Below are 72,089 nucleotides of genomic sequence, written 5' to 3'. Positions count from 1 at the left end.
TGAAATAGAAACTCTATTAACTAAGTTTTAAGAAATTTAAAATTCTATTTCAAAAGAATTCCAGAAAATTAGATTTTATTTTAATTATTTTAATCATCTATCATAATAATTTTATATTGTAAAAGAATAAAATTTATACATTACATACAATCATTACTCCAGTTACCTTCTAAACGATGGAGGATATGAGAATGCAATTTGTAGATCTACTATCAAGATAATATAGATTAGATTGGTGGTGGATAGTAGATTTAATTGTAGTTAAGTATTATGTGAAATCATCATCATAGAATAACCCACACTCAGATGTGTTATGTGGAACCAATGATATGAAAGAAAAAGAATTTTTCTAAATCATTATATTGAACAAAAAATTACTTATTTTCATTCATTTTTAAGTTATACATTTTTTTAAGTCAAGTCATAGACCTTTAAGCAAAATAAATACTTTTAATTTTTATTTAACTATCATGTTCATCGTACGGATTAGCGACTAGTATATATATATATATATTTGATTAGTAATTTTGTATTAGTACCATAAATAAATCCTTAATGTCCTAGAGATGCAAAATTACTAATTAAGTTTCTGCATTTTGGTTTTGCTAACACATCCCCTTTTTTTTATTGATTATATGGCTAACCCAATCAATGTAAAGTAGGATTTTATCAATTTTAATTTTAAGAAAAATAAATCTGCAAAAACAACTACAATAAATTTTTTCAATAAAATTGATGTAGTAATTAAATTATTTTCATTGTTAACTTCTTCTTGTATTATTTTATAATTTTCTAATTCTTCTCGATGAAATTTTCATTAATTTATGAGATTTTCATCTAAATTTACTATTATATTTTTATCATTTTTACAGTTTTAATATTCAAATTTATATTTTTAGAAGAAATTCAAAATTAAGATATATCTAGAAATAAAAAAATGTAAGTTTTTGCTTATTGGGGCCTTAGGCCAAGGCCTAAGCGGCATAGACAGTAAGCCATCCCCGTAAATAATGGTATATTCATAAATAATTATAAGTTGAAAGCATGTATTTTAATTTTTTTTTTTTTTATAATAAATGATGAGAAGATGAAATGTAAAAGAAAAAGGAAAAATGTGATTAATTAGGTGTAAAATGATACATTCGCCTTCCCTCCATATTTTTCTCTTCATTTTCTCCATTTAAGAGAAATAAAAATGTGGGTCCAAGTGAAAAAAAAAAAAAAAAAAAAAAAACCATTTTTCACACACGACTTCTTGTGATTGTTGTATAATAAATATAGCATCAGTGATGACTTTGATGAGCCAAGATATAAGTGATATCACTCTAATTCATAAAAATGCTTCACTAACAACTTTGTCTTCACTTACCTCTCCACCAGTCTTTACTTCTGCTGCTTTCATAGCTTACATTGTTCCTGATAAGTACTTCAACAACTGTGGAGCACACTCCAGTGGATCCTTCCTTCTCAACTAGGAACATCAACTCATCAACAAAGATTCCACTTTTCTATCAAACAACAAGAATTTACATATATACATCGTGTTAATATAGAAAACCAATTCTATCTCGATCTTCCTTTCGCAATCTTCTTTCTTTTGTTTTTTTGCCCCCAGATCTTTCCTTCCTCTTTCTTTTAATTAGTCAAATATTGTTAGCTATGTTATAAGATATGAAGCTTGATTTGTTTTTTGAGTCTAACATGAATGTGTAGCAGTATGGTTACTTTTTTTTAATGATATTTATGTGATGCCAAGGAAATTATAAATTTAAATACATAATTTTTACAATTGATTTATCAATTTTTTAACATACAACAAAAAAAAAGTAATTAAGAAATTTATTTATTATATTGTTGATGGTGTATAAATAATATTCACGATCATGTTAATTTGTAAACATTTTATAATAAAATTAACTTCAACATTTTCGTTTTCTACATACAAAACCCTCTTCTACCTAGTTATTGATGTAAAAATATGTATAAAACGTTGGGTGTGTAATAAAGTGTGTTGTGCTAAAGTATTAATATGAGAGACCGTGCCCTCGGCCCATTTTTATGATGTTGGGCCAAACCCACGTGAATGGGTGGAGTCGTGTTATTGCCTCTCAAAATGGAGATTCAACTAGTTATATTTTCCCTTTTAGATTAAGGATTTTACAATGGAGTCGTCACTTATTTAATTATTGGGATAAATAAGAAAACCAAAATTGAAAAATTCCTCATTTTATTAATTTTTAATTGAATTTACATTGATCATAGGAAAATTACATGGCTTTGGTTCTAAATACAATCTAAGATAAAGTACATAACTTTGTCTCTTAGTTACAATCTAAAAATTGAAAATTACAAGGATAAACATTGGTCTATCAAACATTGGTCTATCAACCCTTGATCTAAGTTCGAAGGCTATGTTACAAGGTGGGAAGGTGTTAGGCAGCCCCTTGCCCGGTCAAACTAGTCTTCTAGACTATGGTGGCCAACATTCATATCACATCATCCAATATGTTATCAATCAATTTGCATGTTAAATTTAAAGTGTGTGTATGTGATAAACCCTAATTCAAATTATTAAGTATTTTATTTAAATTGAAAAATAAATTCTAGTGAATGTGTATGGATAATGATATCCTAGACTCAAGGATTTGAAAGAACTATTAAACAAACATGTTTTTTCATATTTTTGAGGTGGATTTAAGATTAAAATTAGTGTTATGCATGAACATGTGATGAACAAGGGAATTTAAATGAATACCATGCTTTAATCTTAAACTCTCATCATGGCAACACAAAAAAACAATTAGAGAAATTGATTATACCTTTATGCAAGATCCATATGGTGGAAGAGGAGGCTCTTGAGGGAGGTTCTAAGAGTGGAGGAAAAGAAGAGTTAGGAGAGGAAGAGTGAGTCTCACTCAATACCTTGAGTCTTAAGAAAACCAAAATATGACAAAACTACTCAACTTCCTAAAACTCAAGAGAGGAGAAGAGAGAGGGTTTTTGTCTGTGTCCTATGGAATGAAGAAGATGGGGGTTTATATAGTAGTGGTGGAGAAAATATGAATGAAATGTCATTTAATGAGGATTGACAAAGAATCATGAACCTAGAACTCATTTTATCCTTGGGGAAAATCTGGTGCATTAAATGTAGAGATTGGTGGGAGTGAGGAGCAAATAAAATTCGGTTTCCCGTAGCTACTGTAATAGCCTGTAGAGCTAATTTCAAAAAATCATATCTTATTCAATTCTGATCGAAATTGTCTCGTTCTTGTGCTCAAATTGAAGCCCCGAATGTTTAGTTTTTGAGAATATTAACCTCATTCACAGATTCAAAATATTCTGAGAGATATCAACGAAATGGTGAGCAAATGTCATTTGATAGAAAACAATTTCAGCATAATTAATTGATGAGGATAAAATTGTGCTGGCAAGGGTGACGGCACATACCTGACAAGGGTGACGGCACATACCTGACAAGGGCGACGGTGCAGACCTGGCAAGGGTGAAGATGCAGACTTAACAAGGGTGACGAGATGGTCTTGCCGTCAGCATACCTTCTAGGCTGACGGCGACCTAAGGCAAAAGAACTCCACATAGGGCCGAACGTCCTGAAGCTTACGGGATAAGCGTAGACTGACGGGATAACACAAACTGACGGCGTCAGTCTATGAAATGTCCATTCTGCACGTTTTCATGTACAAGTAAATAACTTGCTCCCCACGTTTCATGGAACCTAGGGACTCCTATATGGAAAGAATCCCGTAAAATACGCCCAAAAAGACTCCTATAAGGAAAAGACTTCTACTCCAAGGAAAAGAGGGTCAGCCCTCTCTACTATAAAAACCCAAGCACCCTCACAAACCAAGGTACGCATAATTTACCCTCTCTAGCACTCTAGAGCAGTGAGAATAATTCTAACTTGACCTTCGGAGGGTGTTTGGCCGGTACCACACCGGTACCCCCCGCTAGGATATTCCTTTTCGTTGTGCAGGTGCCATTCGCGATCGTACGAGGAACGTGTGACTCACTGGTGGGCAAATTTCCGGCATCATCAGTTGGCGCCGTCTGTGGGAACCGCTTTAGCACGTTCTCGCTTTCAAGACAAGAGAGTTACATGGTACTCACTCGCTCAATGGCGACCAACAACGACATTCAAGAAGAAGAAACTCCTACAACTGCGCTTGAAAGACAGGTGAGGACGCTCGCCGCCGCCGTGGAGCGCCTCACAAAGCAAAATCACGACCTAGAAGAGCAACTGAGACAGAAGAATGCAGCTCCCAACAACCAAGGAGCAGAGCAAGAAGGAACCAGCGCTGACAGGAGAAACCAGGAAGGACCCCAGGCCAGCAACGCCCCGAGCAAACCTGAACGACAGAACACGAGCATCCCCTCCCTCGCGGAAACCACTCCGCCCCTCGTTCTCGTGGAGATGCAAGCCATGAAGGAACAAATGGAGGTTATGATGAATGCTCTCAAGGGACGAGTATCGAGCGACCTTGACGACCTTGTCAACCGAACGGACTCACCGTTCACCACTGCCGTCAACTCCTACCCCTTGCCAAGTAAGTTCCGCATGCCGCAGATAGACAGTTATGACGGGGTCAAGGACCCACTGGACCACCTGGAGACCTTCAAAACCCTAATGCACCTTCAAGAAGTGGCGGACGCCATCATGTGTAGGGCCTTCCCTACAACGCTAAAGGGCGCAGCAAGAATTTGGTTCAGTCGACTGGCCCCAAACTCCATCAGCACCTTCAAAGAACTCAGCGCTCAGTTTACCGCACACTTTATTGGAGGCCATCGGTACAAGAAGTCTACGGCTTGCTTGATGAGTATGAAGCAGCGAGAAGACGAAACTCTAAGAGCCTACATCTCCCGCTTCAACAAAGAGGCGCTCTCGATCGACGAAGCTGACGACAAGATACTTGTCGCGGCATTTACAAATGGTTTGAAGAAGGGCAAGTTTTTGTTTTCCATATACAAAAACGACCCAAAAACCATGTCAGAAGTGCTTTATCGTGCCACAAAGTATATGAACGCTGAAGATGCACTCTTAGCTCGTGAAGAGAGGCCTAGAAAAAGAGAACGGCAGGAAGACAGTCGGCAGGACCAAAGCCGAAAGAAGGCAAGAACCGCGGACCGAAGGGACGAAAGACGCCCTAAGCCCCTAGGGGGAAGGTTCACGAGCTTCACTCCGCTAACAGCCCCGATAGATCAAGTCCTTATGCAGATCAAGGACGAGGAATCGCTGACATTCCCAGGAAAGCTGAAGAGTGACCCCAACAAACGTTCCAGAGATAAGTACTGCCGATTCCACCGCGACCACGGCCACGACACAGCTAATTGCTATGACCTCAAGCAGCAGATTGAAGCCCTTATTAGACAAGGAAAGCTGCAGAGATTCGTTAGCAAGGAGAGAGCGGATCCCCCCGCACAAGACCAGCACCCCCGACGGGACAATAAGCGACCAAGGCCCCCAATTGGGGATATAAGGATGATCGTAGGAGGGATGACCGCCGCCGGGTCATCCAAGAAGGCCCGTAAGACCTATCTTCGGATGATACAGAATGTTCAACTGACGGGAGCCGTGCCGAAGATAACAAGAAGAGAAGGTCCCGTAATCGGATTCTCAGAAGAAGACGCACGACGCCTTCACCATCCACATGACGACGCACTCGTCGTCAGCTTGCGTGTAGGAGATTACAATATGCACCGGGTGCTCGTCGACAATGGCAGTTCAGCAGATATCTTATACTACACCGCGTTCCAGCAGATGAGGATCGACAGGGGGCGACTGATCCCAACAAATGCCCCGCTTGTCGGCTTCGGCGGGAGCCGAGTATTCCCACTGGGCGCGGTCACCTTATCCGTAATTGTGGGTGATTACCCCCAACAGATAGCCAGGGACGTGACATTCTTGGTTGTTGATTGCTCATCAGCCTACAACGCTATCCTCGGGCGACCCACGCTCAACTCATGGAAGGCAGTAACCTCCACCTACCACCTGATGATTAAGTTCCCAACTGACTACGGAGTAGGGGAGTTGCGCGGGAGTCAGATGGCCGCGCGCGAATGTTACATAGCCATGGTGGAAATGGAGGATCAGGTTCAGACTTTAAGTATAGAAGAGCACCGGACGGAAACGGAGCCGGTTGAGAAGCTAGAAGAGATACCCCTTGACAGTTCCGATCCTGGCCGAACGACCAAAATTGGAACGCTCGCTAACCCCACGACCCGTCAAGAGCTCATAACAATCCTTAGACGCAATCAAGACGTATTCGCATGGGGTCATGAAGATATGCCAGGAATAGATCCTTCAATCATGGTGCATAAGCTGAATGTGTCGCCCGCCTTTTCACCCGTCAGACAAAAGAAGAGGGTGTTTGCCCCGGAGCGAGACCGACCCATAGCAGAGAAAGTCAGAAAGCTACGGGAAGCAAGCTTCATCAGGGAAGTGTACTATCCCGACTGGTTAGCAAATGTAGTAATGGTGAAGAAAGCGAGCGGGAAATGGCGGATGTGTGTGGACTTCACCGACCTTAACAAAGCCTGCCCCAAGGATAGCTACCCCCTACCGAGGGTCGATGTCCTAGTAGACTCCACGGCCCGACACCAGTTGCTGAGCTTCATGGACGCTTTCTCGGGATACAACCAAATCCGAATGCACGAAGCCGACCAGGAGAAAACGTCGTTCGTAACCAGCCAAGGCCTATTCTGTTACAAGGTCATGCCCTTCGGCCTAAAGAATGCAGGCGCAACGTACCAAAGGCTCATGAACAAAATGTTCGCGCAACAGATTGGGAGGAATGTCCAGGTCTACGTGGACGACATGCTAGTTAAGAGCCGGAGGGAGGAAGATCATCTAGGAGATCTCAAAGAAACATTTGATACACTCCGCTCCTACAATATGAAGCTCAACCCAGGGAAGTGCGCCTTTGGAGTAACGGCAGGAAAATTCTTGGGATTCATGGTGTCTCAAAGGGGAATCGAGGCGAACCCGGATAAGATCCGAGCCATTATGGAAATGACACCGCCAAGAAGTGTAAGGAGGTACAGAGCCTAAATGGAAAAATAGCGGCACTTAACAGGTTCGTGTCGAGAGCAACGGACAAGTGTTTGCCCTTCTTCCGGACATTGAAAAAATCCTTTGAATGGACCAACGAATGCCAGCAAGCGTTCGAAGAATTGAAGATTTACCTCTCCTCTCCACCGTTGTTGAGCCCGTCGCAGCCGGGAGAAGAGCTTTTTCTCTATCTGGTCGTCTCCCCCGCAGCTGTTAGCGCAGCCTTGATGAGAGAAGAAGAAAGAGTGCAAAAACCCGTATACTACGCAAGCCGAGCGCTTCGCGGTGCCGAGGAAAGATACCCGCCGATGGAAAAACTTGCCTTCGCATTGGTTACGGCAGCCCGAAAGCTCAAACCGTACTTCCAAGCTCATACGGTAAATGTCCTGACTGACAAGCCTTTACGGCGAGCAATGAGCAGCCCCGAGGCCGCGGGCCGACTGGCATTATGGGCGATCGAGCTGAGCGAATTTGACATTCAGTATCGTCCACGGACCGCCATCAAGGGACAGGCTGTCGCCGACTTTATAGCTAAGTTCACCTATGACGAGGACCAGGGGGCAGCAGAGTCCCCTCAATGGAGCATACATACGGACGGATCATCCAACAGGCAAGCCGCAGGGGCCGGCATTGTGTTGCTATCGCCTGAAGGAGACACCATTGAATGTATGGTCCGTCTAAACTTTCCCGCCACCAACAATGAATCAGAATATGAGGCTCTGATAGCAGGACTCGACCTCGCCAAAGCAGCAGGAGCCACAAGGGTAGTCGTCTACTGCGATTCACAGGTCATCACCAACCAGATAAATGGAGACTACGAGTGCAAGAGCGAAAAGATGAAGAAGTACCTTGATGAAGTAAGGACAAGAGTGGGCGACCTAGAAGCCAAAATCATCCAGATTCCCAGAGAGGAAAACGAGCGAGCAGACCGTCTCGCGAAGGCCGCCTCAGCAGAACGAATGGTCGTCCCTGGTAATGTACTCTCCTTTGTACAGCTTTCCCCGCTAATAGATCTCAGCAATATGCAGGAAATATGCTCCGACAGCGGCTGGGCAGCGCCGTTGGTTTCGTACCTAAAAAACGGGGTCTTACCGGACGAGAAGGAAGCCGCAAGGAAACTTAAAGTCCAGGCGGCAAGGTTCGTCCTGATAAAAGACGTCCTATACAAGAGAGGTTTCTCCCGACCGTATCTGAGATGCTTGGGTGCGGAAGAGGCAGACTACGTCATGAGAGAAGTACATGAAGGAATCTGCGGAAACCACTCAGGGTCCAGATCATTGGTACACAAGCTTGTACGAGCAGGGTATTATTGGCCCACCATGCAGAAGGACGCCGAAGCCTATGTCAGGGCCTGCGACAAATGCCAACGGTTCAGCAATATTATTAGACAACCAACCGAAGAGCTGACCCCAATGACAGTCCCATGGCCGTTCGCACAATGGGGATTAGACATTATGGGACCGTTCCCTACAGCTATGCGGCAGCTGAAATTCCTGGTAGTAGGCATCGACTATTTCACGAAATGGGTGGAAGCTGAAGCTTTAGCCACGATTACGGAGAAAAACGTTTGGAGCTTCGTCTGGAGATGCATCGTATGCAGGTTTGGCATTCCTAGAGTCTTTGTCTCGGATAACGGGAGACAGTTCGACAACGACCATTTCCGGGATTTTTGCTCACAGTTGGGAATAAAGAACCACTACTCCTCCCCCGCCCACCCTCAAGCTAATGGACAGGTCGAAGTCACAAACCGATCCTTGCTCAAGATCATCAAGACTCGGCTCGAGGGGGCAAAGGGTATATGGCCCGAAGAATTGCCAAGTGTACTATGGGCATACAGGACGACGGCAAGAACACCCACAGGAGACACACCGTTCTGCCTGACGTACGGAAGCGAAGTAGTCATCCCGGCCGAAGTTGGACTCGCAAGCTACAGGGTACACAACCACGATGAGAGCAGAAACGATGAGGCTATGCGACTACAGCTTGACCTAGTGGACGAGATCAGGGCAGCAGCAGAACAAAGGCTCGCTAGGTACCAGGATCGCATGGCCAAATGCTACAACTCTCGGGTCCGACACAGAGACTTCCAAGTCGGAGACCTTGTTCTTAGAAAAGTCATGGGCGCCGCTAGGGACCCTACCCAAGGGAAACTCGGCCCCAATTGGGAAGGTCCTTACCGAGTTTCGTCGTGGCAGAGAAAAGGTACTTACCACCTTGAAACATTGGAGGGACAGAAACTACCACATCCATGGAACACCGAGCACCTACGGAAGTACTACCAATAGGAGCAGCAGCATGGAGACCAACTTCTTTTTTATTTTTCAGCAAATTATAGTTTAACTCCTCAGATTTATCGTTTATTTTAGTTTTTTCGCAACAACTTTTTTAGCCCAAGGGGCAGGATTTGGTTTTAATTACTTTTATTTAAATGCATGGCAATAAGAGGAGTTTTATTCAGAAATTGCTGAAGTGTATTTTTCTTCCGACAGTCCACTAAGTTTGCAGCTCAAAAACGACTAAGTCCATAACACACGGACTAAAGAAAAAGCCGACGGTCCAATAAGATGGAGTAACCATCATAGGGCCCAGGCCTTAATAGCTGACGGACTAATGAAAGATGTCAAGGCATCAAGGCTAAAAAAGCCAAGAAAACAGTGGTCTGAAAAGGCTAAGCTAAAAAGCCGACGGTCCAATAAGATGGAGTAACCATCATAGGACCCAGGCCTTAATAGCTGACGGACTAATGAAAGATGTCAAGGCATCAAGGCTAAAAAAGCCAAGAAAACAGTGGTCCGAAAAGGCTAAGCTAAAAAGCCGACGGTCCAATAAGATGGAGTAACCATCATAGGACCCAGGCCTTAATAACTGACGGACTAATGAAAGATGTCAAGGCATCAAGGCTAAAAAAGCCAAGAAAACAGTGGTCCGAAAAGGCTAAAAAGCCGACGGATCGACAAAGATGTCAAAAGACATCAACGCCTAAAAAAGCTGACGGGCTAAAACGATGTCAAAAAACATCCAAGGCCAAGGCCAAAAGGCTGACGGCCCGAAAAGGCCAAAAGCTAAAGGGCTAACGATGCAACAAGATAGAATAACCATCATAGGGACAAGATCCTCAAAACTGACGGACCGACAAAGAAGACAAGGCAACACTTGTAAACCGACGGTCAAAAAAGGCTAACGGTCAGAAGAGGTTGACGGCCCTAAGAAAGGCGACCAATCAAAAGACGTAAACCGACGGTCATAAAACCGACGGGGTTTTCAACAGTTTAAAGAGCTGACGTATTCCAAGCAGACGGGAATTTCCAACAATTTCGTATAAAATAGAGATAAAAGCGACGGAAATGAAATACGTACATAAACGACGAGGGCACTTAAACATTACAACTGTTTAAAACTACAACTGTTTAAAAAATTACAACTATTCTCCAAAAATTTGAAAAAAGGAAACAAACTGTCTAATACATAGCTATAATTAAGCAGCAGGAACGTCAGCAGAGTTGCCGTCAGCATGGTGGTCTTCGACATCCACGATAACGGCAGGAGAATCAGAAGCTATAGGATTAGCAGCAGGCTGAGCCAAGACAGCACTGCCGTCATGCTTCGGAGTAGGTTCAGGCTGAAGAGAGACGTCGTCTCCATCATCCATTGTAATCCCAGACAAGTCCAAATCCGGGAAGGCCGACGCGACCTGTCGAAGGCAATCATCGAACCCAGTGCCGTAATACTGACCACATGAGTCGATAAAAGATTGCGACGTTTTGAAGTCCCTAATCGCGTCAGCCCCCGCCGTCTGTAACTTCTCCTCCAGAGCCGTCACCTCTCCTTGGAGCTTGACGTTCTCGCCACTGACCGCCGTCAGTTTATCCTTAACCTCCTGCAGCTCCTGGTTAAGGATACGGACGGCTTCCTTGTACTGGGCCTGCTGATTCAACAGGTTCTTGTTGTGGCTGCGAACCCGACTGACGACCCCCTCCTTCGCCACGCAACGGTCACGAAGGGCTTTGACACGAACCAAGGCCTAAAAGAGCGTATCCGTCAGATAAAAAGTACATCAAAACAAGATACGGCATGTTCAACCTAAAAACATGAGGAACTTACCCTGGAGAGATCAAAGAGAGCCGACGCCCCTAAATCCTCCATCCCTATTTGATCACAGGGCTCCATGTCCGTCGGTTTTATCAGAGATTCAACCTCCCCGACGGCATATTCCTTGTGGGTTAGGAGACGGCACGGACCCTCGTTGACGGGACCGGTGGAAGTCATCACCCCCTTTCCCGCGCCATGGCCAGACGTCGGAGGGGACTTCTCCTTCAATGGTTCGACTGACGGAGTGACGGCAGTCTTTTTTGAGGGACGGCCGTCGCTCCCGTCAGGTTTCCTCTTCGCCACTTTGGCGACGGCCGTGGGGGTTGACGAGGCTTCCCCCCCTGCTTCCTTGGCCTTCTTCTCTTCCTTCTGACGAGCTGCTGCGGCCCGTATCCTTTGCTTCGCGGATTCCATCTTTACAACACAAACAAAGACTGATTAGGAAAAGTGACGGAAGTAATTAAACTGACGGGAACTAACTCTACTCACGTCGGCGCGCAAACTTTTCCAACCTACGAGCTTCCGCTGACGGATCTGGGCCCCCACAGTATAAATGGAGGGTGTCAAGGGTGATCAAGTTCCTGCACTTGCGGTCTTCCAAAGGGATTTCTAGGACCCGTTGGATGAACTCCTCCTGCTCGTCAGTTATATGCGGGCGGGTATAAGCTGAAAAGAAAAAATAACAAGTGTTAGTACCGTCACTTCAAAAAACACACGAGCCTCATGGGTGACGGGATTGACCTGAATCCTTGACAAAGGCCCAGGTATTGTCAAAGTAACCACTGGGCATCGTCGCCCACTCCTCCTGACGGCATACCCAGTCCGTCCCCTCAACAAAGAAATACCTACTCTTCTAGTTCCTATTCGAGTCAGGCATATCTGACACTAACCGTAGCCCTTTCTCTCGGGCATTAAAGTGATACGTCCCCTTAGACGAGGCAATATGGTGAGGCCTGTAACAATAAAAGAACTCTCCCAGTGTAAGCTGACGGTGTCCTCCGCTAAGACTGCCCCATAGGATTTCAGCTCCTATAAAGGTCCTCCAGGCGTTTGGGGCAACCTGGGTGACGGATATTCCAAGGAAATCAGCTAGCTGACGGTGCAGAGCCGTCAACGGTAACCTCAGGCCTGCAGCAAACATGGCGTCATACATACCGACGTCAGCTGTCCGCCCGGAGTAACACCTCTCACCCTCTCTAGGGAGACGGATGGGAATGTGGTCTGGGATCTGATAGCGAACCCGTAACTCCCTAAAGACCTTACCACTCATCCCAGGCAAAAATTTGTTGACGGCCCAATCCTCAGGAAGAATGAAGGGACGGTTATCTCCGGAACCCTCCGAGGTTCCTTCACTGGATCTCTCATCCCCGTCACTATCCTCCCCGTCAACATCTATTCCATCCCCGTCAACATCCATTCCATCCCCGTCGTTTTCATCCCCTCTTCCCTCATCCCCATCTCCCTCAGCAAAACTCTCTTCACTGTCAGGAGATTGGGCTGACGACTCTCTCTCTGACGGGAGGGAGAACTCTGACTCATTTCCAGAACCAAAGGTCTCGTCGTAGCCCGCTCCCTCGCGGACTGACGACTCGTCACAAGACGCGTCACTCGACATCTGACTACCTACAAGTGACGGGTTCAAACTAAGTACCTAGGCTGACGGCCTCACTAATGAGGCAAAAATAAAAAAAAAAAGAAGGAAGGAGAGAGGATGAAAACTTACCGGTATGGAAGCCTTCTGGACGGCTCTAGAGACAGCAACGGATAAACTGACGGAGGTGAAGCTGACGCAAGGTGAGCGACGGTCTGTCTCTCCACAAGTTCAGCAAGGTTGAAATAGTGAAAAACGACTGGAAACGCTGTTTATATATGGAAAAAAAATGGCGCGGAAGACGAAGCGACGTCTCTTCAGAAGTGAGGCCAATGGGAACGAGCCACCTGTCCAAGGCATTGAATGCTCAGATCTACGCAAACGATGTTTCTGCCTCTTTTAAAAACAAACTCCATAACCCGTCAGTGCAGAGGGTGACGGAGGTATGGAATAGGGGGCAAATGATGAGGATAAAATTGTGCTGGCAAGGGTGACGGCACATACCTGACAAGGGTGACGGCACATACCTGACAAGGGCGACGGTGCAGACCTGGCAAGGGTGAAGATGCAGACTTAACAAGGGTGACGAGATGGTCTTGCCGTCAGCATACCTTCTAGGCTGACGGCGACCTAAGGCAAAAGAACTCCACATAGGGCCGAACGTCCTGAAACTTACGGGATAAGCGTAGACTGACGGGATAACACAAACTGACGGCGTCAGTCTATGAAATGTCCATTCTGCACGTTTTCATGTACAAGTAAATAACTTGCTCCCCACGTTTCATGGAACCTAGGGACTCCTATATGGAAAGAATCCCGTAAAATACACCCAAGAAGACTCCTATAAGGAAAAGACTTCTACTCCAAGGAAAAGAGGGTCAGCCCTCTCTACTATAAAAACCCAAGCACCCTCACAAACCAAGGTACGCATAATTTACCCTCTCTAGCACTCTAGAGCAGTGAGAATAATTCTAACTTGACCTTCGGAGGGTGTTTGGCCGGTACCACACCGGTACCCCCCGCTAGGATATTCCTTTTCGTTGTGCAGGTGCCATTCGCGATCGTACGAGGAACGTGTGACTCATTGGTGGGCAAATTTCCGGCATCATCATTAATATTAATAGGTCTCAAATTAGCTCCTAATTAATATTAATAGGCTCCAATCACTCTCATTTCAAACTTAATTAGTTCCAAATTTACCCTAATTAAAAGATAATTGCACAAATTACTCATTGAATAATTAATGTCTAACTATCTAATCAATTAGGTGTATGCAACCTTACCATAAAATGTAATTCTAACCAATCAAATTATGACACATCATTAATCTCAAATTGATTATAATTATAACCAATTGGAATCAATTGTTCATAATCACATATAATTGGACTTAATTTGTGATAGTGCATCTCGGCCATTAAAACTTGATTTATGATAACTTTCAACCTGATAGTTTGATTAGGGCTTATGACCAGTTGATTTGATCATTACAATATCAAGATCATTTTGGTAAAATGAAATTAAGGATCTAGTGACCAAAATCAAGATGCATATTTTCAAGGTGAAATTACCATTTTACCCTCTATGTGAGGTTAAATGCAGGTTGCAAAATGGGGTGTCAACAATTAATAACATTTCCTTTGTAATAGAAAAAATAGAAAAGTCATTTTATCTATTTTACCTTCTCACTTTACAAAACATCCACATTAGTATAGCTATTTTGGCACCACAAAAAGCCACTTTATTTATTTTATCTTCTTACTTTACAACACATCCAACATTAGTGGTTCTATTTTTTTTTTTGCTGAGTTAATGGGTTTGTTCATGGTTGTTCTTCTTTCAAAGAGAGAGAGAGAGAGAGAGAGAGAGAGAGAAGATAGAACCACCAGCCACCGCCAAACCTATAACCACCATTGCCACCCATAAGCCCCACAAAACCAAACCACAAACCCACAGCCCCCACATCACAACCACCAACCTAACCCAGCCACAGCCACCAACTGCCATAACACAACCAAACCAACAGAACTCTGATTAAAAATAAAATAAAATAAAATAAACCACCACCATCACTAAACTCACCTCAAAAACCAGCACAAAACAGTCACAAAACCAAGTAACCCATTCTCAATTAATCTTCTATATCTCTGTTTTTTAGGTCAAAACTCAAAAATGAGATTTTTTTTTTTTTTTCTTTGGTGGTATAGAGATTTGTGGGTTTTGCTAGATCAAACAAAGCAGAGGGAGAAGACATGGTGAGGTGAAGAAAGAGAAAAAAGTGAGGAGAGGAAGAAGGACACAGTGAGGTGATGAAAGAGAAAAAAGTAAGAGAGAGAAAACATAGTTTTTAATTAAAATATAGGAAGGAGAATAAAATATTATGGGCAAGACTTAGGTACAGTATTAAGGTATTGTTTCTTAGGTTTCCCTCTTAAGATTCTGCCATGTAAATTTTTTCTCATGAGAAGGAAGTATATTTTTTAATTAAGTAGTCAAATGGGAGAATCTTAAGAGGGGAACCTAAAAAATAGCACCTAAGATATTGTACCTAAGTTTTGTTCAAATATTATTGTCGGGCCCAATAATTTGTGGTCCTGGCCCATTTTTACATTGGGGCCCAAAGCTCAAGTTGAGGAGGGGTATAGCCGAGGATGGGTAATAAAAGTCCAAACAGTCTTGAGACACAGCCGAGAATGATTCTGTCCTCGGCATATCCGAGGTCCCCTTGGAAGAAAGGGCAAAAACGGTATAAGAACAGTTTGGGAAAAAATCTAAAATATCTATGTCAATAGTGAAGGAGACGCTGGATAGTGTAACGACCAAGGACAAAGGGAAAGCTGCCATCACTGCCATTCAATACTCTGCACCTGACAGAGTCATGCTCTTCAGCTTTTACAACCACCCCCAACCACTCTAAGTATGGGCTGACAGGACAGGTCTTAAGTCCTAGAAAAGTGAGCTTATACGTGGATGCTGGTGAGAGGATAAATGACTGTATAAAAGGATAAGAGAGGCGGTGTGAGAAGAAAGGGGGACAACCCGTCCTCCCAGCCATGGTGTCCTAGAAACGAGGAGAATAATAAGAGCATAGAGCTCCCCAGACTCCTCGGACGAGATTCGCTGATCGGAGCCAACCCGAACTACCGTCTGGTGACCAAGACCTAGCCTTTCAAACCCACACTCTATAAATGATATTGTTTGGGCCTTTTTACGTGCGAACCCAACGTTATTATGGGTCGTTACAAATTGCGTCCTTACAATTGGCGCCGTCTGTGGGAAAGGCTTGTGTGTTGGCACAGGCGGTAAGTTGAGACAGTCCTCCTACCATTTCCAACAGCCAGATGTAGTGTTCTAGCGTAAAGTTCCATTAGGGGCTACGTTTCTCCACTAGGGGCTGCGCTTCGTAGCGTCAGCAGCACGGATGGTTCTAGGGGCTTGGCCGAGGAGCTAATCCCCCTAAACCAAGGTCTCACGCCATAGCTGAGGGATTAATTCCACCAATTACTTAAAAATCAAGTTTTGGACAGAACCAAGGTATTGCATGGTCCTCGGACTTAAACCTATGGGGAAACCAACTACTTAAAAATCAAGTTTTGGATAGAACCAAGGTATTGCATGGTCCTCGGACTCAAACCTATGGGGAAACCAACTACTTAAAAATCAAGTTTTGGACAGAACCAAGGTATTGCATGGTCCTCGGACTCAAGCCTATGGGGAAACCAACTACTTAAAAATCAAGTTTTGGACAGAATCAAGGTATTGCATGGTCCTCGGACTCAAACCTATGGGGAAACCAACTACTTAAAAATCAAGTTTTGGACAGAACCAAGGTATTACATGGTCCTCGGACTCAAGCCTATGGGGAAACCAACTACTTAAAAATCAAGTTTTGGACAGAATCAAGGTATTGCATGGTCCTTGGACTCAAACCTATGGGGAAACCAACTACTTAAAAATTAAGTTTTAGACAGAACCAAGGTATTGCATGGTCCTCGGACTCAAACCTATGGGGAAACCAACTACTTAAAAATCAAGTTTTGGACAGAACCAAGGTATTGCATGGTCCTCGGACTCAAACCTATAGGGAAACCAACTACTTAAAAATCAAGTTTTGGACAGAATCAAGGTATTGCATGGTTCTCAGACTCAAGCCTATAGGGAAACCAACTACTTAAAAATCAAGTTTTGGACAGAACCAAGGTATTACATGGTCCTCAGACTCAAACCTATGGGGAAACCAACTACTTAAAAATCAAGTTTTGGACAGAACCAATGTATTGCATGGTCCTCGGACTCAAACTTATGGGGAAACCAACTACTTAAAAATCAAGTTTTGGACAGAACCAAGGTATTGCATGGTCCTCGGACTCAAGCCTATGGGGGAAACCAACTACTTAAAAATCAAGTTTTGGATAGAACCAAGGTATTGCATAATCCTCAGACTCAAACCTATGGGGAAACCAACTATTTATAAAAAATCAAATTTTGGACAGAACCAAGGTATTGCATGGTCCTCGGACTCAAACCTATGGCGAAACCAACTACTTAAAAAATCAAGTTTTGAATAGAACCAAGGTATTGCATGGTCCTCGGACTCAAACCTATGGAAAAGTCAGCTACTTAAGAAGACTTCTAAGTCGCTCAGTCCTCGGACCAAGTACCAGAAAAGGCTAAGGCTATGAAGGTCATTAGGCAGATAGTGAGACGCCTTATTTCTCAGCGATCTGCAGGGGCTGTTCATTTTGGGTTATATATCCTCGGGTGATTACTTCCTTCACGGCACCGAGCATTCGGCCATCATCTCGTTCAGGTTTAGGGTATACAACCCATTTTCAGGTCGGTCTTATTGTACACGATAGCTCCAATAAGTTCATAATAACTTCTTTTTTCTAGATAAGGGATTTCGGCCCTAAGTATTGTTTTCTCAGGTCGGCGTTATTATGCCAGACAGCTCTAATAAGCTCATCATAATATCTCTTTCTTTTTTCTTAGTAAGAGTTTCTGCCCTAAGTATCATTTGTTCAAATCAACATTATTATGTCGGATAGTTTCAATAAGCACAGGGTAAGGTCTTTTTATTAACTGGGATTTCGACCCTAAGCGTCGTTCGGAATGTAAAAAAAAAAAAAAAAAAGTCATACGGTAGTACGTCTATTCACGGCATAATCATTTCAAAAAGAAGAGGTAGAATATACGAAGTAAAGCAATGATGACTTTTATTAATATAAAGAGGTATTACAGCGTACAATGAAGGGCTTAAACATGCCTATATAGAAAATGAATTACAAAAACAATAAAAAAAAAAAAAAAAAAAACAACAACAACAACAACAAAAAACAACAAGACAAACAAACAGCCAGAAGTCTTTTTAAGCTCTGCTCCGAAGTCTTTCCAAATTCTGCCCCAGTAACACCCATATTGAGAGGAGAACCTCCCTTAGTGGAAGAGGAGAAGAAGAGGAAGAAGGAAAAGTACCAAGATGGATCTGGTGATGGAAAAGAAGAAGAAGGGGAGGCAAAAGGAGGCACCAGTGAAGGAAGAGAAGAAGAAGCAAGGATACTTTGTCCCTGCGTCAGTCCTGACTCCTAACACGCTGGTGCCATGTTAGCTATGCTCATAAGAGAGCGGCTGGTACTGATAATGGGTGACCCCAGCTCAGTCGCACCAAAGGTTTGACGCGACGAGCCCCTGCTTCGGATTTTGGCTGAAGGGAGGATAAGAGGTATCTTGAGTCTCTGCCATCCCTGCCCTGACCGAGCCATCTTAAACTTCGGAGGGACATAACGCTTCTGAGAAGGATGTGATATTTTCATCCCCACTTCTACTTCAAATGTATCACATTATAAGCTGTGGCTATGCTGATAAGGAAGACTTAGAGCACAACTTGAGGGTTGAGGCTTTAGAAAGGTTAAAGAGTCTATACGCGATGGGAATACCCTCTCGTTTGGCTTCTTATATGGAAGGTGAATTCAGTGGCATTTAATCCGTACATATCTCTAAGAAGATCTGCAAGTAAAGTAGCGTCTGTTCAACTCCCCGATGTTATCTGTAACTGTCAGATTTGATTGGCCTCGTAAAGGAAATTTATTAAAGACGCGCCTCGTACACTGAAACGACGGGAGCGCATCGTGTGTAAATCTAGAAGAATTTCTCGTAACCCGACGCATTTCCTAAGCAGATGAAGAGATGCCAACATTAATGAAGGGCAGAGCTAAGCGAATCGTAATAAAGGCTTAGCATCATCAAAACCCTCCTCTCCGACCAAGAGGTCGGATAGCAGGATTTTGAGGGGCTATTGTGGGACCCAATAATTTGTGGCCCAATAATTTGTGGCCCTGGCCCATTTTTACATTGGGGCTCAAGGCCCGAGCCGAGGAGGGGTATAGCCGAGGATGGGTAATAAAAGTCCAAACAGTCTTGAGACACAGCCGTGGATGATTCTGTTCTCGGCATATCCGAGGTCCCCTTGGAAGAAAGGGCAAAAACGATATAAGAACAGTTTGGGAAAAAATCTAAAATATCAATGTCAATAGTGAAGGAGACGCTAGATAATGTAACGACCAAGGACAAAGGGAAAGCTGCCATCACTGCCATTCAATACTCTGCACCTGACAGAGTCATGCTCTTCAGTTTTTACAACCACCCCCAACCACTCTAGGTATAGGTTGACAGGACAGGTCTTAAGTCCTAGAAAAGTGAGCTTATACGTGGACTCTGGTGAGAGGATAAATGCCCGTATAAAAGGATAAGAAAGGCGGTGTGAGAAGAAAGGGGGACAACCCGTCCTCCCAGCCATGGTGTCCTAGAAACGAGGAGAATAATAAGAGCATAGAGCTCCCCAGACTCCTCGGACGAGATTCGCTGACCGGAGCCAACCCGAACTACCGTCCGGTGACCAAGACCTAGCCTTTCAAACCCACGCTCTATAAATGATATTGTTTTGGCCTTTTTACGTGCGAACTCAACGTTATTATGGGTCGTTACAAATTGTGTCCTTACAATTATTATATGAGTTTCTTTGGTTGTGCACTGTAAGTGAGAAGCTAAATTTTTTAACTATAGCTCCACCATTGCAGCCCCATTTTTGTGATTGGTGGTACTAAAAATAGCAATATAGTTTTTTAGCACCACCAATACTAATGCTCTTATTGATGTAAAAATATGTATAAAACGTTGGGTATGTAATAAAGTGTGTTGTGCTAAAGTATTAATAACATTTCCTTTGTAGTAGAAAAGATAGAAAAGTAAGAGAATAAAGAACATATAAAAGATAGAAGACTGAAAGAATGAAGAAGATTTTTTTTTTTTTAATTATGTATTGAAGGATAAGAAATAATTATTTCATAAATTTCTTTTGTTTGGTTGAAAAGAAGTATAAAAGGAAAGAAATTCAACTTTGTATAATTTTAATTTCTATTATACATTTATCATAAAAGTAGTTTTTTTTTTTTTGAAAGAGAGTTTCAAATTATGGCGTCCACTCCTAATGATACTCTTTATCATCAGATCAAGACACCAATTAGTTTTTGGTGTAGGCAAGGATTGAATCTCAAATCTTTTATTCAACCATCAGAGACTTTACCAGTTGAGCTAACTGGAACCCACTCATAAAAGTAGTTTTTTATTCTTCTTCTTTTTGGGTTTCATTATTTCTAAGATTGTTTGAAGGTTTTCTTTTTTTTTATTTTGGAAACTGAACTGCTCATACATTGACTAAATTAAGAAGAGTCCACGTACAAAGCTTGTAACACAGGTGGAGGGGTATCCTCCATCCATATTAAGTCATTATCTATATTCCTAGCATATTTGGCTAAGGAGTGTGCCACCCCAATTGCTTCACGGTGTATAGAGTTAATGAGCTTGGAGCGAAGACCTGAAACTAGGCATTGAATATCCTCATACAAATGGCTGAAGCGAGAAAATCTTGGACACAGACCAGCAATGTTCTTCATGACAGAGGCATTATCTCCTTCAACTATTAAATCTGAGAACCCTGAGTCAACAACCATCTCTAATGCTCTGCAACACACCAGAATCTCGGCTTCTTCGCTATCAGCAACTTGAGGACCTTTAGCAGACATTGACACCATAACCTCCCCCAAATCATTTTGAATTACAGCTCTAATACCTGATGCCTTGATATCGTTAAAAACCGCGGCGTCAAAGTTGAGTTTGAAATATCTGCTAGGTGGTGGGTTCCACGTATGGCTGCTTCTTGGCATTGCTGTTAGGATGGATAACTGGATTTGAGCTTGACGATATTCCTCCACAAAATCTCTGGCTCTTTGTCCCAGCTTAGTTCGATCCTGCAAAACACCTCCATGAATGATGGCATTGCGCTATGACCAGATCAACCACAATTGCACCACAAAAAGTTCAAAGACCTCCACAGATAACTTCTGTCGCAGCTCTTCGAACAAAAACGTGAGATCATTCTGGCCACTCACATGCTTCTGTAACTCCCTCGAACACCCAGCCCACACATCCTTTGCCACACTACACTCCCATAGCACATGGAGAACTGTTTCATTCTCTCTTTGACAAAGCTGGCAGGTCCCATCATCAACTATTTTCCTACGCACCAGATTCTCACGGGTTGGAAGGATATCATGCAAAGCATGCCAAGCAAACACTTTTATTTTGGATGGAATATGTAATTTCCACAGAAACTTCCACAGAGCATCATTACTTCTTGCCATAGAACACTCCCCACACCCCTCCTCTGCACTCCTAATTTGTCTGGCTGTCTGGTAGCCTGACTTAACAGAGTACTCCCCATTTTTGCTATATAACCAAAACAAGGTATCCACCAAATGGCCATGACTCAAAGGGATGCGCATAATGGCCTCCGCATCTTCTCTGTGAAAACTTCTAGCAATAAGTTGGCGATCCCAAGCTTTACAAGTCCAATCAATCAACTCATTGACTCTCCATTCCCACTCCTCCTCTAATGGTGGATGAAGTACTCCGTTGGTGGGATGGTTGGGAATCCACTTGTCCTCCAAAACCCGGATTGCTGACTCGGTACCCACCTTCCAGCAACAGCCATGTTTGAGTATAGGTAGAGCCGCCAAAATACTTTTCCACACATATGAGCTATTAGGAACTTCCTGTGCATCAAAAAAATTACACCTTGGGAAATATTTGGCTTTGAGACATTTGTGAGCCAAAGAATCTTCATATTGTAGCAACCGCCAGCCCTGTTTTGCCAACATTGCAAGATTAAAACTCCGGATATCTCGGAAGCCCATCCCTCCTTGTTTCTTTGGTCTAGTCAAGAATCTCCAACTCTTCCAATGTATTTTCCTTTCATTTCCCACCTGCCCCCACCAAAATTTTGCACACATCGAATTTAGCTCATCACATAGCTTTATCGGTAATTGGAACACACCCATTGTATAGGTTGGGATTGATTGGGCCACTACTTTAATAAGTACCTCCTTCCCCGCTCTAGATAGCATTGATCCTTTCCACCCTTGCAATTTTTTCCAAACCCTATCTTTGAGAAAAGAAAAGGCTTGATATTTAGAGCACCCAAGTAATGTGGGCAGTCCCAAATAAGTCTCAAACTTGTCCACCTCCCTGACTCCCAAACAATCTTTTATCCACTCCTTCTGATCTTCCCCTGTATTACTGCTAAAGTAGATGGATGACTTCATGAAATTGATACATTGACCTGATGTCGTGGCATAAAGCTGCATGATATCCTTTATCACTTGCACTTCCCCTCTACTTGCCCGGCAAAAGAGTAAGGAGTCATCTGCATATAAAAGATGCGAGACTTTGGGAGCTCTTCTACAAATAGACACTCCATGCAACTTCTCCTCCATCTCTGCTCTAGCCAATAAAGAAGTGAAACCTTCTGCACATAAAAGAAATAAATAAGGGGATAACAAGTCTCCTTGTCGGAGCCCCCTAGAAGGTTTTATATTGCCATATGCTTTACCATTAATACAGACTGAGAAGGAAGGGGAGGATACACAACACATCACTCGGTCAACCCAAATTTCAGGGAACCCCAACTTGACCATAATACCTTTTAGAAAAGCCCACTCAACTCTGTCATATGCCTTACTAATATCCAATTTCAAAGCTAGTGCACCTATTTTTCCCTTTTTCCGGCAATGCATGGCATGCAAAGTTTCATAAGCAACCAAAACATTATCTGTAATGAGACAACCTGGGACAAAGGCACTTTGGGAAGGAGCTATCAACCGTGGGAGAATCTGTTTAAGCCTATTAGCTAGGACTTTAGATATAATTTTGTATATGACATTACAAAGGCTTATAAGTCTAAAATCTGACATTCTCTCCGGTGATTTAATTTTAGGAATAAGCACAATATGAGTGTAGTTTAGATCAGGATCCAAGTGACCAGTATTCAAAAAAATCCAAAACTGTATTAACCACATTATCACCAAAAATATGCCAAAATTTTTGGTAAAAGAGAGCATTCATACCATCAGGTCCAGGAGCTTTTGTGGGTCCCATTTGAAACAACGTCGCTTTAATCTCTTCAGCACTATACTCCCCCTCCAACAAAGTCTGCATATCGCTAGTCACCTTATGTGGTACTGTAGCAAGGCATTTATCCAATCTATCACAAGCACCTGACGTGAACATAGTCTCAAAGTAGTCGACAGCCACATTAGCAATGTCATCAGTCTCTTCAAGCCAAGCATCTTCACTGTTTCTTATCCCGTGAATAAAATTTCTTTGCCTTCTTTGTGAAGCTTTGGAGTGAAAAAACTTTGTGTTCTTATCCCCATATTTCAGCCAAGACACTCAAGATCGTTGCGCCCAAAAAATCTCTTGTTTTAGTAATAGATCGTCTAACTCCTTACTGACCACGGCCAAATCAGCTTTCGTAACTTCTGTCAATTCAGATTTTGTGATAAGCTCCACCTGTTTTTCAAGTGCTTTGATCCTTTCTGTATCCGGGTTTGTTCTAACAGCCCCCCATGCTTGCAAGTCGGCCCCACACCTCTTGATTTTTTCCTTAACATCATCCAAAGGTGAAGCCGCACCTCCATATGTGTTCCAAGCCTCACGCACCACCGCTTCACAGTCATCCCACATTAGCCAAACTTCTTCAAACTTAAATCCCTTCTTGCTCCTTACTTTCATCCGTCTATCGATCATGGCTTGAAGAATTATGGGTAGGTGGTCTGAGGCATGAGAAAAAAGATGCGTGACTGTTGTGGCTGGATATTTCGATCGCCACTCCACATTCGCCACCGCCCGGTCAAGTCGCTGCCTTGTGTTTGCATGTCCAGGACGCTTATTATTCCACGTGAATGGGTAGTCGAAGAAACCCAGATCAGCCAAGTTGCACTTCTCCAAAGCGGTGCAAAACTCATCATCTGAACATATGACGGGGGTCGAGCGCTTTGCTTCTCCGTAGTGTGTAAAATGGTGTTGAAGTCTCCTATACATAGCCACGGCCCATCAACAAAGGTGGCCAAGTGATCTAGCAGAGCCCAAGACTTAAACTTTTGAGTATGTTCAGGCCAACCATAAAAGTATGTCAGGTACCAGTGAGACCCATCTTCTTCCCCCACTCTTGCCAAAATATGATTATCTGTGAAGTTAATAACTTCCACATCCACACCTGCTTTCCATAACAACGCTAATCCACCACCAGAGTTAGGCTTTTTCACAATAAATTTATTAGGAAAAGGAACTTCTCTACAATGCTTCGCATAACCTTTTTTGTCTAACCGTGTTTCCATTAGAAAGCACACCATGGGAGCTTGATCCTTTACAAGTTTGCAAAGGCTTCGAACCATCCAAGGGTTCCCAAGCCCTTGGCAATTCCAACTTAATATCCTCATTGTGATCGGCAAGGGTGTTCCGACACCCCCGCCGCTGCAATGGTAAATTGATCATCCTAGTACCGTACTCTCTTCTCTGCATACACCTCTCCCACGTCTTCCACATTCCCTCTGTTTAATTGTGAAGCAGATCTTTTCCCTAGACTTTCATTAGGTCCACTTTGTTTTGATGCACCAGGCCCACAATCCATCTGGATAAGTCTGGTCCACTTGGGCTTAGTAATATTATTTCCTCCACTAGGCCCACTTTTAATTGCCTCACCTTCAGTATTCAACTTCCCACGTACAGTTGGATCCTCCAACATCAATTCTGAATTATTAGGAATCATGTTTTCCGTAATAGGCCATGTCTCTTTAATGCCCGGTTTGGCAACTGCCTGAACCTCTGTAACGTCTCCATGATTGCTACAATTTCCATTTACATGTTATCCCGTTTCAGTAGGGTTTGTAGAGTTCACCGCCGCCTCCACCGTAGTGGGGCTGCCGCCATCCGTTATCTTCTCCCCATTGGCGTCACTAGATGGCTCAAACTCCTTGGCCTTTTTCTTGGATGGCGATCCATATCGAACACCCATAGCCTTCAGCCAATCGCCATATTGACACACAACCTTCTTATCGTTCTTCGAAGCTGCATAATGGCTTGCACAATGTCAGGTATCATGTCCAAGTAAGCCGCAATAGTGGCATAGCATGGGGAGCCTCTCATACTTAAAAGAGACCCACGTCCGCCCCCCATCAGTTCCTACTATAAAACTACCTCTCTGAATTGGTTTAGATACTGGAAGCGAGACTTTGACTCTCATGAAGAGACTTTGAGCGTCTGTTTTGGCCATTTTTCAACCTCCTCCACGACCCCCATCTTGCTACCCACTTCCATTGCCACCATTGGAGAGAACATGTCGAAGGGTGCACCCCAAATCTGAACCCATAAAGACAATGAATCGAACTTTACATTGCTTGCCGTCATTCCTTTCTGCCACTTACGTAACATAAGTGCCTGATTGTCAAAGGTCCAGGCCCCCCCCCCCCCCCTCATCACCCTGTCCAAGTCAAACTCAATTTGGAATTTGAATTGGAACATGTTAGATCCCACCTCCAAAATCTGAATTCTCGTGTCTAAACCCCATGCATTTCTCAAGGTATTTAGTGCTGCTCGCTTATTATAAGGCTTGCAGGTGAGAAATTTCCCTATCAAACTCAGACTACAACTCTCTATTTCGTCTTTGCGGCCCTCATCTGAAACTGTGATCACTTCTTCTTCTTCCGCTATCAACGTCATATTTTCTAGACTGTTTATCACATCATCTGCCATAATCAAGTAAGGAAATAGGACAAAAAAGAAAAGACAAGCCCTTAGAAAAATCTAAGGGAGGGAAGATACTCGTCTAGCGAGAGGGAGAGCTCCTATGTAGAGGAGAGAAACGAAAAATTCGTTTTTAATTTCTTTGTTTGAAGGTTTATAACAATATGAATAACATAAATCTTACAACAATGTATTTCAACATATGAATTTCAAGAAATATGCGGCAAATTTGTTATGGACTTGTTACAATATATATGTGCAATATTTTTGTTATTTATTTATTTATTTTTATTTTTAAATCTCACTCATAGTAAGATTGCAACGATAATTTTACACTAACAAAAAATAATAATAATAATAACGGAGAAATAGTAATAAGATGAAAATATGGTTTTTTTTTTCCATTTCATTTTTTGACAACAAAATGAAATGCAAAAAAAAAAAATATTATTATTAGGGGTAAAATGGTAAAAATTTCTCCTTCCTTTGTATATTCTCTCCATTTGAGAAAACTACAAATTTGTGTTCTTGGATAAAAATACACTCCCACAGTGGCGGTTCAAGTGATGGCCAAGTAATGGTCTCGTGTTTGTGGTTCTATTAGGGTTGTAAATGAGATGCGTTGAGTCGAGTATTTAAAACTAATCAAACACGAGCCAAGCTCAAACTTATCATCAAACAAGATTATACGTTCAAGCTTTATTAATTTTCTATTTGAACAAGCACAAACTTGTTCACAAGTTACTTGATAAACTTATTCTTTCTTCATATATAGTAAAAACATGAGTAAAATTTTTTCCCTTTACAAATTAATGATTTTTTACTATAAATAGACTAATTATATTATCAATAAACTACAAATAACAATTTGATATCATAAAAACTTATTTACAAACTTACATAATCCAATCTCAAGTTTATATAAGTATATTTTTAAACAAGTATAAATATAAAAATATAACATTATATATAGTTAAATCGAATTTAATGTTCAAGAGCTTGTTCACAAAAAAATTATTATGTCTTGGCTTGTTTAATTGTCAAGCTTAAAATTTGGCTTTTTTGTTAAACAAATGAATATAAACAAGCATTTTCTAGACTCGAGTTCAAGTTGTTCATAAACAACTTGGTTTATTTACAACCCCATGAACTGCACCTTTCCCTCCCCCATTATCTACCTTAAAAAAAATTATCCCACCTTCTTTTCTTTGATACCAAAACAACTAAAAACACCAATTTTCCTCCCATTTTATTTCCTTTATTTTTTATCCTTTCTAAAATCACTCCAATCAAATAGAGTCAATTTCTGTTACTTGAGTGTGATGACACTAATTAAATATGTAGGGATAAGGGGGCCCAAGTACATATGTTAGGCCTTGGGCCTTATCTGAGGACACTTTGTGGTCCGAGAACAGATAAACAGTAATGAATATGTAAGATTCAGGACTCCATGAGCGAGCTACGAATGAGAGGGCTAGGAAAGGTAAGCCGAGGAGGAGTATCTCCACGGCTAAGCGAAGCAAAGGTCAGAAAGTGCGTTCTGTCATCTAGGGTGACATTCCAGGAAATTCTATTGAGAAAGATATACGTTATGAACGTACAGGACAAATGAGAGGTGGGAAATATCTAAGAGAAAGCTGCTACCACCACATTGAATGCTCTGCAGCTAACTCTCTGATCGCATTAATGAGAAAGTGATATCTGAACAGTAGTTATTAACCTTACAGCTACTCCCCAGAGACTTCAAGAAGGTGCTGATGTGATTGGGATCAACACCAATAATTTGATCTACATGTGGAGGGCAGAGATGAAAGGGAAATGATAGTATAAAATAGAAGAGAGACATTGAGAGAAGGGATCGAAAATTTGAGAGAAGAATACTGTAGTACTAAGAATTGTACTTGTAATCAAATTCAAGAAATATATACAAGAATTGATCTCCTCAGATTGTACCGAGGACCATTTTCTTTAGTAAAAACCAGTCTATCTCTACCTTATTATCATTTGGATCCACTATAATTGCTACCCAACTCATTATAGCCCAGGTTTCCAACCCATTTTCTACAAATTTATTGTATTGGGCTCTTTGGGTCTAGATCCTTTTAACTTTTGTGCTCTGGATCCAAATTGTTTCCTTACAAAATATTATTTCAAATATTTCTTTCATTTTCTTTTAATAATTCGATAGTTATAACAAGGGGAGGGAGAGATTTGAACCATAAATGTTTTCATTAGAATAAGAGGCGTTGATTAAGTTACAAGGCTTTTAGCGCAAATATTTCGTTCTTGAGTGTAAACTTTGTAACCATGAAAAAAATTCCAGAGGAAAATCCTGACATTAACCTAGATGTATTAGAAATAACAATACTTTCAATTTCAAACTTTTATAGTTTTTAATTTTTCTTTTCTTTTCTTTGTGGGTTCCTCTTTGCTCTAAAAAGAAACCCAAAAATGAAAAGTGTTTTATAATTGATCCGAAAAGGAAAGGAATAATTGATCCCAAAGGAAAAGGTTACAATAATTGATCATTGTATCTAAATTATCAAGTACAAAGGATTAAAGGAAGATAGTTTCAGATGCTCTTAGCATACAGATCCCCAACACTGTTGCAACATATTTCTATAGAAGGATCGACCCCCGAATACAAACTTCGGGTAGAGCTGAAAAACGCCATCAGCTTATTAGCCCACTTGTTCAATGAAATTAATAACTTCTATATTTCTGGGTCTTTATTTTTTTAACATTTCCTTCCTTTAATATTATTTTTTTCTCCATAAAAAAAAACGTGTGGACTACTTCTGCTAGTACATTACAGAATGCCAGAACTTTATATGAGAAGACATTTCCTTGATTGGTGAGACACATCTTGGTGAATCCGTATATACTTTTAAGTCAAAGTCTTCGTTTAAAAATTTTCCATTAGATTTTTGCATACTATTAAATATTATTACCTACTTTATTTCATCCTCAGCTACCTATCATTACCTCTGGCTCTGAAGAACTAGCTAGATCTCACAAAAAATCCATGGAAATGCTTCACTTCCATAAGAGTCTTTTCCTACTCTGCCTTTTCTTACCTCTCTACTTCTCTTCATTTCTACTTCTCTCATCAGCTTACACTGTTCCTGACAAGTATTTCATCAACTGTGGAGCAAGCTCCAACACCACCGTCAACGGTCAGGTCTTTGTTGCCGACAGCAATTCCCTTTCTTTCTCAACTGGGAAAAGCGAAGAAGTCAGAAACACATCAGCATGGATTCCAGAACTCTATCAAACAGCAAGAGTTTACAGACAGCCGTGTTCGTATAGCTTTGAAATCGACCAGAATGGTACGTACATAGTACGCCTCCATTTCTTTGCTTACTTGTCACGTGCTAATCTATATGATGCATTGTTCAATGTTTCGGCTTCTGGGTTTTCACTCTTAACCAATTTCAGCATCCGAAACAGTAGTAGTTCTCCAGTGATTAAGGAGTTCTTGCTCACCATCCCACAAGGAAAGTTTAGAATCCAATTCATACCTTCTCAAGACTCATCTTTGGCTTTCGTAAACGCCATAGAAGTCTTTCTTGCCAACGAGACCCGCATCATTGATTATGCCCCTCACGTTAGTTCTGCTCGAAATGTTAGTAACTACACTGGTTTGCTCTCTCAGGCTCTGCACACAATCCATAGGATCAACTTTGGAGGTTCCCAAATTGATTACGATGAATTGTGGAGGAAGTGGGTAGCAGATGATAGTTACTTAATACTCCACAGCGATTCTGCGAAGAATAGCACGCCTTATAGTCAAACGCTTAATTACAATTCTGAACTGGCCACAAAATATACTGCCCCAGATCGTGTCTACCAGACAGCCAAACAATTGAAGACAGGTGCTAACGGCAACGCCAGTCTCTTAAATTTAACTTGGAGTTTTCCTGTCAGTAAGAATACTAGACACTTTGTTCGGGTCCATTTCTGTGACATAGTAACCAAAACACTCAATGACATATTGTTCAATCTCTATATATATAGCAACTTTGATCAGTTGATTGATCCGTATAATATAACTGGAGACTTTGCTGTTCCCTTTTTCATCGATTATGTGGTTGATTCAGATGATTCTGGATTTACCAATTTTAGTATAAGTCCTTCAGAGAATGACTCCCGCATTCTTAATGCGTTTTTTAATGGGCTGGAGATTATGGAGTTCATGAACAAATCAGGTTCCATATCGGATGAATGTGGAACAGTCACAGACAAGAAACACTTCCCTGTTATAAAGATTATTGGTTCTGTAAGTAGTGGGGCATTTGTAATTTTGATTATAGTTTTGGTGCTGCGTTTGAAGTGCAGGAAAGCTGTGCCTGATCAAAGTTTGACAGGGCTACTTTTTGGTGGGATAAGTTTTAACAGGTTGTCTGAAGGAAGTGCTAATTCATCCTTACCTTCGAATTTGAACCTCAGTTGGAGGATATCTCTAGGTGAAATATTGTATGCGACTAAGAATTTCAATGCAAAACTTTTGATTGGTGAGGGTGGATTTGGGAAAGTCTACAAAGGAGTTCTTCGGAACGGTATAAAAGTAGCAGTGAAACGAAGTGAGGCAAGGCATGGGCAGGGTATTGAGGAATTCCAAACGGAGATCACAGTGTTATCCCAAATCCGGCATCAACATCTTGTTTCTTTGATTGGGTATTGCGATGAAAGGTCTGAGATGATACTGGTTTATGAATTTATGGAAAAGGGGACTCTAAGAGAACACCTCTATCATTCAAATGAAAATTCTGAGACCGTGTCTGAATTATCTTGGAAGCAAAGACTTGAAATTTGCATTGGTGCAGCCACAGGTCTGCGTTACCTACACACTGGTCCAGCTGGAGGAATCATTCACCGTGATGTGAAGTCCACAAACATTTTGCTTGATGAAAAATATGTGGCTAAAGTTGCTGACTTTGGCCTTTCAAAGTCAGGGCTTCCTGATCCAGAAAATTTCACCATGGGTGTAAAGGGTAGCTTTGGTTATCTTGATCCTGAATACCTTACCACCCTACAGTTGACAGAAAAATCTGATGTGTACTCTTTTGGAGTTGTACTTCTTGAAATTCTTTGTGCTAGACCGGCTATTAACAACTTGCTTCCAATGGATGAGATGAACCTAGCTGAATGGGGGATGATGTGGCAAAGGAAAGGCCAACTTGAGAAAATTGTTGATCCGTTTCTAGTTGGTAAAATCAAGCCTAGTTCATTGCGAAAGTTTGGTGAAACAGCTGAGAAGTGTTTGAAGGCAAATAGTGTTGAAAGGCCTAAAATGCAGGAGGTGCTATATGACTTGCAATATGCACTGATGCTTCAAGAAACTGCAATGCATACAGACCCAAATGAATACAGCACAACAAATAGTTCATTGGAATTGCAGTTGCCTCTGTTTTTGCATCTGCCTTCTGATAGAATCCCGATTGAAGAAGATGATCATGAACCCACTGGAGGGGATGACGATTCTGATTCAACGGCTAGTGAAGTCAACTCCCAATTGGGGAATGATGGTGCCAGATAGTCTTCCATATGGTTAGAGGTACGTTAGTGTCATTACGTTTATGTGACTTCCTATCACTATAAAGTTGTAAAATACTAGTCCATGGCTGCAAAAATGCTTTTGTGTTGGACACCACCTATGGCCTCATCGATGCAGTGAACAAATTGTCTGATGGTTGATGCTCTAGTCTCTATTGCCATCGTTCTTTTTTAATTTTAAGTCTTAATTCCAAGATGTTCCGAGTAAAACACATCTATTTTCTCTTTCTAATGTATTGTTCTCTTTGAGTTTTTCTCAATATACACATACTACAGTTTTAAATTCTAGCGTTCTATGGTTATTAAATTACTCAATTTGAGCCCTTTGAAATAGACTTTTACTGACATGGAGCTCTTTTCTGCCACCAAGAAGGATTTTCAATTGCCTATGAGAATTTCTGGTACTAGCACACATGAGACTCATCAGTAAAAGAAAGAAAAACTGGGAACAAATATTTAGAAGTGATATTGATATTACACCAAGAATTAATTGATGAAAATTGATAAAAATTGATATTTTTTATATCTCATTTTGTATTTCACTTTATTCTCCACCAATAATAACACCAATAATAACATAAGCTTAGGCTAAGTTTTATTTTTTCTTTAAAGCCATGAATAAAATATAGCCAAAGCTGTGAGATTTGAATTGTAATTTTGGATAAATTTTCTTCAATCATAAAAAAAATAAATAAATAAAGATTAAAGAAAATAATGTGTGTCCATTGCATTTATTTCATATAAAAATGCCAAGTGAGAAATCATGATTCCCATTTATTTCATATCAAATGGCAAATTCACCAATTAAAATGCATTTTTATTAGTAATTTTTTTGAAACCCAAAGAACTGAAAATTGAGATCAAATTTCCATTAAGAGTTTATTTTTTATTATTATTACGTTTTTCTTTCAATGCATTCAATGTTGCCATTTACCTATGCCATAAGTACAGAGTCTACAGACCAGTGGGCTCGACTGGACATTATTTAGACTAAACAAAAGAAAATGAAAACCTAATCCCAACAAAATAATATTTTAACTTCTAACAGAATCCGCGTAGGGAGATAAGGATTTGTTTAACAAGACCAACTGGACAAGAGTCTTATGGTCCCGAGGGGCCATGGTACACGCAAAATGTTGAAATACTTTACTTCCTTTCCGCGCAATGAAGGCATCTTTTCATACTTTAAACTTTAGAGATATTTTTATATTGCTTTTTGGTTGAAGTGACCCAACAATATTTTTGTATTACCCTTCAACCAAGGCGTATGAGGGGTGATATTTTAGACTTTGTCAAATTAAGTTGTGGATACATGCTTGCCAGCCAGCCAGCCACCACTGACAAGGAAATACTCGTGAATTTTGTGTGAAAGCTCTACTGAAATGAATTATTGATAAGGAAGGAACTACTCCCAAGTGGGATATGGAGACTGGTTGGACCACTGAAATATAGTTATGGAGGTATGTTTAAAGTTTAAACTTCTTGTTTGAGATGGTAGAATTTGATTCGCTCCGTTTCAAAGTGAAATAAAGACTTGAAATGGAGAGAGAGAGACTCCATTTTGTTAAGTGCACGGCACTCATAGGTCCAGCCCACTTCGAATGGTTGGTGGCAAGAGATCTAGATGATAGGACAAAATTCCTATTAACAATTGGAGACCAAATGCCTATGGGAAAAGTTGGAGACGACTACGGTTATTAACCTATTATATAACCTATTAGTCAAGTAGTCATGATTCATGAACCTGCGCATCAGTTTAGGTTTTTTTTTTTTTTTTTTTTTAGTTAATACATAGATACACATCATAATTAAAACAATTTCTCTATTATTAAGATGAAAAGCAAAACAATTTTTTTATCAAAAAACTAACATTGTAAAAATATTCATTCATAAAAAATATTTATTTACAAAATTTTGTGCATTATCAAAGTACATTGGAAACCATACTTATTTCCTAAAACAAACTTTCTTAAAATATAAGGCCCGTTTGATACACAAGTTTAAACACATGTTTTCAGTTTTTAAATAACATTACATGTATATTCACATATTTTTCACCCACACATATTTCTAAAAAAATTGAAAACTATTGTACCATAAACTTTCCCACCCCAATTTAAAAAATCATATTACTCCTGTATTAAATTCAAGCCAAATTCATGAGAGATTCGGCCTATGATGAAGAATCAAAACACCAAAACATATCAACTCAAAGCAAAGCTGCGAGAAAGAATAAGAAATTCACATCAAATGCGATGTTAAATTACCTATTGTTCCAAAAGTTTAAACTATTAAAAAATTGTGAATTTAATCGTTTAACTATAATTCTAACACTTACCTTCACATGTGGGCCTAAACTACCCCTTAATAAGTAAGGCCCAATATGAGAGATTTTTAACTTTTTAAATGGAAGGTAAAGTGAAGACAATGATCAAACTCAAGACTTCCTAATACCATGTTCAATAAAAAAATTTTACCCAAATATAAGTTGTTAGAAAATGATGAATTTAATCATCTAACCATAATTCTAACAAATGGAAAAAACAATAATAAATCCACACAAAAAAAAAAAAAAGTCGAATAAAGAGAGAGAAAGAGTGAGAAATCACTTTTTTGTTGTAGGAAGAACATAGAATGAATAGGAGAGAGACACATATATAGTAATAAAAAATTTATTGAAAAGAATATGGGGAGAAGAAGTAATGATAAGGTGAAGAATTATGGGGGGAAATAAGAGTTAATAAAGGGGGGAAATGATTTGAAGAATGATGGGAGGAAAAAAAAAACCAAGAAACCAAATTAATTTCTAAATCTTCATTATTCTATATTGTATAGATATTATTATTTCTTTATCTTTAATTTTACAAATAAAAAATAATTATTAGGAATGAGTGATGTGGCTAATGACATGGGGTAATATGAATTCACACCATTTTCAATCTTTAATTTTTATCCTATAATTCTTTTCCTTTTTTCTTTTTTGGTGTTAAAAGGAGCTTGCATTAAAAACTAACTAGTCATCGTGCCAAAGTAGTAGTAGAAAGTTTACCATAATATAGACCATCTACATCCGAATTTACATAGGAAATAATATTAGTAGAAGGGGGAAAATCAAACAACAAAATCCTCTTAGAGAGAGCATCCCTTTCTAGCGAAAGCATCTGCACACTTATTTGCTTCTCAGAAAGCATGCTCGACTTTGACTTAGTGAAATTTGCTTAGTAATGACCTACAATCATTTAGAAGAGGGGAGAAGGACCTGTTAGCCACAGTGTTAGAGTGAAGTAGATCCACAATTGTTTTTGCATCAAGTTCAACTTCAATATTTTGGATGCCTAGTTGGGAAGCTAGCATTAGCCCATCCTTGAGTGCCTAGAATTCGGCTATAATACTCGTGGCATGCCCAATGGATCTCGAGAAGCCCTTGATCCAATTGCCCAAGTTGTCCCTAATGAGGCCTCCCCCCACCTGCTCTTCTTTGGTTGCTAAGAGAAGCACAGTTAGTATTGAGTTTTAGTCAGCCCATCGGTGGTTTTGACCATCTAACAGGAATTGCCATCATACGCTTTTGGTTTTTGATCTTCCCAACGCAAAAAAAAGTATTCCAAGGCATGATTAATAAACGGAATGTGGAGATTAAAGCTCATGGGAATATTCACATCCTCTTCAATCTTTTATCTTTATAAATTATTGATCCAATATATCAAATATTCTCACTCTAAAATACAACTGAGATAGTATCTCGTGATTCTTAGAAAAGAAAAGAAAAAAGAGATAGTATCTAGTCTATATTATAAAAATTAAAATTAAAATAGAAGCCATTGATGTCTTCACATAATCCTATTATTTCCATTTAGAAAAATTCCACTCTAAATACAACTTAAATTGACTAAACTTGATAAAACCATATGGTGACCGTCAGATGTATCCTATCCACCAATCCTGGCTTACATAAGTGATAGTAGCAAAAAGAATGTAGTGGATGGCAAATCATACTTCTACTTTTGAAGTGGCATTATGCAGTGAAGTGGTTTGACTAAAATGTTATTTCCTATTCCAAGCACTTGCCCTCTCTGTATCCCTTCCTCTGTACAACACAAATACCAGTGCAGCAATGGTACCTAAATCAGCCTTCAACATTTGTAGTGGTTAATTCTGTTAATATGTGAAAGGAAACTCATCAATCGGTATACACCGATACACGGCCTATGCTGTCAAGTGTTGTCGAAGATCTAGGTGTTCTCTCATGATCTCCAAAAAATAAAAAATCGAGGTTGTTCCACATGCTAACTAGGTTGCTGATGTTAATTTCTGGCGTCAAATAGGTTACATAAAATATGAAAATTTTACAAACTTGTTAAGTGATAGCTCATAGCTCCAACTGCAGTTAACCAAGCAGTTATGAATTCCTTTTTTTTTTTTTCCTTAAATTTTGTACTAATTCAATAATGAAAAATATTGCCAATTGTGGGTTCCAGTTAGTTTAATTGAAAAAGTTTCCGATGGTTATATAAGAAATCTAGAATTCAATTCCTGGCTATACTAAAAACTGATTGGTGTCTTGATTTGATGATAAAGAGCTATCATTAGGTGCAGACGTCATAGATTAAAACTCTCTCAAAAAAAAAATATTGCCAATTAAGTGGTAGCATTTGAAAAGGGTAATGGATGGTGGCTCGGTGCACACTAGTTCTTCCACACAATTGAAATCAGGACTTCAAGATACATTTCAGTTCAAAAACTGAATTACGTGTAAACATTGTCCTTTCTTATATCTCATATATAAATAGACAATTGGGTTTGGGAGTTCGTTCATGGGTTCCATCCTCATCCTCATCCTCCTCTCCTCAATTAAGGTGGCAAGAAAGACTCAGGCTTTAATATTTGACTTTTAAGAGCATTCCCAATAGGTGTGCTACTTTCCCATTAGGTGTGCCAAAATCCTACCATCATGAGGTGTGTTAAATGCCAATAAATTTTAAGACATGTTACAATACAATCTCATCTTTGGTATGGTACGAATGAAAATGGCATTTGACTTTTATTATTTTTTATTCATCTTTCTGTTTCATCTCAAATAAAGTATCTCTTCGTCTACACTTTCAGCCACACATTCATAGCCACACATTTACTGCCACACATTTTGTATTTTTTTTATATTGTTAGTTTTTTAATGTTATTTTAATATTTGTATATATTATTTTAATGTATAGAATTGAAAAATAGAAGATATAATGTACGGTAAATTGTAAAATTGTGTGTTAAAATAATAAAGTAGTCTTTTTGATGTATTAAAATGACATATTTATACATCATCCGATGATAATGATCTTATATATGCTTTAATCTAATTGGACCTGATAACTTTGGACCGTTTCATTTCCTTTTTCCACCATGTTCTTGGCAAGAAGTCAAGCAACCGAGCTTGCAAGTTGCAACCGAAGAGGCCCACCGGAGTAAATGTTACCTATTTTCTTCCAAATGCAAAAGAACATCTGTTGACTCTTTCAAACTGTTCAAAAGTTTCTAGGACACTTTATAGCTTCACAACGTCTCCCCCCCCCCCCCCCCCCCCCCCCCCCAAACAAACAACTGATTCTATAAAACGAATAATTTTTTGGTATCTGAAAAATCCAAATTATCCTCTACTGCATGTGCACACAGAAATTGAAAATAAATGGCTTTTAAATCATTCACTTTTAAATTGGATTTTTCCTATTTGAGAATTTTCGTGGTCCACAGTTCAATTCCAAAAGTCCACGAGAAGACTCAAGTCTTTCACCTAAAAGATTACTGTAAAAGGTTTCTATGTTCATCGAACTTCAAACTACATAACTCTCTTATCAGCGTTTCTCAGACTAAAAATAAGCCAAAATTCTGCTTTTTATACCTCCATTTTTCATGGAAAAGCTTCAGTTCTATAAAATCCATCTCCCTCCTTTTGCTGCTCTTCTTTTTCTGCATCAGTTTCTCTCTGTGGCTTACTCTCTCACAGATAATTACTTCATCAACTGTGGCACAGCTACCAACGCCAACCCCAACGCCAACACAGACCGGTATTTCGTTGGGGACTTGAATTCCAGTGATTCGATCTCCTCTTCATTTTCTTTTACAGAGCACAACAGCCCCGTCGCAAACAGCAACCAGCCTTCAGGTACATCATCAACTCTTTATCAGACAGCAAGAATTTTCAGAAGCAACTCTTCCTATAAGTTTCATATCCTAAATAATGACATCTATTTTGTACGCCTTCATTTCTTTGCATTCTCAACCCCAACTGACCTCTCCACGGCTCTTTTTGATGTATGGACTTCTGGGTCCTCACTGTTGCTTAATTTCACTGGCAAAAACAGTAGCAACTCTCCTATAATAAAGGAATTCTTCCTTCCCATCTCTCCCGGAAAATTCAATGTGTATTTTTTGCCTCGAGGATCGTCTTTTGCGTTTATAAATGCAATAGAAGTCTTCCCTGCCAATGATAGTTACATACCTGATGAAGCAAAGCAAATTAGTTCTGCAGGAGGTAACAATACTTACAGGGGTTTGAGATCTTGGACATTACAGACCATTTACAGGATCAATGTTGGAGGCCCTAAAATCACACCAGAGAACGATACACTTTGGCGAAACTGGGTTCCAGACGATGGTTATCTCGTTAATTCAGGAAGTGCAACCCCTGTCAGCCACCCCGGTGAGCCTAATTACGGGGGAAATGTCAGTGAAAGCATCAGTCAATTTACGGCCCCAACTCTCGTCTACCAGACTGCAGCAGAACCGAAGAATACCAGTGGCAATTTCAACTTAACCTGGTCTTTCAATGTTGATAAGAGTGCTGACTACCTTGTTCGAGTTCACTTCTGTGATATTATCAGTGAATCAGCTAACATTCTAAATTTCAGTCTTTATATTTATAATAATTTCAGTATGTTGATCGATCCTTATGAGTATGGTTACCAGTTAGCTGTTCCGTTTTACATCGATTTTGTGGTTCATTCTGATGATTCTGGACATTTGAATATCGGTATAGGCCCTTCGGTAGATACCATTAAAAACAGTGCCTTTCTGAATGGGCTGGAAATAATGAAGATACTGGGGAATTCAGGCATTACATTGAGCTTGCAAGAGCATGAGAAAAAATATGTTTTTATTATAGTTGGTTCAATTCTTGGAGGGTTAGGCTTAATCTGCATTTTGGTAGCTGTGTTCTTTTTGGTTTTCAGATGCAGGAAGCCGAAGTCTATTGAAACTTCAGACTGGTCGCCACTAACTGGAGGAGGGAGTTCTCATAGCAGGATGACTGAGGGAACCATCCCTAATATGAATCTCGGGTTAAAGATACCATTTTCTGAAATTCAATTGGCAACAAAAAACTTTGACCAGAAATTGAGGATTGGTAAGGGTGGCTTTGGGATCGTCTATAAAGGAACTCTCAAGAATGGCACAAAAATTGCTGTGAAACGTAGTGATCCAGGGTCTGGCCAAGGTCTTCCAGAATTCCAAACAGAGATCATGGTTCTGTCAAAAATTCGCCACCGCCATCTTGTGTCCTTGATTGGGTATTGTGATGAGAGGTCTGAGATGATACTTGTCTATGAATTCATGGCCAATGGGACTTTAAGGGATCATCTGTATGCTTCGGATAAGCCACCTTTGTCATGGAAACAAAGGCTTGAAATTTGCATTGGTGCAGCCAGGGGTCTTCATTACCTCCACAAAGGGTCAGCGGGGGGAATCATACACCGTGATGTTAAGCCCACTAACATCCTGCTTGATAAGAATAATGTTGCTAAAGTTGCCGATTTTGGTCTTTCAAAATCGGGTCCTCTTGATGATACTCATGTCAGCACAACTGTCAAAGGCACGATTGGTTATCTTGATCCCGAGTATTTTAAATCCCAACAGTTGACAGAAAAATCTGATGTCTACTCATTTGGTGTAGTTCTTCTTGAGGTGCTATGTGCAAGGCCAGCAATAGATAGCACGCTTCCAAGAGAGCAGGCAAATTTGGCAGAATGGGCAATGCTCTGCAAGAATAAAGGGTTGCTAGAAGATATTGTTGATCCTTCACTCAAGGATCAGATCGATCCAAACTCCCTAAGAAAATTTATTGAGACAACAGAGAAATGTTTACAAGAATGCGGCACTGATCGCCCTACCATGGGTGATATATTGTGGGACTTGGAATATGCATTACAGCTTCAACAAACAGCAATGCCAAGAGAGCCACAGGAAGACAGCACAGTTGGTGGTTCTGCAGCATTGGCAATGCCCAATGTTTGGAGGTTTCCTTCAATTAGTATGTCTATTGAGAGAGATGATATGCCTGCTATAATGGATGATGGCTCCTACACTAGAGATAGTGAAGTTTTCTCCCAGTTAAAAGCTGATGGTAGCAGATAATGTTATTTGGTTTTCAAGATCTAGTGACGCAGCTGAAGTTTCTTTATCCTCTACAAACTATGATAAGTACACCTTTGTGAACTTAACTTTGTATTTTGGGTGGCATTAGCACTTTTTCTAATTGTAAAGCAGCATTATAATAGTAGATTAGTTACATATTCTTGTCTGCGTCTGTTTACCGCTTTTATATGCTTGTAAGTCTGTTCTTGGTGTTTGAATAAAATGTTCCATCAGAGAAAAAAAAATATTCACAAATGCTGATTGCCATTGGTTAATAGAGGGAAAATGTGCTTGAAAAGCTGCTTATAGAGCTTGATGGGTTTGCTGGGTGCAAAGGTTTTATATTTCTGGTCTCTAAGAATTGTATCCGTTACACCCTGCTCTTCTATAATAAGGTTGATTTGATCATAGGATTAGAGTTCGCCTTCCAAATGCCGAAGGGAGAATAAATATTTCAAAAATTTAGGCCAACAAAGTGAAGATGTTTACATTTATTGAGTGTCCACTCTCGGACAGAAGTCACAGAACTTGATAGGAGGGTAAAGATGGCCCAGCTTCTTCAAGAGGCTGTTCTTAAGGGTAAGGCCCAGTACTTTAGGTTATTTTAGAATTTTAGTCTTTAGGCATTTCTCAAGGTCTTTTATTTCAAGTGAAAATAATATGATAGGAGCATGGTTACAAATTCCTTTCAGTTCCGCTGGGAATGGCCATAATTTTTCATTTCAATTAATTAACAGATATGAATCACCTTTCTACTCTATTTACTTATTTTTAGAGTGAGAAAAATAAATATTTCAAGCTGGTGCATGTGCCTATTTATCAAAATAACAAAAATGGAGTTTTTAGAGTTAGTTTAGCTAAAATGCTGAAGAGGCTGATGTAAATGCTTTAGATTAAACTAAGTAGTTTACTTACTGTACTTTTGTAATTTGTGGGTCTACCGATTTTCATTAAAAAAAAAAAAACAAAGAAGTAAATGAGGCTGTAATTTCTTTACAAGTTTACATTCTGTTTGTATAATACTGTGTCGTTGACTTACTATTATTGTGTTGTTGTTAAGTCATGGATGAATTTTTTTTTTTTTTTTTTTTTTTTTTAATTTGAGACAAAAAATTATATAATAGTATTGCGTATTTTATGTTAATGTATTTATATTTGGTTTTGAAATTTGCTTAATTGTTTGGTTTATCTGCTCATCAAAAAATTGATTGATCTCACTATACTTAGTAGCTTAAACTCGATTGTTCATACAAATTTTTTTTCTTTATAAATTTACTAAATAATTAGTTTTAAAAATTCAATATTAATGTTTTAAAGTGTGATTAATATATGGGAAAGACATTCACAACTTACGCATATTTTAAGGGGAAAAATGCTCAAAATTCAGAAGTTATGCTTCAATCCTCTATCTCAAATGCTATAGCTTTAGATATTGAACCCCCTGTAAAAGCTCAAAGATGTAAACTTAATCAAATAGACATTGTTTTCTTAGAATGTGATCCTATTCATTGTTTTATAGGACACATCTTCATTGAGTTAAAACTAATTTATAAAATAAAAGTTTTTTTTTTTTTTGTTTTTTTTTTTTTTTAACTTAAGAATTTTTTTAACTATTTAGTTTGGCCCCTAGATAAACTTCCTGGCTCTGCCAATGGACACAGCATTAGCAACACGCCAAGATTATCATCATTGCTGAAAAGAAGGAATTGGAGAGGCATCATCCACTAACACACTAGTAGACGATCCAGATTGAGATGCAGATTCGGAAGCCATAAATGAGACTTAAGCAAAGCTGTTATACTATGTTCAAAACTAAAACAAGAAAAGAAAAATGATCAAGAAAATTTTATATTGATCAATCTGAAAGAATTACATTAACCATAAACCATATCTGTTTATATATATATATATATATATATTTTTTTTTTAAAGAAAAAAAAAAAAAGAGCAAAACTAACCAAAGCAAACTGACAGTTAATCCTAACTAACTAACTTAGCCGTTATACAGTAATATCTGCCTTATAATTAGTCTAACTAATCACCAAATCAGAAGTGTTGCACACTTAACAATCAGGTGCCATTCACGTTTCAATTTTCAACATAAACTCAGATACAAATATACAAACTGGGTTTGGGAGTTAGTTTAATCTAATTGGCACCAATAATTTTTGGAATTGTTTTAATATTCCTTCCCTTTTACTACCATGTTCTTGGCAAAAAAGTGAGCAGTGGGTCTCATTTGGTGTGCAAACTGAAAATGAAAACTTAGCCAATCATGGTTCTTAGGGGCCTATTGAAAATGAGTAATGAGCGATAAAAATAGAGTAATGAATCATAGAAATTGCATAAACCAAACAGCCCCTTAGCTTGCAAGTTGCAACCCAAAGAGGCCAACGGGAGTATACTGATTGGCTATTCTCATCCTGTCATCCAAATGCAAAAGGAATTTTGTTGACTCTTTCTGATTGTTGAAAAGTTTCTTAAGATTTTGAAGCTGATATTTTTGTACTGATTCTATAAAATAAATAATTGGATTGCACAGTTATTGAAATCAAAAGGCTTTTAAAACATTCACTTATAGATTGGCCTTTTCTTATTTGAAATATATCGTGGACCATAATTCAACTCCAAAGTCCACGAGAAGTCAATGCTAAAAGTCTTCCTCCTAAAAGATTTCTATGTTCATTGAACTTGAAACTAACATAACTCTTTTCTGAGCATTGCTCAGACTGAATATAAGCCAAAATTTCTGTTTTTAATCCCCTCCGTTTTTCATGGAAAAGCTACAGTTCCATAAAATCCATCTCTCTCCTTTTGCTGCTCTTCTTTTTCTGCTTCAATTTCTCTCTTTGGCTTACTCTCTCACAGAAAATAACTTCTTCATCAATTGTGGCTCAGCTACCAACGCCAACACAGACCTCCGGAATTTCGTTGGGGACTTGAATTCCAGTGACTCGACCTCCTCTTCCTTTTCTTTCACAGGGCACAGCAGTCCTGTCACAAACAGCAACCAGTCTTCAGGTACATCATCAACTCTCTATCAGACAGCAAGAATTTTCAGAAGCAATTCTTCCTATGAGTTTGATATCCCAAATAATGGCATCTATATTGTACGCCTTCATTTCTTTGCTTTCTCAACCCCAACTGACCTCTCCACAGCTCTTTTTGATGTATGGACTTCTGGGTCCTCACTGTTGCTTAATTTCACTGGCAAAAACAGTAGCAACTCTCCTATAATAAAGGAATTCTTCCTTCCCATCTCTCCCGGAAAATTCAATGTGTATTTTTTGCCTCGAGGATCGTCTTTTGCATTTATAAATGCAATAGAAGTCTTCCCTGCCGTTGATAGTTACATACCTGATGAAGCAAAGCAAATTAGTTCCGCAGGAAGTAACAATAATTACAGGGGTTTGAGATCTTGGACATTACAGACCATTTACAGGATCAATGTTGGAGGCCCTAAAATCACACCAGAGAATGATACACTTTGGCGAAACTGGGTTCCAGACGATGAATATCTCGATGATTCAGGAAGTGCAACCAGCGTATTCCACTCCAGTAAGCCTAATTACGGGGGAAATGTCAGTGAAAGCATCAGTGAATCTACGGCCCCAACTCTCGTCTACCAGACTGCAGCAAAACCGATGAATACCAGTGGCAATTTCAACTTAACCTGGTCTTTCAATGTTGATAAGAGCACTGGCCACCTTGTTCGAGTTCACTTCTGTGATATTATCAGTGAATCAGCTAACATTCTAAATTTCGGTCTTCATTTTTATAATAATTTCAGTATGTTGATCGATCCTTATGAGTATGGTGACCAGTTAGCTGTTCCATTTTACATCGATTTTGTGGTTTATTCTGATGATTCTGGACATTTGAATATTGGTATAGGCCCTTGGGTAGATACCACTGTACACAGTGCCTTTCTGAATGGGCTGGAAATAATGAAGATAGTGGGGAATTCAGGCATTACATTGAGCTTGGAAGAGAACGAGAAAAAAAATGTTTTTCTTATAGTTGGTTCAATTCTTGGAGGGTTGGGCTTAATCTGCATTATGGTAGTTCTATTCTTTTTGGTTTTCAGATGCAAGAAGCCGAAGCCTATTGAAACTTCGGAGTGGTCGCCACTACCTGGAGGAAGGAGTTCTCACAGCAGGATGACCGAGGGAACCATCCCTACTATGAATCTCAAGTTGAAGATACCGTTTGATGAAATTCAATTCGCGACGAAAAACTTTGAAACCAAATTGCTAATTGGTAAGGGTGGCTTTGGGAATGTGTATAGAGGTACCCTCAGGAATGGCACAGAAGTTGCTGTGAAACGTAGTGAGGCAGGGTCAGGCCAAGGTCTTCCAGAATTCCAAACAGAGATCATGGTTCTGTCCAAAATTCGCCACCGGCATCTTGTTTCCTTGATTGGGTATTCTGATGAGAGGTCTGAGATGATACTTGTCTATGAATTCATGGCCAATGGGAATTTAAGGGATCACCTATATGCTTCAGATAAGCCTCCCTTGTCTTGGAAGCAAAGGCTTGAAATTTGCGTCGGTGCAGCAAAGGGTCTTCATTACCTTCACAAAGGATCAGCTGGGGGAATCATACACCGTGATGTTAAGCCCACCAACATCCTGCTCGATAAGAATCATGTTGCTAAAGTTTCTGATTTTGGTCTTTCAAAATCAAGTCCTCTTGCTGATACCCATGTCAGCACAACTGTCAAAGGCACAATTGGTTATCTAGATCCTGAGTATTTTAAGTCCCAACAGTTAACCGAAAAGTCTGATGTATACTCATTTGGCGTAGTTCTTCTTGAGGTGCTATGTGCAAGGCCAGCAATAGAGAGCATGCTTCCAAGAGAGCAGGCTAATTTGGCAGAATGGGCAATGCTTTGCAAGAATAAAGGGTTGCTAGAAGATATTGTTGATCCTTCACTCAAGGGTCAGATCAATCCTTACTCCCTAAGAAAATTTATTGAGACAACAGAGAAATGTTTACAAGAATGCAGTACTGATCGCCCTACCATGAGTGATGTGTTCTGGGACTTGGAATATGCATTACAGCTTCAACAAACAGCAATGCCAAGAGAGCCACATGAAGACAGCACAATTGGTGGTTCTGCAGCATTGACAATGCCTGATGTTTGGCAGTTTCCTTCAATTAATTTGTTTATTGAGAGAGATGATGTGCCTATTATAATGGATGATGGCTCCTACACTAAGTTTTCTCCCAGTTGAAAATTGATGGTAGTAGATAATGTTATTTGGTTTCTGAGGTTGAGTGATGCAGCTAAAGTTTTCTTTATCCTCTACAAACTATGATAAGTGCACCTTTGTGAACTTCATTTGTATTTTAAGCTGTGTTAGCACTTCTTCTAATAGTGAAATGGCATTATAATAGTATACTAGTTACATATTCTTGTCTGCAGCTGTTTACTGCTTTTATATGCTTGTATCATCAAAGGAGAAGAAAAAATATTCACTTTTATATGCTTGTATCATCAAAGGAGAAGAAAAAATATTCACCAATGCTGATTGCCATAGGTTAAGAGAGGGAAAGTGTGTTTAAAACGCTTCTTAAAGAGCTTGATGGGTTTGCTGGGAGCAAAGGTTTTACATTGCTGGTCACTATGTGGATCTGTTACACCCTGCTCTTCTATGATAAGTTTGATTTGATCGTAAGGATTAGAGTTTGCCTTCCAAATGCCGGGGGGAGAATAAATATTTCAAAAATTTAGGCCAATAAAGTAGAGATGTTTTCATTTATTGAGTGTCCCTTGGACAGAACTTGATTGGAGAGCAAGGTTGGCCCAACTTCTTCAAGGGGCTGTTGATCTTAAGGGTAGGCCTAGTACTTAGGTTATTTTAGAATTTTAGTCTTTAGGCATTGCTTAAGATCTTTTATTTCAGGTGAAAATTATACGCTAGGAGCAACTTCATCTCGTGGGCATATGCTAACGATGCAGAGTCTTTTTTTTTTCTTTTTTTTCCGTACTACATGTTAGATGTAGCTGAATGAACCCCCTCCTCTTCACCTATCAAATAGGTGTAACAGTTACCAATCAAAGAGAAAGGAGTCTGGAAGCATGGAATAGAAAATGAACACCTCAAATACTCTCTAATGATAATCTGCCAAGCTACGATTAATTTTGTTGGTAACACTTATACTTAGGATTGAAGCAGGATCTGTTGAAAGTTGAAAATTGGATTGACATTTCTATTTCTTTTTTGAGAAAACATTTCCATTTCTAAATTGAGGGTTTTGATACTATTGTTTGAACAACTTAATACAGAAGCGTACCCCGCTTTTTTGTTTTAATAATTCAAATGGGAGTGACAAGAGTTTATACAATTACCCTGTGAGCATCATTGGAGGTGTAATTAATCAGTGTTTTACCTTTTGGAAAACTCCAACCCATGAGCCATTCTCATTTTGTCTTAAGAGGGTTGGACTACTGGTTTGGTCCCAATGGGGCTACCCATAAACTTTTTAAATTTATTTCCTTTCTTTTTTTTTTCTTTTTTTTTTTCTTTTTGAGGAAATAATCAAATAATTCAATACTTATTTTATTTTTTTACTGTCAAACCTGATAATTTTTTTTATTAAGGTTTTAATTTTTTTTTAAATCTTTTAATAAACAAAATGTTCGACATTTATTATTAATATTATTTCTTGCATGTGCTCTGATTTGATTTGACTCGTGAATCTTTAGAATTAGCTTAATTAAGAATACTTTCTCAAAAAAAAAAAAAAGCTTAATTAAGATTAATCAATTTTCATAATCGATTTGATTTGCTTTGTTAGTACTCCATAATAAATTTGTGGGTAAATTACATAATTGGTCCTTATCCTTTATACCATATTTTAATTTGGTCCCCCAACTTTCAATTGTATCAATTTAGTCCCTAACCTTTTAGTGTCATGTCAATTTGGTTATTGTCATCAAGTGTAAGAGAAAATGCTAACATTGCTAATAGCTCAAATAAAATATTATTTTTTTGCCAAATCAACTGCCAACTGTACAACCACGTCAAATAATAAATAAATAAATAAATAAATAAAAACCCAAATTTATGTTCCCACGTGAGTTAAAGTTTGGGGAAAAATCTTAAATCCCTAACTTTCTCCCTCTCTCGTCAGATTACTTAAACCTCTCCCTCACCCTCACTCTCACTCTCAAATGCTAGTGGGAGTTTGTATAAGCATCTCCAAGGACACAACGGAAACTACCTCTCTTGGTGAGAGAGATTCCACGTTGTTCTTGGGATGGCAAAAGGGTTGGTCATTTGCACCGAATGAACATTATTCATTACAATCTAAAATCAACAAATGTTCTAATAGATAGCTCAAGTGAGCCAAAAGTAGGAGACTTGAGCCTCGCAAGGCTATTGCCAATGTTAGACAGTTGTGTTTTGAGCAGCAAAATCTAGATTGCTCTTGGGTACATGGCTCCTGAGTTTGCTTATCACTAAGAAATGAAATGTGTATGGGTTTGGGCCCTTTGAGGTATTAGCTTTGGAGGTGACAACAAGGAAGAGACCTGTGGAGTATATGGAGGATGATGTGGTGTTGCTTTGTGAGTTGTGACATAGTCAGAGAGGCATTGGAAGAAGGTAAGGTGGAAAATTGTGTTGATGGGAGGCTATGGTGTAATTTTCCAGCACAGGAGGCTAATCCAGTGATAAAGTTTGGTTTAATTTGTGCTTCTCAGCTTCCATCAATCAAGAAGAATTAGATTGAATCTAGGTTCTAGAAATTGAGAAAAAGCAACATATAATGTATTTTCTGTTGAAAATAAATCGGCTATGTTTGTTTTTTGTTTTAAGCAATAGAAGAAAAAGGAAAAAGGTTGTTGAAGGTCCAACTCTTCACAATCTTTGTTTGTTATTGTAATTTTGTTTGTGTTGTTTTATTAATTTTGTTAGGGTTATTTATTTATAAATTTGACATGGCTGCACAGTTGGTAGTTGATGTGGCAAAAAAAAAAATTTATTTGGGCCATTAGCCACATCAATATTTTTCATCCAACACTTAATTATAAGGACCAAATTAACACAATATTGAAAAGGTTAGAGACCAAATTAACATATAGTGAAAAGGTTAGAGACCAAATTGACATATAGTGTAAAGGATAGAGACCAACTTTGTAGTTTACCCTAAATTTGGCTTAAAATTGTCATTCTTTCTAGATATTATTTTCAAAATAACATTTTTCATTAATGCATATATGATCAATTGGTTGACTAGTTGATTTGGTTTGTCATTTATTTATGAATTTGAATTCTGAAATATGTTTTCTTCAATCCTTTAAGTTTTCATTTGTTCATCTCAGTCTTCTAAGTTTCAAAACTTCACAATTCAATCCTCTGTTAACCTTCCATCCACTGCTGCAGTTAAGCCGCTTTAACGGCAGCGTTTTGGCTCTTAATTTTTAATTTTTTTAAACGTTAATTAAAAAAATTTACCCAGAAATAAAGAACCATAAATTTATGAGTGTATTGTTCATATTTCTCAAGTCTATTAATTTCTTTCTGTTCTTTTGAAACTTTCTTCACAAAGCCTTATAATCCATTAATTTATCCGTATGCAAGGAAAGAGACTAGTAAAAAAAAACCAGCTGGTAAATTGGAACAAAGATGACAACTTTAAACACCGGATTCCTCTCTGGTCTTCAATTCTCTAATTCTAGTTCAAATAAAGTCACATTCTTCTCTGAGCAACTCTAGGAGGAGAAGAGGAAAAAAAACATATCAAAAGAAATTCAAACATGTAATTTCTTAGGTTTTTTACTTCTATCTAATCATGTCTTTTTTTTTTCGTTTGAAACATCATATAATATGCAATTTGTGGCCCATGATTTTTTGTTTTGAAGAAATTTACTTACTTGAACAATGGCACAGTCCGGAGCCGCCGAGTACTGGACGGAGCCACCGAGAACACCTCTTGGAACCGCCGACTCGATCTCCTCTTCCCTCTCTCGATCTCTCTTTCTCTCTCTTGATCTGTCTCTCCCTCTAGCTCTCTCACTCTCCTTCTCCCTCTCAATCTCTCAATTTCTCTCTCTTTCTCTTAAACTATCGGGTTAGGGATTTGATTTTGTGGGAGGGGGTTTGTTTTTTTTTTGTTCTTCAGATACTTTCGGTTAGGGACGACATGTTTGGTTATTTTGATTTCTAGGGTTTTTTTTTTTTTAATTAACATTTTTTAATAAAAAAATTAATAATATATTAAATATTAAAATAATGCCAAAACGGTACCATTTTGGGGCTTAATGGCAGTTTTAACGGTTAATGGAAGACTCAGTCGAGGAGTTTCGAACTTAGATGATTGAAATGAATGCATATAAATTTAAAGAACTAAAATGAATATATGGAAACTTAGAGAACTCAAGTGTAATTTTGTTATGAGTTTTGATTATCATGAAAATTTCTTTTAAGAAAATAAGAAATTAAAAAATTAAAAAGTTTAGTTGTACAAAAATAATACCGCTAAAGGAACAAAAAATTTTATAAACTACTAATGTAGTAAGTGATTATTAGTAAATAAAAAAATAATATTAATTTTATAATAAAAGTGATATTAATAGTGGGTATAGATGAAAACTAATAAGAGGTTAGCCACATTAATATTTCGTAAAAAAGTTGTAAAATAGTTTGTGGCTATAACACTATAACATAATTTTGAAAAATATAGATCATCTAAAAAAGGAATAATATCAATCAAACACACTCAAAATAATAATTGGATGTGTAATACTACAGTCACAAACTATTTTACAATATTTTTAAAAACTGTTATTGTGGTCAACTTTTTACTGGTTGTCATCTAGACCCATCATTAGCATCACTTTTTTATTTACCAATAATCACACACCACATTAACAATTTGTAAAAAGTTTGTATCTTTAGCATTTTCCTAAAATGATATATTGATAAAGATAAAAAGATGGAAAATAATTTTTGTTGTTTAATTATTAGGGAGAACAAATTATTTTATTAAGTGCGAACAAAATATCGTCATTTCTTCTCTCTTTGTTTAACTCTTAATGGTCAAATTAATCATGAACATGAATAGAATAACTATTTTGAAAACAAAATCAATTTGATGGACCAAATTGAAAAATCTCAATCTTAAGGATCCAAAACGAAAATAACTTCAAACTTTAAAGGTTAAAACTTAAAAGTATAATTTAGTCGTATAGTTAACAATCATTCATCCTATTAGGAAAATTTTAACAGCAAGGGTTTTGGTGAACCGCAATTCAAAATGTGGGGAACAGAGGAAACAAAAAAGGGGAAGAAGGGGTCTAGATAAGCTAAACAAAGAAAAAAAAATTGTTTCTCAAAGGAAGATGAAAAATTGGAGGTCTTTTGGTTTTAATTTGAAAGGAGATAGTAATGAGGTAGGTGTCAGAATTGGGCTTATTTCATGGGGTTCTGTGTGAAATACTGATTGAGATATGTTGATTATACTCGTACATAAATAACTCTGAAATGCTTATATGAACTCGAAACCTCCTATAGCTATTCATCCCCCAAAAAAAATTTAAAAAAAATTATAGTAGGCGGGTTGATTAATTGTTCATGTCGAGACTGGAAAGAATTGAGAGAAACTTGTATGAACTGAATTCCCATCCTGATCAAGGTGCAACTTTCCACAATTGCATGAAAATTGCTGTTCTAAGTATGAACCGGCAAACTATTGGTACCTTTCAAATCATGACCAATTTAAAAGTATGGTGAGTGGTGACTACTGACTAGACCAAAAAGTTAGAATTAAAAAGTTCCTGTAAATATGGGGAATTTTATCAATATGCTGCCAACTTAATAAAAGTTCCATTCGAAATTTGGAAGTTTCAAACAACGCTGCAACATCATTTGCAGTATTTTAGCTTTCATATTCTTTTTGAGTGTTATATTTCCACTTGAACAAAAAAAAAAAAAAAAAAAAAAAAAAAAAAACAATCGGCTTACTATAATCTGACAGAATGAATGAAGAAACTTTTACTATAATGACAAACTGCTTAATCTACAGCCGTTACAATACATAATTTACAAATATAAACACAGCCCGAAGTAGATAAGTACATCAATAAAAGGAGCAAGGGAAATTTCTAGTTTTGAAAGAGAGATGCCTATATTGCCTAGCTAGTGACCAGGGCCTCTCGTGCTCGGTCCAGAGGTCATCGTATGAAAGACTTGATCCCTCACCAAAACCCGAACGCCCGTGTCGTCGGCAGTATTAGCCGTAAATGAAGCTTTTCCATCGAATTCACGCCCATCAACAGCCTCAGGAATATTAGTTTCTTTCTTTGTCTCTGGTCGAAGTTCTCTGCTATCAACCAGACATGTTTGTGCAAACAATAGCGTCATCAAGAGCAGCAGAACTAGACACAAATTTCTCATTGTTGTTGCTGTGGATTTGTTTCTCTTGGACCGCATATATTTGACTACCCCTTGGAAGTTTGGAGATATATTCTCTAAAACCAAAGGATGGAGCAGAGATGATTGTTTGGAATCTCCATTTCCTAAGCTACCGACCCTTAAGGGTTGGACTGGATGGCCAGTAAGTGAGGGGCTGTGTTTGTGTGGGACCCGAAAAAGGCCGCATTTGACTTAACTTTCCAACTTGTAATGAAGCGTGGAGATCGAAAGTGAACTTCACCTTTAACATTTGTGCTTGTCCAAATTTCGACTTTTTAAGAAAATCTTTCTACCTGAAAGCGCACCATGCTCATGCGTGTACATACATGAGTATTGACCAATCTGGTAAACTCAGGGAATCCAGCTCATTGGCTGGCTGCACTGTTTCAGTTTTGAAAGTGAAGCACCGGAAATGAAACCGGCCTATGAACTTATCGTTGTTAACAAGCCTCCCTTTCTGTCCACAACATGCCTTTCGCGTCTTTGTTACAAAGGATATTTTGACTCGTCAATGATCATTCGTACTTGCCAAAAGGAATGCAGGGCACAATTTTGAACTTTATACATGTTCCAACTGGATAAGTATGCCAAAAGCACTGTAACTCAACTGGTTGGTTAGCATTTTTAGTGTGTTTCTAATGGAGATAGCAAGATTCAAATCTTCTTTCTTCCAATTAAAAAAAAATCCTAAATAAGTATGATGTCATATTGCGAAATTAATCAACTTAAAAAGTATAAAATATTATTAAAAATTCACTAATAGAATCAAAGTTCTTACAATTGAAACATACTCATGTTTTTAATCGCTACTTTTAGTAGTGGCTTTACTTATGTGACCACACACAACTCTAATTCGACTGGACTCCTTTATCTTGAAATCTTTCTTGCGAAATTCCGGTTGTGACTCCAAGGATCATCTTGAACAGTGATGGCTCTGTCACTTCAAATTTGATTGCCAACTTTTGACTCTATCGTATGTGGATTTACTTCAATATCTCCAATACAGTGATGAACTAGGAGAGAATGGCTTACATAAACCGTAGATACACAATGAAGGCTCTCTAATATCCTTGATTTAAGTTGGTCCAAATGAGTTCTTATAGTCTAGCAAATAGGGCATGAATTGGGGCTGAAACAAGTGACTTTAATTAATCTTTTGAGAATTTGTTTCCACAATTCTTCATAGTCTCTCAATCTACTGAGATGGCTATCATGACCACAATCACTAGCACAAAAACTTCTATTCTTAAGAGCTGTTCTTTAGCATTGTCTTCATCTTTAAATGCAATACTTTAACACTAAAAGGCTTATAATTTGACACAGTTTGCTAACACAATAACATATGAACCCAACATAAATTATCATTTATCTTAAAATTTTAAATTGAGACAAATGAATTTAATTATCCAACTAATATTAAAAGGCTCCTTTTTTTTTCCAAGAGCTCCCTTACATGTGGATTAAAGCTTCTCTTCAATAAATACCTCATTCTAAAGCTTATATATTTATGGTCTAGAGAATAATCATGTATGACAAATTAGCACTCTCCTTCTTCTCAAAAAAAAAATAGCACTCTCCTAAAAGTCTATAAAATATTATGATAAATTAATAAATTATTATTCATATCAAAATTCTTGTACCTTTTGTAAATACTAAATAGTAAATTTCACTTTTCTTTTCCTTTTTGGTTTAGTCTCCTCCTTTCAAAATAAAATAATGAAGCAACGGTGCCATCAAACTAGGCATATCCGTAACATAAGAATCTAAATTTGATGGATACAGGGAAAAGAGCCAATGGGTTTAGGATTCTCAGCGTCCTAGCGAAAGAGAATCAATAGACATCAAAAGTTCCAATTCAAAAGATCAGTGTTAAAAAATTGGTTCTGCAGCATTTTTCGCTTTAATAATTGGAAAAGAAAGTAAACTTAAGGTTGTTTCTTTCTCTCAAGGGAATGAGCATCGACAAACAAGCAGTGAGCAGTCTAATAAGATTCAGTCAATAAAAAAAATCTTGTATAGATGGACGCATATTTTTGGCATCAGAATCAGTAAAATCTTGGCTGGCTCCACAGTTCCAGGCTTCCAGCTATGCCGTCCAATCCTCAATGGCATAGATAAAACTTGAATTAAAATGATTTCAAAATTCATTTTTTGTGACCTGGGACACTTGTAGCAAGTGTTTTGGGATGATAAGAGAAGATAGGTCAAATTATATTTTTCTACCATAATCTTTCACCTCAATTATACTTAATTCCCTGAACTATCGATACACTCGATTGACCCCCCAAGTTTTAACTCTGTTTAAATGTCGCCACTGCTCTCTGTTTTGGTGTTAAGTGGAACGAAAAATGTTAGCACGTGTACTACACCAGATACCATCTGAGTTGGACCCCAATGGCTTAAATTGAAAACCAATTTAGTGATTTACCACCTTACATCTCAATAAAATACAAGACTCACTAACCTTGACACCACTCGTATTGCGTTCCACCCAGATTTGTTTGCTCCTCAATAATTGCTGGAGGTTCCTCCAGCCACACACACTGATGCAGTATTTGTTTAGTTTAGCATATCATGCTAAAAAAATGTGCCACTTGACTGTTTATTCGAAAGTTGTCGATTCTGTTTTGGTGCTGTTGTTACAGTTCCGTTTTGTCCATTAGAGCCGACTATTGCCTGGTACAAAAGTATCTTGTTGTTACTTGTTAGGGCCTAGGGTCTCACTCTTTGGTCTCTTCCAGTAATGCTTGTGCGCGAGTTTGCCCGCGCGAATCAACCCTTTTTTTTGGGCCGAAGCAAAGACCCAATAAAACAATCAGACTAATCCAGTCAAGCCCAAGTTTGACCTAATCTTGGGTTAAGCAATTCGGACGCAAAACTAACCTTTTCTTCTTGTTGACCTTCAAAGCTCAATCCTCCTTGTTATCCATCCTACCATCAGCCCTTTTTTTCTTTTTCTTTTTTAATTTTAATTATTCGATCAGACCCACCTTATTCTAATCTAATGGTGGTAGTGCGAGAGGAATATGTTTCCTACCAATTTTTTATAAGAAAACATATAAGATCCGTTGTCACAATTTTGATATAGGCCATGTGGTAGATTGTGAGTGATGAAAAAAAAAATTTTTTGGTAAGTTCATATAAAAGTAACAGACAATTAGTCACATTATATTATATTAGATAATTGTGAAAATTTTTGTAATAAAAGTTGTAGCCTTGAAATTACTCTTTTTATAATACATTTGTAATGTATCATCCCTTCTTTCCAATCACATTACAATTATTATATGTATTTTATTTTCACAATCAATGACAGAGATGATTTATTATGAATTTGTTTTAAAGGAAAGATTGTGAAAAACAACTTAAATGTAATATACCTTGTGATTCTTGTCATGTATATGTTATTATGGATCCATTCCGATTTATAGACAGGTGCAAATTTCGATTTTTCTATTACTTGTACATCACAAAAGTGTTTCAAAAAGTTTTTCTTACGTGCTATTACTCTTTTTATAATACATTTGTAATGTATCATCCCTTCTTTCCAATCACATTACAGTTATTATATGTATTTTATTTTCACAATCAATGACAGAGATGATTTATTATGAATTTATTTTAAAGGAAAGATTGTGAAAAACAACTTAAATGTAATATATCTTGTGATTCTTGTCATGTATATGTTATTGTGGATCCATTCCGATTTATATATAGGCAGGTGTGGATTTCGATTTTTCTATTACTTGTACAACACAAAAGTGTTTCAAAAAGTTTTTCTTACGTGCTATTGCTTGCTCAACAAAAAATTGTTTTAAAAAGAATGAACCATTTGTTTGTCCAATTACACATTTACTTAAATTCACAATGGTTGAGATGATAAGCAATTACTTATTTTTACTTATAGAAAGAAGTGGTTGGGAGCCGTTTCTAATTTCTCATTACATGTCATCATATCACGGTATCAATTTTAATTTTAAAAAGAGCAATAAAATGGAAACACTTCTTTTAACATGCAGATAGTGATTGAAAAAATTAATATCACTTTCATATGAATACATCACTTTTGTTACACATCAATTACAATAACCATATCAGCAATTATGAAATTTTTATATCCTTAGATTTCTATAAAGAATATTAAATGATAGGTTTTTACATTACGTTTGACTTATTCTAATGTTATTATATAATTTTTGATAAATTTGTATTTTTTCCACACCATTATTCTAATATATAGTTTAATTAAATTTAAAATTATATGGGAATTTTCTATAAAACCTTATGTATGTACACCATCCATTAGAATTTTGTCACACCATATTTTTCTTAAATGATATACTAAATAATGTCATATACGTTCAAACATAATCATAATAATTGGAAAAGAAAAAAAAAATACAAGAGCAATATATGTTGGAAGAGATCAATCTCTCAAAGACAAAATCTACAAACCAAAACTGTACAAACAAACTAAGGAGAAGTATCAATACAAAATAAGAAAACAAACATCCTATGATCTCAAAACATCCATCTCAATGCCATCCAAACTGATAGGGATAAAATCCCTTAGCAAACAGACAAAAATAACGGTGGCAAACATTAGTGACGGAGTCACCAAAAGAGATGGTCTAAGCACTCTACCTACCAAAGAACTAGTGGACGGGATCATGACCTGGACGAAGAGACAAGGCAACGGATGGATTCCTCAAAGTAAATGGACCCAAGCGAGATAGTCTGCTGATGCCACGTGGCACCTTCGTTGCATGAGTGGTCTCCAAGAATCCTAGTATGGAAATGTCTTCCACTCTACGCCCAACCATAATCAGAGGAATCCCTATAAGGAAAAAATTCCATAAATTGTGAGTATTAATGTAGATCTTTTCTACAAGGAAATACCTCATCTACCAAGAAATTAAAGTCAGCTATATACTACTATAAAAATCCCAAAGCCCTCACAAACTAAGGTACGCGTAATTTTTTCAGCTCTGTCACTTTAGAGTTGTAGAAATTCTCTCTAACTTAACTTTCGGAAGGTATTTGACTGGTACCACACCAGTACTCTCTATAAGGTCTTCTTTGTTTTTGTTTCGTAGGTTCTGTTTAAAGCACATGAGGACTATGCGATTCACTAACGATTTTTGGCAACATCAGTTGGCAAAGTCTGTGGGAAAGAATGATAGCAACTGTATTACCACCTCCCAGACAAAGAGTTATATGGTACTTACTCGCTCAATGGTAACCAACAACAATCAAGGAGGTGAACCACGTACTACTACCCTCGAAAGGTAGGTACAAACTCTAGCTGCAGTCGTGGAACGTCTTACTAAGCAAAACCACGACTTGGAAGAACAGTTGCGCCAAAGGAACGCTAGGCCCAACAATCACGGAGAGGAGCAAGAGGGTACCAACCCTCAACACACCGCTGAATAAAGGGACTGAGAAGGATCGAAAGGCAACAATGCCCTGAGCAGACAAGAGTGACAAGACACCAGTCGTCCATTCGTCGCAGATTCGGCGCCATCACATATGGTGTCAGAGATGTAGATGATGAAGGAGAGGATGGACTTCATGATGAACGCCCTCAAGTTTTCTATTTAAACATTTTTTATCATCTTATTAATATGGTTTCAAAGTCTTGAACAAATATATGTATTATTTTATTTAATTAAACCATTAAAATGGGATTACCCTTTTTTTAAATACATTTTACGGTATATAATCTTATAAACTCACAAATAATAATCCAATCTAATTGTTTTAGAAAATTTTGGCCACTGTGTTATTAGGAGATCCTACTTACCCAATAAATCCTTCATAACTATAATCACTGACCAGTCATGAAGTTTCAAGAGTTCAAGTCAGGCCGCCACTACCCATTTTGGGGAATTTAATTAAGTATTGCATTTGCATAGTCTATTATTAGAAAATAAAAAAAGAGTATTGCATTGTCTTTGGTCTCCAATCTGTGCTTAGACTGGAATATTACTTTTCGACGACTCAGGCCGCCCACGAAAGAATCAAAAAACAGTAGCTTTCATCGTGACAATTTTTTTCCAACTTGGACTCGCAATCTCCTATTTTTCTTTTTTCATGTCTCTTCAACCTCTCTCCCCCCATTTTTTTTCCTTTCTCATTATCATCAAGAAACTCCCTAGCTGTTTCCTACAAAAGAAAATGCTGGTCTCCCGCTGGATTGGAAAATGGGAGATTCGAAGTCTCACGTTTTTTTTTAAAGAATCGTGTACATCAAGATTTCTTTATTCAAAGAAGATTAAACTCACAATCTTCCTAATCGTATCAATTATCAACACTATAAATAGGGGACACTCTATCACTTCCTCTATGTTGCACATCACATAGACATATATAGGTACAGCTTGCTTTCTTGTCCCAACAAGTTTGTATAATACATTGAACACAAAGTCACAAACTGTCTCTTTGTTAAAAATTCAACATGACAACCACCCAGAAATACTACAGCTTCTTTGTGATCTTTGTGTTGCTGAACTCTATTTTCATTGCAACAGAAGCTCGTCCCTTTAATTTCATGGAGTCTCGAGGCACTGCTTTTGGAGGCAGTGGGGGTTTCTTTGATGGGTTATCTCTTGGAGCAATGAAGGAATCAGGTCCAAGCCCTGGCGAAGGACACAAATTCACAAAGAGCGAAACCCTTGGAGGAATTAAGACGTCTGTTCCAAGCCCTGGTGTAGGTCATCGCGCGCGCGTTAATGGCATATACCTGTGAGTCTGTGACTCTGCTCTCCTCGTTAGCAACCGCGACAAGTTTTTCTTTATTTATTTATTATTAAATGCATGTGTGCAAGCAATGAAGCAAGGGTCATTTCTATTACTCTTTGATATATGTGAGTTTTGAATGTATGCATTGAATGTATGCATATATTAATACATGTATGTGCGCTTAATGTTCATATATATAAAAGTTTGTATAGAGGGAAAGAAGGCAAATTGAATAAATTGGAATCATACAAATCACTCTTCTTCTCAGCTTTGAATCTTTTATATTAGATTATCTTATTTAAAAAAAAAAAAAAAGGAAATCTTTGATATGAGATGCGTGGATATCGGTTTCAGTATTATATTTATTGATCTTTTTCTTTTTTTAATTCATGTCAGCTAATTTTTTTAAGGTGGAATTTTTGTTGACAAAGCTTTACAAAAAAAAACAAAAAAACAAAAAAACAAAAAACAAAAACAAAAACAATGAAATAAAAACAAAGTTTGTATGGAGGGAATGAAGGCAAATTGAATAATTAAATTGGAATCATACAAATCACTTTTTCTTCTTAGCTTTGAATATTTTATATTAGATTATCTTATTAAAAGAAGAAAGGGAATCTTTGATATGAGATACGTGGATATTGGTTTCAGTATTATATTTACTGGTCTTTTTCTTTTTTTAATTCATGTCAGCTAGTTTTTTTTAAGGTGGAATTTTTGTTGACAAAGCTTTACAATATCTAATAAAAAAAAAAAAAAACAAAAAAAAAAACAAAAACAAAATCAATGAAATAAAAACAAAGTTTGTATGGACCGAATGAAGGCAAATTGAATAAATTGGAATCATACAAATCACTCTTCTCAGCTTTGAATCTTTTATATTAGATTATCTTATTAAAAATAGAAAGGAAATCTTTGATATGAGATGCGTGGATATCGGTTTCAGTATTATATTTATTGCTCTTTTTTATTTTTCTTTTTCTTTTTTTAATTCATGTCAACTAATTTTTTTAAGGTGGAATTTTTGTTGACAAAGCTTTACAATATCTATAAAAACAAAAAAACAAAAACAATGAAATAAAAACAAATTTTGTATGGAGGGAATGAAGGCGAAATGAATAAATTGGAATCATACAAATCATTTTTCTTCTTAGCTTTGAATCTTTAATTTATATTAGATTATAAGAAAGGGGATCTTATTTGATATGAAATGTGTGGATATCGGTTTCAGTATTATGTTTACTGGTCTTTTTTTTTTTTTTTTTTTTTTAATTCATCTCAGCTAATTTTTTTAAGGTGGAATTTTTGTTGACAAAGCTTTACAATATCTATAAAGAAAATATGGAATAAAAACAAATGCAAAAGACCTTTACAATGTCATACATCTAATAATTAAAAGATGTCTATCTTTAAGTGGAGTGAGCTGTAATACACCAGGGATTCTGGTTAATCTTAGTAAAATGAGACTAATCCCATTGATGTCAAGCTTATGCATGGAAGGAAATTAATTAATTAATTAATTATGTTTACTTATTTAATTAGATTGGAAACAAGTTGTTCAGGAGGTTCGGTCAAATACATAAATGATATGTATTTCAAATACGTATACACTATACCTTTCTTTTTGAAAATTAATATGATATTAATTTTTTTTATAACAAGGCTAAGAGTTTTGTAGTTAAACTAATACCTCTTAATTTTTAATAAAGACATTTATGGTTCAACTTCATAAAAAAAAAAAAATTTAAAAATGAAATGTATATGAGGTTGAATAAGAAATTAAGAGTTAATTCTTGCTTACACCAAAAATCAATCGGTGTCTTAGTCTAATGATAAAGAATTATCATTAGAAATAAACGTCATAGTTTGAAAGTTGAAATTCTCTAAAAAAAAATGTATATAAGTAAAGTTAATAACACAACCATTTTATAACAAATCTTAGGTGTCAAAAGTTAGTGATAAACCAAAAAGTAAAATAGACTCAAATAAAAATCAATAACAAATTCTCACCTAATATCCGTGGTAAAATTGTTGCATGCCTAACACTAAACTCAATTTATCTATTCCACGCACCCACTAAGCAGTATGCACTTACGAGCTAGTCTTTTCATTTTTCAACTTTACCAAGGACTCTTACTCCATTTTCTAATGCTAGTCAATGAGACACATAGAGATGGTAAAATTGTTATAAGTTATCCACAAGAACACCTCATCTATATATAGATGATTTCACACATCATCTATATATTCCACGGTAAGCCCCCACTAAGCAGTAAGCACTTACGTGCTAGTCTTTTCATTTTTCAACTTTACCAAGGACTCTTACTCCATTTTCTCATGCTAGTGAATGAGACACACAGAGACTTAAACCTTTTTTTATGCCTTGATGAGACTTATTAGCTATCGACCATCCGAAAAGTCCAAAACACAATATGGAAAATCTTCCCTATGATCTAGATAGTAATTGGCTAATAACCATCCAAAATCTTCCCTAGCTAGTATAATATTTCATTTGATGAGAAGAAAGAATGGGTGATTGTATTGGGAAAATAACGTTTTGGAGATATTCTAATTTAAGTTGTTAATGTAATATATAGGGGCATGATGAGTGACCCAAAAATTTAAGCCTTGTCATTATTATTCAGTGTGTAACTTCACTAACATGAAAATTTTCCTTACATCTATGGGAATTAGGAGTGTGCATCCAATCCATCATGTGACAAACTAACCCAACCCAACTTGATGCCTTAAGTTGGTTTTTTGTAGGTTGGTGGGTTGGGTTTCATTAGGATGGAATTTTATTTAAGCCTTGTCGTTATTATTTAATGTGTAACTTCACTAATATGAAAATTTCCCTTACATCTATGGGAATTAGGGGTGTGCATCCAATCCACCACGTGACAAACTAACCTAACCCAACCTGACGCCTCAAGTTGGTTTTTTGTAGGTTGGTGGGTTGGGTTTCATTAGGTCGGAATTTTATTTAAGCCTTAGGTTGGGGAGGGTTCCGGTTAATAGTTTTTTCAATCCATTTAATCTAAACCTACCCACTATATATTTAAGTTTATTTTATTAACCTTATTTTCATTTTTAGTTTGACTGATTTTGTTTTTGGTATTTTGAAAGTTAGCTAGTTTTGATGAATTTGGAAATTTGGAATGTAAAATTTATGCATATTATATGAATTGAAATAATTTGTTAAAAAATAGTTGATGAAAAACTAATTTTTATACCTGATATGCAACATGTATGCACAATCCATCAACCCATGTGGGTTGGGTTGGGTTGGTTTCTACAAATTTATTGGGCTAGAAATTTTTAAACTCAAAAAGGTTGGGCTGGTTTGAAAAAAGAAAACTTACAACAGTTTTGTGATAGTTGTTAATATTAAACAATAAAGTGATATAGTAACGAAACCTATATAAAATCAATAATAATTTGCATACCAACAATTGTGAGAAATATTATTATTAACTGACAAGTTATTAACGGTGGATGGTAAAACAATGTCAATAATGTGTTCATATAATTAACAATGAATATCAATCAATACCCAGTGAATCCGAGGCACATGACATAAACAGGTGAAGTTCTTGAATGCATGTTACATGTAAATCCTATATCCAGTAAACTTATAGTACACAAATAGCTAGGTGGAGTTCACGTTACATGTAAATCTTATCCAGTAAATCTGTAGAACACAAATATGTAGATGAAGTTCATGTTACACATGCATGTAAATCTTATTCAATCTGAAACACACAACATATAACACTAAAACTCATGTAATCAGATGTGAATCGGATCCCATAAATCTTTAGCACACAACATGAACAAGCAGTGAAGTAGTTCAGATATATTAATTACATGTGAATTGTGAGAGTTGCAGTTCCATCATCAGTTAACACGTGGTGAATGATGAATATATCCACCTTCAAGTTTGGGTTTTTCCAGCTCATGATCTAATAAGTAATAATTGCTTGTCTCTAGTCTAGGCACCAAAGTTATATGATATTACTTAATTTTTTCTCGAAATTAAACCCAGTCTACAAGATCACTGTTCTTCCTATGTGCCGAAAGTCAAGACTACATTGTGGAGAATATAATGGAGCTTGTACAGTTTGACTAATATGGTGGCATGAGATCGAACTAGCCAGCTCGCACAAATTATGCCCATGATTTTCATGAGTTCGAAATGGCAACATGCATGTTCAAATGTTCTGCTTGAATATCAAACTACTAGTAAAAGTTAGTTTTGAAACGTCTGTGCGCTCTCAGTCTCGCCAGCTCCTTGACTAATATTAGCCTCCATTTATTCTTCTTCATTATTTTTTTTTTTCCTTTGAATGAACATTGGTTTTGGTTTCATAGAAGTGCTACACAACAAAATCAATACGATATAGAAAGAGACCAAGAGTTTATAAGACTAATAAGTTAGGCGTAACAATTGAGAAATATTAGAGATAGAGATGGTTAAGTCAGGCTTTGCTTAGACCACAAGGTCCATATATATGTGTACGTACCTAAGTATTTACGGACCAACTATAGCAGCCAGGCTCTTTAATTCCTCTACCTAAACCCACGAATCTCCCTCGTTATTTCCTTCACTTTAAATATCCACAATCTTCAATGGAATTTATTTGAACGTTGAACCTTCTTTAGGTCCCTCAAGTCAAAAAGTCCACAAGGACTAGCACGCCACGACACTATAAATACGATAGCCAATTCCTTCATTCTTCATCACCAACTTCTTAAATCATAAACACTCACTGCTTAGTATTCTTACCATCATTTTGAGAATCTAAAATGGCTAGAGAAACCAAATCTTTCATCTCCTTTATTGTCATTCTCTTTTTGTTGCTTGGTTTCCAAACAGAAGCCAGACCTTTCAACATCTTAAAGACCCATAATCATCATCATCGTCATCATGTGGGTATTGGGAACAAAGGGTTTTTTGATGGATTGTATCTTGGAGCCATGAAGCAATCGGGTCCTAGCCCTGGTCAGGGAAACAAGTTCACTGACGCTCAAACACTTGGAGGTGTTAAGGATGGTCCCAGCCCCGGTCAGGGACACTAGAGCTATAGAAAAGTGGATATCTATTAGCTAAGTTTCTTTAAGCAAATTCATTGTTCGCTTATTATTTTATTTTAGTAAGATAAAAAGGGCACTGAGTTGTCTAGGAGGTTTACATAATTCGGATCCTCAGAGATGTTCTTTGCCCAGTCATACATTTTTTTCTTCGTTCTATTTCTTTGCTGATGTAATAAGATAGATGTCATTATTATTATAATATAATAATTGGAGTACTAAGATGTCATTTCATTATCTTTTCCCTCTTATCGTTTAAAGTACTCTGTAACTCAACGACAAATTTATTCACCTATCCAATTCTCAATGAGTCAAAGTAACTATTTGGTCAAGTATGCATATTCAAATCTGCATACAAACTATCAAATCCCACTCCCTATTGTATTTATCAGAAAAATATTGCATACAAACTAGCCCAAGCACCAAGATTTCAAGGCTCATGGACCTCTGTTCCAAATGGAATGAAAACGTCTTTGGTATTTCAAAATACATTAGAAATTGAAACTTCTCCTATGAAAAATAGCTTAGTGTGTGTTTGGATACTAATGAAAAATTAAAATTATTTTACTATTCAACTTATTTTTGCTACTATTCAACTATTCATGGACCTCATTGTATTTTTTGGTACTACTCATGTGACCAGGGCCGGCTCTATGGTGGAGCAAAAAATGCAACCGCCTAAGGCCCCAAGTAAAAAAAAGGCCCCTAAATTTTAACCAATAAGATTATTTATAATCAATAAATAAAATAAATTTTTTTATTAGATGAAAAAAAAAATAAAAAAATAGAGAAAAATGCAACGTCGTCCACAATATTTTTCACAACACTTATACAACTAATGCTAAGTAGCAAGTTATTACAACCTATTGTTGATGGCAAAAAAATAATTATAGTGATATTTTTAAATAAAAAAACAAAACGCAGTTTAAAATCTAGGATTTGTTGTAAAAAATATTGTGAATGTTGCACTTCTAAAAAAAAAGAATAATAATAAGAGTTTAATTAGCAAACTTTTACTAGTTTTCATCTAAATCTACCACTAACACCACTGTTTTACTTACCACTATCAATCTACCACATCAACAAGTATGAAAAATTTTGTCAAATTTTTTTTGTCTTAAAAATTCCAAAAAAAAAAAAATTCTATGTAGTTCATGTTAATTATTAGTAATTTTGCATCTAAATAAGATGATCAATTTTCGCCTTAGGCCCCCAAATGCACCAAGCCGCCCCTGCATGTGACCCGCTATACTATTTCAATTAACTTTTACCTTTATTTATAGTACTTTTAGCAATAAATTTTCAGTTTCAGCAAAATAAGCGGTATCCAAACAGACCCTTAGAACATTCTCCCCACAACAAATTTGTCAATAATAGATGGCCACAAATAGACATGTATTGTGCACTTCGTAATCAACAACCTAAAACACCTAATTAATCATCTTCTATCGCTCTCATCATCATATGATTACTTAGGAAGCACGAACACTATAAAATGAGATGCGTGTCCATGTCGAACACGTATCGAATATGGATATATCTCGAACACAGTTGCCTGCATGTCTCCATATGTCCAGCTAAAAAATAAAATTTTTTTCTGAGAATTATTTTTACTAACTTTTAACTTTAATTCTTTGCTTAATTTTTTTTATATAATTTTTAAAATTTTTTTAATTGTTAAAAATTGTAAGATTTTCTTATTAATAAATAATTGTCATGTTAGTATTTTATGGGTTAGATTTTTAAAAATAAAAATAAATGTATTCTAATTATTAATTAGTAACTAAAATTGATATATATTTAACAAATATATGAAAAATAAATGTTTAAAATATATAAAAATAAAAATAAAAATAAAAATAAAAATATATTTAATACTAAATTAATATTCGTATCCCTGTTATGTTGTATCATAACTTTTTAGAAATTATTGTATTGTTGTATCATATTTGTATCTGTGCTGTTTCTTAGATGTTCAATTCCAAAATGGCCCTTAGATCTTTAGAAGTTGGGACCCATGACCCATCTCTACTGGTGAACTGGTAGAACTAGTGATTCCTACAAAATCCTTCAATCTTAGTAAAAAAAGAAGGAACTAAATTCACTTTGTCTGTGGCATTAGCTTTTGATAGGATATGGAGGATGGGAAATTAAACAATTTTTGAAGAAGCATCCCTTGATCCAGACAAGATAGAAGCTGAGAAGCATGAGTGTGCCGATTTGGCGGGTGCACCCAAGTTTGATTCACATCGACACGCCTTACAGCCATGGACGCAGCTACATATGCATTCGTGGACAATTTTTTTTTTTTTTTTTTGGTTTCGATTTAGCCCAATTTGGTCCAATTCAATCTGATTCGATCTTAAATAGGATCTAAATCAGTTTGATATGGGTCGAAATTCTTGTTAAAAAAAACATAAAATATTATATCAAAACATACTGTTTTGTCGCCAGACTTTAAAGGAAAAACCCTAAAATCATCTCAATTCTCTTTATTATCTACTATTACTCTTAAATTGGTATATGTTTACCATTATAAGAAAAAAAGAAAAAAAAAAAAAAAGAAGCTTAGTAATATATAGAAAATAAAAATAAAAATATATTTAATAATTAATTAATAAATGTATCTCGTTGCACTCATGTACTACTTTTTCAAAAATTATTGTGTTGCCGCACCACACCTGAACCTGAATCCACACCCGTGATTCTTAGGATAGCAACAGATATACAGAAAATTTATCAAGATCACACCATTGCCTGGGAAGCTTTGCACTCCACAGAATCGTTAGTTTGGGTTCCACCACAAGCTGGTTGGTACATTGTGAATTTTGATGCTGCCCAAGACCCAATAGAGCCTTAGTAATTATTGTTTGTAGAGATCACACAAGTGACATAATGCTTGCAACTTCAAAAATCCTCCCTTTCACTTACCCTTTGCTTGAAGAAGAACAAGAATCCACCTATGAACACAACCTAAACTTTGTGATTTTTGAAGGAGATTCCAAATTACTTATTAATGCAGTGCAGAGTTCTTCCACCTCTTCCTCTGAGCTTGATGACCTTTTAGCTAAGCTTAAATTTGATACGAATCATATTTTGCGTTGGGATTTTGTTTATGTACACATACATTTATATTATCTTGCCCATAATTAATCTTACTAAGTGGTTTTTTTTTTTTTTTTTGGGGGGGGGGAGGGGTTGGGGGTGGTTGTAATGGAGATGGCCCCTACCCATCTCCACTTTTTCGTCTCCTTGAGAATGGAGATGGATTGCTCTCCTCTTTCTTTCTTTTTTTTTCTTTTTTTTTTTGAAATGTCCTCTTTCTTTCTAATAATATATCTTTACTCATCAAATAAATAAATATATTATTCTTATAACTCTAATTATAATAGAAATTTAATGGTTGAGAACTGACAAGTTTTTATTCTTGGATTTATTATCCCTATTCATTTAAAAAAATTAAAATATTTAGTATTAGTATTGTGTATCATAAACTTAAAATTTTACCTTACCATCTTTTTTTTTTAATTCAAAAAATTAATGAATTTTTTTTCCATCCCAAACTATGAGATTATTAGCAATTTATTGTATCCTAGAAGTTATATATTTTCACATAAACCAACCAATAATACTATTTTTATCATACAACATACTATATTAACATCAGGGTATAAATTTTGAGCACTTTTATATAAATTTTCCACAATTATATCATAGCATTTCTCTACAAACATTGTCAAAACTTAATCATATCCCTAGGGCCATCCATGAGTTGGTCTAGGTCAGGGTTAAGCCCAACTCGGAACCAATCTAACCACTTCAGGTCTCCAAAATTTGGACTCCTCGCTGACCCGTAAAAGGAGTCTATTAGGGTGAGTTGGTCCTCTATCAGAGTCGGGAAAAAGGGATTTGGCCAACATATGGTTGAATATGTTGAGATCTGGCAATAAATGACCAGGAGACTCCTCTTATTTGTAGAAAGCGGCGTGATTCTGATGTACAGATCAATCAAGTCGGTTGGAATTAGATTTTTATAAGAAGACCCACCAACCAACTCACTAGTCTCGGTTGTTGGAGCCTGAGACTTGTGGCCAACTATCACTGACTTTGGGTCGATCAGTTTTCGAGTTTGATTTAGGCAGTTGTGTTGGATGGATCAAGTTTTGGTGTACCGTCCTGATTATCCCTAGTGTGAATAGCATTGTAACCGAGTAGAATTTATTGGTCTTTTTTATAAGAAGAATCAAGATTTGAATTTCCAACTCATGGTAACAATTGAATTTTTTTATATTTAAAAAAAAAAAAATTTCATAAGCATAAGGTGAAGGGGTAAGAAAAAGAAAATGACAAATTACAATTTACCCACTTGTGGTTTGACCGAAATTTAAGCTGTCTATCTGTGATTTAAAATTTGACACTTTACCTACCTGAAGTTAGTTCACTTAGAGTTTCGTAACATATCTCTATTAAAAATAAGACTAAATATGTAGTTTTGCTCCACTTTTATGTCTCTATCTTCAAAAAACATAAAAATACAAGATTAAATAAGATCAAAAAGAATCTAGTGGAATACTTTTATTATGAAATTTCAAATCACAGGCAATTTAAATTTTCGTCAAATTTCAAGTGGGTAAAGTGTCAAATAGACAACTTAAAGAGAGATGCTATGTCTACAATATTTTTACAACAAATCACAGGTGGTTAGTTGTTATTGGTTCAAATTTGAAACTAACAATAATATTACTTTTTTGTCTTAACAATAACAGCCAGTAACAACTTACCACTTAAAATTTGTTGTAAAAATATTATAGACATATTGGTGCAGTTTGGATAGCCCGTCTGCGTTTTCTTTCTGCGTTTCCTTCTTTTTTTTTTTTTCTCCCCAGCCGCAACTGTTGACCCAGTCAGCTATAAACAGTGCACTTGTACACTGTTCATGGGTCCCACAAACTCCACTTTTTATCAACTTTTTCATTAAAAATGGGTCCCACAGTACTATTCACACATTTAAAAATTATTTTATTACAGTGTTTTCAGTTTCAGTTTTCAGTTTCAGCAAAAATAAACTCAATCCAAACGGACCCATTATTTCTCCAACTTAAATTTTGACTAACCACAAGTGCGCACGTTATAATTTGCCAAAAAAAAAGAAAGTGCCATTAAATAATACTAAAATATTGGGCCTTATCGCAATTTGCAAATCTACTTATTACGGATTTTGAAACGACACCCAGATTTTGAAACGTTCTGCGACTGCTCTGTAGCTCTCAGATCGGTGACTTGAGTGAGAAAATGGGGAACTCTTCGAAGGACGACTCGGCCAGCGACGGCGACACCTCGAGCGGCGACACTCCTCCGTCCAAATCGAGCCTCTACTCCGAGGGCGAGAAGGTCCTCGCTTACCACGGCCCTCGTCTCTACGAAGCCAAGGCACTCCCTTTTCCTTTTCTCTTTGCCCTAGTTTTTTCGAATTAGAAAAACAAAAAGATAATTTTGAGTTTACTTTGCTTAATTATGTGTATTTCTTTGCCCTAGGTTTATATTATTAGTTATACTTCTGCTTTTATTTTTGCTAAAGAATGAGATGAGAGTGTTAATTGCTTTGAGCTTAACCAGTTAGGGTATTTGAACCGCAATCCTGGACTGGGTGTGGTTTTCTGAGAAAATTTAGGGAAATAGTCCATTTGTAGCTGAATGATTAACAATTTAAGGTTGTGGCTACTGGTTGATGAGAAAATTAGGGACTCATAAAAAAATAAAAGGGTTTATTGAGTTTCAAATTGTTTTTTCAAATGTGGGTTTTGCGACTCTAATTTGAATCTGCTTCTTTACTGGCTGTATTGGTCTCTGTGGTCTCAAATTTGCACAGAAACGAAGATGTGGCTCGGTTAGCATGAGTATTAATGTTTGGTATATTAATTAGGAAAAGAAAAAGGTTTGGTTCCTGTATAATTGGTACTATGTAATTTAAATTTATTGTCATGTTAGAATTATTACTCTCTCTCCCTCTCTTTTTACTTTTAAAAAAAAAAAAAAAATTGTGTGTTAATAGTCTAATGAACTGTATTTTTCGATGTTATAGGTCCAAAAGGCTGAGCTTAGGAAGAAGGAATGGAGATACTTTGTTCACTACCTTGTAAGTTTGGCCTTTTTCTTCTCTTTTGATCTTTCCTGATTTCTTTGTGGTTGCCTAGGGCATATAATGGCTTGAGATAGAATTAAATTTTAATTCAGGCAAATATGACTGCTTGGTTTAGCTGAATATGTAGGGTGAATAAAGAATCATGTGATTATGGTAGTAAGTGACATAACTCTTGCTATTTTGCAGGGTTGGAACAAAAAGTGAGTATGTCTTCTGTTCTGCCTACTTTATTACATTGTTTGATTTCAGATTTCAAAAGTAATGAGGTACATAAATTAGAATTTAGAGCAACGCTAATATTTTGGAAACTCAACTATTTTGATCAACAAAAAGGCCCTGTGTTATTTTCTGGTACCAGGTAATCTGCAATTTGGATATTGCTATTTGAAATGTGGTATATGAATTTCAAAGCTTGTTATTTATAATTATGTCACCTAATACACAATTATCAGAGTGGAAAGGTCATACCATTTGAAAATAAATTTAATGAGAAATAGATAAAAGGTTTGGTTTCTTAAAAGTTTCACAATGCTGACATTGGAACTATTGAAGTTCAAACTGCTACTTAATCATTTAATTTACACTTAAGGATTAAAATTGAATATATACATTTTCAGTTGCAATACATGAATGCTGCAAAAAGGATATTATATATCATTTTTCTTATTTTACTTTCTTATTTTCATTGCCTTTTTGTTTTTGAAGACACATAGAAATGTGGTTTATGGTTTACTAGAATACTGCTCGTATGATTTTAGTGGCTACCTACATAGATCATGAGCATATTTTATATACAATGGCCTGCAATTCTTCTTATTATTTTTACTGAATAACCTCTTGATAATTTATCATATTTCTGTGAAAGGAACTTGGTCACTTTTATTATGTTAGCTGGAAATGTCTGCTTCCATTAATAATTATGCCCCTTTTCAAAAAGGGAAACAGAAATCATTACAATGGCTTCGACATCTTTCCAACAGTTGGGACGAATGGGTAGGTGTGGACCGTCTGATGAAACATACTGAAGAGAATGTCGTGAAACAGCAGGCTCTTGACAAAAAACAGGGTGTAGACAAAAATGTAAAGTCAGGACGTTCAGCTCAGACAAAACCAAAAAGCTCTACAGGTTAGCTTGATTCTTTTTTAGATATGCATTAGTGTGTTAAAAGCTCAAGTAGCAGTTTCACAGAGCCTTCACTCCCTCTGGACATTCATTTGTGTTTGTGTTTGTGTATATGCATTAGGCCCTTTAATTACCATATCTAATAATCACTTAATTGACCAGTAAAGATTCCTTTTTTCCGCCTCAATCTTTTGGGGGGAGGGAAGTGGGTAACACTCTTGTAATCATGTTAAGGATAGTACACATAAAGGCTCTACCTGGTGATGCTTCTTTCCCTTTTAAAACAATTAGCCTGGACAAAGTGCATATAACACCTCCCCCCCCAACATCAACAACAAAAGCACGCATACGCACCTCTCATCATATTCACTAGAAACTTACTGTACAAGCTCATTCTGTCTAGTCTTACCTTCCTATTATGGTAATTCCTTATTTTATTACTCATATGGCTATTAATATAACTTATTATGCTTTTGAAATTGTAGATGCGAAAGTCGAGAAAGAAGACCTCAAGAATAATGGTATCCATTATTTCCACATCTCACTTCCTTTTCTCTTCTTAAAATTGGTTGTTTTCCATTATTTAATTGACTAACTATTCTTTATCATCAATATCATACGTATTGTTGCTACTGCTGTTGTTGTTGTTGTTTTCTGTTATATGTTGGTTTTATACTTACTTTGTTTGGAGGTCCTATCAAACTGCTGTGAAATTAGGGCGGTTGTACTCGAAAAGTGGAATAAAATTTGTTTCTATTTTCTCTCTCTTTTAAGGTTGTAAAACTAAAAGTTCATGTGTTTGTGTAACATTTTTCTGCAACGGGAGGGATATTGAAAACTAGGCTTTCTGACCAGTTTAGTTTAGTCCCCTTTTACTTCTTACTTAAAATAGTAACAGATGATATCACTTGTACTCTATGTGATACTTTTTAACTAATCCCCTTCAAGATGGAGCATGGATATAATATTACGTTCACCAAGCCTTCTCAAGTTTCTTGGACTTAAGAAATTATGAGAATATGGTTTTTTCTCTCCTGGAACACTAAAGAACTAGAAATTAATTGCTAATTGTTTATTAGTATTGGAAGTCTATACAAAAAAAAGAAGTCCATGGGGGACTTCATCCATGATGTCCACAAGGCGTTGAAAATTGGAAATAGCATTAGGAAACCTGTACTCCATATTGTCACCTTTATTTATTTAGTGATAAATATATGTTGGCCCCAAGGGAAGGAGAAAGTGGAGATTCAAACTAGCGACCTCCACTTCGTGAGACGTGGTCTCTAGTCGTTTTGGACCCCTTCCATTCCATCAACTTTAATTTTTTCCTTTTTCTTTAATGCCCTTAACCCCTCATTCATAGTAAAATAATAATAAATGCAATGTAAACCAAATTAGATTTCTCAACTTTTCATGGCTTCTCAAACTTGCCAATGAGCTATAGTTTTTATTTTTATTTTTTTAATATATACAATAGTATTTGATCCTAGGGCATCATCTCTATAATGATTGTTCTTTATCTTCAGGTTAAGATATCAATTGGTTTTTGGTGTAGACATAATTTGAACCCATGTCCCTTATTCAATAACAAGAGACTTTACATGTTGTGCTAGCTGGAACCCACTTCCTTATCTCTTAATAATGGGATGGCGGGTGAGGTCATGGGTTTAAAACCCACTAAGTGCGTGTGAAACTTATAAATAAATAAAAAAACCGCAAACACATCCCATTGC

General features: G+C 37.3%; 4 protein-coding genes and 1 pseudogene across 9 annotated transcripts in view; 4 read left to right on the top strand and 1 right to left on the bottom strand.

The window, feature by feature from the left end:
• Positions 1-20,461: 20,461 nt before the first annotated feature.
• On the bottom strand, positions 20,462-24,577 carry LOC126689866 (uncharacterized). The gene is made up of 4 exons (XM_050385033.1): positions 24,279-24,577; positions 23,592-24,171; positions 21,128-23,140; positions 20,462-21,082 (listed from the first exon to the last, which is right to left on the bottom strand). Exons 1-4 carry the CDS (start codon positions 24,575-24,577, stop codon positions 20,462-20,464), a joined length of 3,513 nt encoding a protein of 1,170 aa, XP_050240990.1.
• Positions 24,578-28,740: 4,163 nt separating this feature from the next.
• LOC126732840 (probable receptor-like protein kinase At2g23200) lies at positions 28,741-31,719 on the top strand. The gene has a single exon (XM_050435880.1). It carries the CDS (start codon positions 28,906-28,908, stop codon positions 31,417-31,419), a length of 2,514 nt encoding a protein of 837 aa, XP_050291837.1. The 5' UTR covers positions 28,741-28,905; the 3' UTR covers positions 31,420-31,719.
• A 5,346-nt stretch (positions 31,720-37,065) lies between these two features.
• On the top strand, positions 37,066-39,996 carry LOC126732835 (probable receptor-like protein kinase At5g24010). Its single transcript, XM_050435874.1, has one exon. It carries the CDS (start codon positions 37,338-37,340, stop codon positions 39,834-39,836), a length of 2,499 nt encoding a protein of 832 aa, XP_050291831.1. The 5' UTR covers positions 37,066-37,337; the 3' UTR covers positions 39,837-39,996.
• Positions 39,997-42,312: 2,316 nt separating this feature from the next.
• On the top strand, positions 42,313-45,325 carry LOC126732836 (probable receptor-like protein kinase At2g23200; annotated as a pseudogene).
• Positions 45,326-68,295: 22,970 nt separating this feature from the next.
• Positions 68,296-72,089, top strand: part of LOC126732834 (protein MRG1) — an 11,137-nt gene continuing 7,343 nt past the window's right edge. Inside the window, exons 1-5 of one of the 6 annotated variants that reach the window (XM_050435871.1) lie at positions 68,296-68,521; positions 69,174-69,227; positions 69,420-69,433; positions 70,214-70,359; positions 70,842-70,877. In XM_050435871.1, the coding sequence (XP_050291828.1) occupies positions 68,384-68,521; positions 69,174-69,227; positions 69,420-69,433; positions 70,214-70,359; positions 70,842-70,877 (388 nt within the window). In that variant the 5' untranslated portion in view covers positions 68,296-68,383. Of the gene's footprint in view, positions 68,522-69,173; positions 69,228-69,419; positions 69,438-70,170; positions 70,360-70,841; positions 70,878-72,089 lie in introns of all 6 variants that reach the window. The other 5 variants (XM_050435870.1, XM_050435872.1, XM_050435869.1 and 2 more) reach the window with 5 other exon arrangements.

The sequence above is a fragment of the Quercus robur genome, chromosome 6 (genome assembly GCF_932294415.1).
Source record: "Quercus robur chromosome 6, dhQueRobu3.1, whole genome shotgun sequence".
Lineage (NCBI taxonomy): Eukaryota > Viridiplantae > Streptophyta > Magnoliopsida > Fagales > Fagaceae > Quercus > Quercus robur.
The sequence above is the reverse complement of the archived record's forward strand: the minus strand, read 5'-3'. Positions and strand labels throughout refer to the sequence as shown.

Excerpts from the sequence above, each read along its gene's own strand:
- LOC126732840 (XM_050435880.1), top strand. The coding sequence starts at position 28,906 with ATGGAAATGCTTCACTTCCATAAGAGTCTTTTCCTACTCTGCCTTTTC.
- LOC126732835 (XM_050435874.1), top strand. The coding sequence starts at position 37,338 with ATGGAAAAGCTTCAGTTCTATAAAATCCATCTCCCTCCTTTTGCTGCT.
- LOC126689866 (XM_050385033.1), bottom strand. The coding sequence starts at position 24,577 with ATGAGGATATTAAGTTGGAATTGCCAAGGGCTTGGGAACCCTTGGATG. Across the intron at positions 24,172-24,278 it reads GAAGAAGATGGGTCTCACTG|GAGACTTCAACACCATTTTA; the intron begins GTACCTGACATA and ends GGCTATGTATAG. Across the intron at positions 23,141-23,591 it reads CGAAAGCTGATTTGGCCGTG|TTTTGGATTTTTTTGAATAC; the intron begins GTCAGTAAGGAG and ends TGGTTAATACAG.